This window comes from Colius striatus, chromosome 10, assembly GCF_028858725.1.
Source record: "Colius striatus isolate bColStr4 chromosome 10, bColStr4.1.hap1, whole genome shotgun sequence".
Taxonomy (NCBI): Eukaryota; Metazoa; Chordata; class Aves; order Coliiformes; family Coliidae; genus Colius; species Colius striatus.
The window spans coordinates 18,459,834-18,528,270 of record NC_084768.1 but is presented as its reverse complement, the minus strand read 5'-3'; the positions used below and the strand labels follow the sequence as shown (position 1 = coordinate 18,528,270).

The window sequence follows — 68,437 nt, the reverse complement described above, 5'->3', positions numbered from 1 at the left end:
AAAAACCAAACATGTGCATGGGATCCTACACCCAAAAAGAGGATGGATCTGAAACTGGTTTCATGCTGGTGCTGCTTAGAGATCATGGGGAGGGGGGATTTTTATATCCCCTGGGAAGGATTTGATGCTTCTAAAGGTGTGTCCTAGACCTGGAGGGATTCACTTCCTCCTCTTCCAGAGTAACAGAGAAATCCTGGCACCAGGGAAGTGGGTGGCTGTGCACAGCAGAGGTTGAGTTGGTGCAGGCGGGACCAAGGGCATCTCCAGTGATGGGAGGCAGCGGTGAGCTGGCGAGGTGCCTGCCTGCCGCAGCCCCACACACTGATGCCTGTCCCATCCCTGGGGAAGCTCACCTGTGCCCACTGCCCACACAGCCATGCCTGCACCCCGCTGCCCACCTAGGCCACCCTACCATAAGCATCTCTGCCACATCAGGGATGGGTGGGAGGGAAGGTTCTGGGCTCGACAGCAGCTTTAGGGCTTACCCCATCTGAGCCCCCTTACACTGCTGCCAGCTGGGAGCCTGCATCTCCAGGTGAGAGAGCAGCTACCAATGAAGTTTCAGCTGTGGGAAGCTGCTGGCTGCTCAGCCAGCTTCCCCCAAACCTCTCACCTTGGTAGGAAGCCAAGCACCTCACTGGCCTGTGGCCAGGCAGCTCTGCAGGGCAGGGGAGCCGCAACAAAGGCATCTCTGTTCCTCATGCCCCTTTGCTGCTTCACCCCAGCCCTTGTGTGACACCTATGAGGTGGAGTCATCTTTGCACAGAAATCCTCCAGCAGTGTTTCCTAGGTGCTATGTCACTGCAGCAGCATCGGGTTCATCTCCCTGCACCTTTTCTTAGACTCCAGGAGTGGAGCAGGGAAATTGGGAGCCAACAAGGCAGGATTTGGCTGCTATCTGCTCAACCAGGTGTTTACATTAATCCTTCCTGGGCCAGACTCCCATCCCCATCTCCCCTGTAAGAGCCAGGCTCACCTCCCACCCAGTACACCTCTTCCCCAGCACCGTGGGGTGGGAAGCTCTGAAAAGCACTGCATACATTTTATCTTCTCTCCTTCAGCCTTGTTTACAGAGGAAAGTTAAGATGGATAAACCACAGGTGTCAAATCCTTAGAGTTTGTAGGGAATGGAATTCTCATCTAGTGAGACAGCTGGGAAAAGCCCAGAGAGGTGCTGGCCCAAGTCCATCTCAGGTCTGAGATGGAGCAAGAGGTGCTGAAGGACAGACCAGGAGCAGAACTAGCTCAAATACCTAGTCTGACGCTCTTCACACCTCTGCTTACACATTTCTTGTTTTCTTTCCCTTGTGCCAGTGGGTCACTTGCTTTCCTTCCAGCAACCCACTGCATCTAACAGCAGCATTACATCTTCTGCCTTGCCCATCACCTGAAACCAGCCCAGCAGCCACAGCAATGCCACTACTGCTCAGAAAGCACAGTCCATCCTCCCATGGATGATCTTAGTGAGAAATAAATCTTCAGCTGGCACAACAGCTAGATTTAGCTACAGCAAAGTATGACTACTCTTAGAACATCACCCTGTTCTTTGTTCATGTTCAACTCCCTGCTTAGGAAAAACCCACCAAGAAAAATAAATGTCCTTGGATATTGAGCACCTGCAACTCCTGTAAAACATGAGCCAGGGGCATGGAAAAGGAAAATCATCTATTTGGGATGCTAAAAACATGCAGCCTGTGCCTCACTTTTGCTTTTGAATACAGAGCTGCTTCACAGAGCAGTGTTTTGCTACATCACCTGCAAAATGACACCAGACTCAATGAATGAAAACCAAGCCCCCAAAGGTCATGGCCTTGCCATGCCACAGTTCACTCTGTGGAGGCTGCTTTCTGGAACTGCAGCTGGAAGCCAGGGGGACGCCTGGGGCTCAGTCTGCCCGGCACACAGCAGGGTGGGAGGAGGAGAGAGTGGTTGTCCACTAGGAGATGGGTGGTCAGGGGGAGGCAAAGGCAGGGCTGAAAGTTGCATGCCAGCATGGGTTAAAGAAGAGGAGCTGGCAGGGTAGAAGACCATCCTGGCTGCACAGGGAGCTCCTGATGGGGCTCAGGAGGAAAAAGAATCTATGATCTTTAGAAGAAAGGTCAGGCAGCTCAAGAGGACTACAAGGACATTGTAAGGACATGCAGGAAGAATCAGAAGGTCCCTTCTAACAGGAAGGGCCAAGGCACAATTAGAACTTCAGCTGGCCACTGATGAGGAGCAGCTGAGGAAGCTGGAGGTGTTCAGCCAGCAGAAGAGGAGGCTGAGGAGAGACGTGAGCATTCTGCAACTACCTGACAGGAGGAGGGGGTTGGTCTCTTCTCCCAAGTAACAAGTGACAGGATTGATCTTTCGAGGTCCCTTCCAACACTTAAGATTCTGTGTGACAAGAGGAAATGGGCTCAAGTTGTGCCAGAGTAGGTTTGGATTGGAGATTTTGAAGAACTTTTTCCCTGAGAGGGTTGTCATCCCCTGCCCCAGGCTGCCCAGGGAGCTGGGGGAGTCCCCGTCCCTGGAGATACTGCAAAGCTGTGTAGCTGAGGTGCCGTGGGTTAGTGGTGGGCTTGGCAGGGTGAGGTTAGTGGTTGGACTTGATGATCTTAAAGGGCTTTTCCAATTGAAATGACTCTGTGATTCTATGACAGCGTGAAGCTGGTTGCTCACAAACTCTGGCTCAAGCAGTGGGTGAGAGGCTTCTTCCAAGAAGTTTGCTTCCCTGATCTCCCCACCAATTTAACCATTTTAACTGAGTACAGTTAAAATGCTGGTCACAGGGGATCTAAGGGAGCTCATCCTTTTCCTGGCCTCGTTACTCAGTGGTTCCCAGTCTTCCTCCTCTGGGAACTTCCCTGCAGCCTGTGTGAGCATCCCACAAACCACAGGGAGCAAGGCAGGCAGGAGGCTGAACTGCTCAAAAGGCTGGTTAGATCAGTCTGGGGCCCTGCACAGGCAAGAGCAGAAAGAGGAGCCAGGGCTTGCTGTGACCAACAGCAGGTTACTAGCTGCTCAGGGCAGAAATACAGGGAGCAAAGTGGAACACCTTGGAGCAGCAGCCTCAACACAGGCCAAGCTGTAGTTCAGGAAGCACTATCCTGCCTGAAGTTCCATGTGGTGACAGCCAAGCACAGCATCGTTTAGCCTCTGACTCCCAAAAGCCACACTACATTGGTGGTAGGCAATTAGAAAGCATGTCATTTCCCCACAGGGCAAGCAAAACAATATTCCTCCCATCTCTGCAAGAGGAAAGACATGGGAAGGGTGCAGGGTGGAGTAAAAATTAATGAAGTGTCTTCCCCTCCTTCAGTTCTCTCTTGCCACATAGGGTTTGATGGTTGGAAAACAATCTGAGATCAGCAGATGTCAACAAGCACTGGAAAAATGCACCCATGTAAATGAGTCACGAGCCCAGCACAACCAACCAAACCTAGAGCCAGAGCAGAAATGTGCAAGACAATAAACCCTCTGCAGCTCCCAATAAAGAGATAGCAAGTCAGGCAGAAAAAGCATCCACAGCTGGGATTTATTCAGTGCCTTCCTCTCACTCCCACTTTTCCAGTCACTGCTCTTTCCGCTTTCTGCTGTGTTGAGGGCACATCTTTTGCTCCAGAGGAGCCACCTCGGTCCCTGTGGGCATGAGAAGCTGGAAACAGCCAGCACAGGTACTGGGAACAGCACAGGACAGACACATTTGTTTATTCAACAAGGGGCAGAGGGAGGTGCAAAGCAGAGGAAAAATCTCTGCTTGAAGCCGGATGATGATCATGGTGCTTCTAACAGCAAAAGTCCCCTCAGTTCCTCAGGACTATGAATCAAATCTTTGAAACAAACCAACACAACCAAACCAAACTGATGTTACATCTGGAGTTTCTTACAGAGAAAGGCTGCATGTTTCCTCATGACCAGAAGATAATAAATGGCCCAAAGTAAAGAAAAACCCAAAACTAAACCAAAACCAAACCAAAAAGCAAAACAAACCCTCTCATCTGAGCATGCTCCTCCCCCTCCAACTCCTCCCAGCCTTGTCCAGTGCCCCACATCCTGCTCATCCCACTCCCATGCTAAACCACACACTAGCGTACAGATGGGACAGAAGAGTTGAGCTGAGCATCAAGCAGAGGAACTGTTTTAATGAATCCAGCACACAAAGCAGCTTTGCTGCCCAAGCCCTTTTCTGCAAAGGACGGGGATCTGGTTGAGAGCACAGGGCAGAGCAGCACGGGGGCTGCGGCAGGTCGAGGGCTCCAGTGGCACAGGGGCAGCAGTGCCAGAGGAATGACTCCTGCCCAGGACAGCCAGACAGGACAGCGATGCCCATGGGCACATCTGCTCCTGCCTTCTCAGCTTTCCACGCCACCAGCATTCCAAACAAGCTGTTCCCGAGCCCAGAGGAAGGGCTGGTGCCAGCTCTGCTGTACCTGGCAGCAGGAGGCTCAGTGTATCCCATGAGACAAGCACACGGTGCTGCCCATGCTTCCCAGAAGGGATGGATGTTTTGTCAGTGTTCTGGTATTGCAACAGGCAGAAAGTGTAGCAATATACACACACATACAGCTCCAGGTGCCCCAGACACAGAAGTGTCTCTCCTTGTTCTTTTTTACATGCTCCAGAAAGCCATCCAACAGCAAGTACTCAGAGGCCTCCTCCCCACGCAACCCAAAGCCTGTCCAGCAGCAGCCTGCCTCATCCTCCTGCCTCAACAGACACCACTTACAGCATGCACAACTATTTCACCTCTACAAAGAGCACTTTTCCTTCCCCTCAAATCCCCCAAAGCCTCGGTCAGGGAGTACAGTTCAAAGTCAGTATGAAGCAGCTCAGCACCGAGGCCAACCCGAACTGCACCAATTTCTAACAGCCGTAGATCTGGCCCAACTTTACTTAGAACACTTGATCTCCTCCCAGAGTGCTGCCAGCTGGTTGAAATACAGCTGCTGCTTCAATAGCAGGGAAAGAAAAAAAAGCAGGCCTGACATTATTCACAACAAAAAGATGAGTATTGCAGTGTTTGCTTTAGATTTCATGTGAGCAGTTCCCACTGGCTGGATAGGAGGGGGAGCTGAGCAGGGGGAGCTGCTGGCTGTCAGAGAGCTCTTGGGGCTGAGCTGCCACTAATTCCCACCCAAGATGTCCCACGGCACTGGGGTCACACACTGTTTGCTCCTTGGGAGCGATCCAGCTCAGCTATGGCTGTTAGGAATCCATTCACCCTGGTCCTGCCATTGTGCTGCAGTACCCACGTGGCATCACCACTTCCCCACCCCCACCAAGCTTTGCATTGAGATTACTGAGACCAGCTCTTCCAGCAGAAGCTCCCATCTTACCAGCTTCATGACCTTAATCACAGAATCATTGAAACATTTCAGTTGGAAAAGACCTTTAAGATCATTGAGTCCAACCCCTCTCCTCACCCTGCCAAGCCCACCACTAACCCCTGTCCCTCAGCACCTCAGCTACACAGCTTTGCAATATCTCCAGGGATGGGGACTCCCCCACCTCCCTGGGCAGCCTGGGACAGGGGCTGACAACCCTCTCAGGGAAAAAAGTTCTTCCCAATTGCCAATCTAGACTTCCCCTGGTGCAACTCGAGTCCATTTTCCCTTGTCCATTACTTAGAAGAGACCAACCCCCACCTTGCTACAACCTCCTTTCAAGGAGTTGTAGAGTGATCCTGTCTCCTCTCAGTTTCCTCTTGCCCCTCTCCAGCACAAGCTCCCCTGCAAGCCCAGGCTGCTTCTTTGCAAGATACAACATGGAGAAGGGCTCTTTTGTCTCAAGAGACACCCTGTAGACTCATGCCTATCCATGCACAGGCTCAAATTGGATGACCAAGTCCTTTCCAAGGACTTCAGAGCCACCAAGGGTGGCTCACAGGAGTGACTCAGAGCTCTTCTGCCATGCCCAAGCCTGACTCCCTGTGTACAGCGGTGTTGCAGTGCCATCATTCAGGCTGTATTCAACCCTTACTGCTCTCTCTTGCCTCTAGAAGCCAGGCAGACACCTTCTGTAGGCTCCTGGATATCACCCTTTATCCCATGATGTTTCCAAGCTACACTCTGCCCTGCACAGAGAGGTCTGAGTAGGGTTGGTAGGGTTTTCCATGCATGAGCTCTACAACTCGAGAGCTCTTCAACTCAAGGGTAAGATAGTACTGTTGCCAACTCTTTTTTCCCTCTCCATGAAAACTGAGACCCAATGACCCAGATGAAAGACCTCACTCTAAGCAGGACTTTTCTATGACACAGGCTGCTAGCATGCCACAAGTCTTTAAGATGCTCTTTGGTCCCAAGCCACCATTTGTGGAGTTCCTCTGGCTCCTGGTACATGAGGCATACCCTCACAGCCCCACAATGGTGCACACAACAGCTCTGTCACAGACCTCCTCCTTTCCCAGCCAGCTTTCTTCATTACAGGGAGGCTGCATATAGAAAGCTTCCACAGCAAACCAATCTCTTCTCCTAATTAAATGTTTCCTCATAAGCCCACAGTGACAGTGTCACCCACTGATCACCAGCGTGGTCATTTGTTAGAAGGGGAAGGCATCCATGTCACACTGAAAGCATTTTAAAGAGCAGGTGGAGATCTTGCCAGGAGAGCCAGCCACAAGAGAGGTGGAAAAAGAAAATAGAGCCAGCTAATCACCCTGCATGTGTTATCTGTCTGGGTGGAAAATAGTCTGAAAATATCTTGTATTTCAGAGCAAGTGCATAGTTTTCAGTGGTTCAGCCAGCTGAAGCCGTGGCTTCCAAGTTTCAGAGACAGGCTAAACCCATCTTTAATCCCAGCTCTCCCAGGCAGCATCCTAAATTGAAATGTCATCTGGAAAACATAGCACGGCTATTCCCACCCCAGACTCGGTGTTTTGCTCAGGATCCCCTAAACACAGAAAGGTGCTGAGCAGATTGCTTTTTGTGGTTGAAGCAAATGTTGATCCTGTCATTTTACTAAACACGTGCTGGCCAGCATGCTTTCCAGAACCCTACAGGTTCAGCTCAGTAGGGCAGGAGGATGCTATTCACTTGCTTTCCCAGTATTTTAGGGGTTTTGGCCAAACTCTGGCTCAGGACAGAAGCGGTTGGCAGTTCAGCCAGCTGCTCAGCGTCTCCATGGACTGTACGGATGGGCTTGAGCTACCCAGCTCTGTGATGGGAAGCAGCACCCCAGTCATGGATCCAATTATTAATTCTCATTTTAACAGCATGTTTGGCACCAAAACTTTGGAATCTAGTGCCTCATCCACCCACGGGGAAGTGAAAATACATAGCAAGGCATTGCTGCTGTCAGCTTCATCCAAAACCTGTGTGGAGGAAGAGGAGCTTTCCTCCTGAACCCGTGTGGCCCATGCCCAGCCAAGCAGGGTCCTGAAGAGCATCAATTCTGAGCACAGGGACTGAAGACAGGGGGCTTAGGCTACTGGGAAGCCAACAAACACCATGACAAGCACCCATTGCTGTCCTGCACCCTACACCCAGCCAAGCTGGTGCCAGAGTAGCCCTGGGTGCGGGATCTCCAGGGCTCTCACCAGTCCTTGGTGGGGCAAGGATCACGTCCTATAGATGTGCCATCCTGGAAGGGCAGTCAGTGGTGGGATAGATGGAGAAGCTGTTGGCACCACTGTGGTTTCTACAGAGCACAGGGAGTTTAGCAAACAACAGTAGGAGAGGAAGGTTCCCAAGGTGTGCTGTGCATGCCTGGGCCAACCCTTCTGGCAGCCAAGAAAAGGGCCTTTCTTAAGAGGAGTCATGGGCCACAACTTGTTGACAAAGGAAAGCAGGGTTCCACCTGGGGCAAGGGATTAGAAGCCTCGGCACAGCCCTCCAGTTCCTCCCAGCAACCCAACTGTAGCTGGAGGCAGGGATTAAACCCAGTGGCAGAGGAATGCAGCTCCTTCCCGCTGCCCAGGCCAAGTTGGCACCACAGCCTCGCTCAAGACGTCGCTTACATAATGTGGCTTATGAAAGCAAAATAGCCTGGCTGTGCCAGCCTGTGGGCAGGCCAGAATGGAGAGGAAGGAAAGGAAGAAACCCCAATTTTTTGGGCTGAAGTAAAGTCTCAGCTGCCCCAGAACACGCTGCAGCTTTGTGCCTGTCTCACCAGGGGAGGAAGGAAAGGAGCAGTGAGGGAGAAGGCTGAGGAGAGGCAACGGCCCCAGCCCTCCCACAAGGCTGTGAAAAGCTGCAGCCCTGGTGCTAAAACTGGAATCATAGAATATGGATTTCTCCCCCTCCCAGTTCCCTCCTCTGACCTTGGGTTTCTCCCCAGCCAGGCAGGTTCCTGGGTGCCTATGGGGCACCCAGACCCATATCTCATGCCTTCCAAACACAGGCTAGTCTCCTGCAGGAGCAGCTGGGAGAGGGTCTGATCCACACCGTATCCACCTTGGAGACACTTTGGTGCAGACAGCAGCAGGGTTGAATCTGCCCAGAACCCTTTTCTACATATTGTCATCAAAGAGCATTGCATCAAAGAGAGTGGGATGGTCCCAGAGCATCCATCATTGGCTCAGAGCAGAGTCAGAGGGAGAAAACCAAGTTCCCCATTTCATCACAAACCAGGGAATTAACAAGTTACACCTTTAAGCACCCAGGTAGGTCATTACTCAGTGACTGATATCCCTTATAATCTGCATAGCCTCAGGAAAACCTGTCACTCTACACTGCAAATCCTGCAGATAGGCTTGTCTCTTTATCAGCAAGCAAAGGGACTCAAGACAGTCTAAAAACTGCAAGAGCCAGGATGGTGGAACCAGGCACAGCACATCCCAGCTGAAGAGTCAGAACTACTCATGGTGAAGGACCCACCCACAAGCCATCCCAAGTGTGAGCCTGCATCCAGCTGCCTGGGGAAGCCAGGCAGACCTAAGATATTCCCTTTCAAGAGCTCCCACTTGTTTCCTAAGCAGCTGTCCTCGGTTTAATCAGTAATTGAACAAGTGAGATGAAATCCTGGCTCAGCTGAAGCTGAACTTCTGACATCCATGATGGCAGGATTCCCCAGTCACACAAGAAACTACCAACCAGCACCTTTCCAGAGCATGTCATGGCCTACTTCAAGAGTCCTGGCCTGCTTCAAGAGGCCAAAGGACCTCCAGCCCCTCTTCTACAGCTCTGCAACAGCCCACAATGCAGCAAGCATGGATCTCAGCTGGAACTTCTCTGAACACCACATCAGAGGAGCTGCTGGACCTCCAGGAGGCATTTCAAGAGAGCAAAGCAGGGCTATTCCCATGACACAAGGTTCAAGCACAACCAGAAGCTTGAATTCAGAGCTCTGAATCACACACTGTGTAGGGCTCCCTTCCTGGGACCAGCCCTTCCCATCCTCCACGAGCAAAAAGGGATGCAGGACAGTCACAGGGGCCAATATCATCATCTCAGGAAAAGTGAAAAACATGGGCTGGGAGAAATAAAACCAACTTTAACAAGTAACAAGAAGCTCCTACTTCTTTCCCAAGTAATAGCATCCAAAACACAGCTCAGCCAAGCTTTACTCACCTAAGACTGGCTGATTTCTCTTCTAGAGGTGGTGGTGGTCAGGAAGGGAGAGGTGGTTACAGCCAGCAGCTGCATAAGGATGCAAAGGCTGATCAACCAAGAAGAATCAAATAGCTAAATAGGACTAGAGAACAAGTGTAATGAGCAGCTGAGAGAACTGGGGGTATTTATTCTGGAGAGGAGGAGGCTGAGAGACATGACTACTCTTCACAACTACCTGACAGGAGGCTGTAGTGAGGTGGGTCTTTTCTCCCAGGTGATAAGTGATAGGATGAGTGGAAACAGCCTCAAGTTGCCCCAGGGGAGGTTTAGATGGGTGATTAGGAAGAACTTTTTCCTTGAGAGGGTTGTCAGACCCTGCGCCAGGCTGCCCTGGAGATATTTAAAAGCTGTGTAGCTGAGGTGCCGAGGGCCATGGGTTAGTGCTGGGCTTGATCATCTTGGAGATCTTTTCCAACCAAAATGATTCTATGAAAAAACAAAAGAAAAAAAACAAGTGGTATGTGAATAGTGGAGCAGCATCAGGGCACTCTGGAAGTGTGATAGGGTAGAAGAAACCCAACCAGATATGATTGATTCATCAGGCTTCTAAGGAAGAGAAGAGCCCTCGTGCTCACAGTATTTGGGCTGGCACAGCCCAGTGTTAAGAGATGCTGCAAGTGTAATCTTGATTAGCTCATCTGCTGCAGGCTATATGTGAAGAGAACAGTGGCTAATCTTATTTTGGTTGCCTTAAAATCCAGTTAGTGGGGAAAAGCCTGATGTGTGAATAGATATGTTAATCATTTTGGAGCAGCCTTATCTCCTTAGCTGGTGTTTGATGAAAAGGGAGCACAACCAACAGGCATTTAGAAAAGCTGGTGCTATTTTTGACTGCTTCGTTAGGAGCAGTTCCTGATGCTCCAGCAAACCCTTTGGCATCAATGCTTGTGTTCTTCTGTGAACATTTATACATCATTGTTCACATTTGAAGAACACAGAGAAAAAGGATTCACTTCCTCCTGAGGGGCTGATTAAAAGTTTTCTATCAATACAGAAACAGTAAATTCAGGTTCTGAAGGTTTCAATTTGCATGAGCTCCACAGCCTTAAGAGGACACCTCTACCCTACAGAGCTGGGAAATGGTGTTCAGGTGACTGGAAAGCAGACTGAGCAAGGAAGCTGTAGCCAAAAAGTTGGAAAACAATGTTTAGAGGAAAGGAGATACATTCTAATCTCTTTTATTTAACATACATCTTTAATAATGATCTGACCAGCCATTTTGCAGCACAATGTTGTTTTGACCTTGTTTTCAGCTGCGTAATTGTGAAGTGAGCAGATAAATGCTTTCTCAGCTGAGAACAAGAGAAAGTATTAAGCATCAAGCTCCTGTCCTAAAATTTATGTTTGAGGCAGCTGGGGAAGCAGAAGACTGATACCTGCTCCCTTTATCACCCTGATGGCCAGCCTGGAGACGGCTTCCTCTGTGGGGGACATAGATGGTGGTGCTCATGTCTGCAGCAAACAAGTTCTGGGAGGCACAGGGAGATGCTATTTAGCCCCAGGACAAACCCTGTCTGCCCATCAGCTACTGACTTGGCAGCTGGTGGTGCTTGGTGGCTAAAAGTAAGCTGTGCACCCTTTTCCCAATGTCTTCATTCCTAGGTGAAAAGGGTCTCTGGGGGGACAAGTCTCCAGCCTTAAGGGATCAGTGTTCAGAGGTATAGGAATCTCAAAAGAAAAAAGCATTACCAAGTGTTGTCCTTCCTTCTGTGCACATGCCCTCACAGAAATCTCCTTCATTTAGGTGTAATCTGTTCTTTCCTCTCTAACATTTTCTTAGAAGGCAGAAAGAACAGTAGCTGCCCCCTACCACACACTCATGTTGTCAGAAACCCCCAACACAAGCCTCCATCCAGGCTCATGACTTACTCCAGAGCAGTGTGGGTTCCTTCTGGCTGCAGTACCCCTGCTCCAGCCCAGAGACCAAATTCCTTGTGCTCATGTCACAATCAGAGGAAAGCACTTGATGTCCAGTTTGCTTCTGCTCCGGTGACGCTTCACCTCACACAGGCACAGAGAGATAAGGTAATCTGGGGGCTGTGGTGAGGAAGGTGCTGCTTTGAATATTCCCCAGAAGGGAGATGCAAAAGACTTCTTGGTCCACAAAAAAATGTGCTGGCAGGAACAGCCTCATCAACCCAGCAGGATGCTGGTGTGTGGTTAATCCAGATTTAAAGATGGGAAAGGTTAAAGCATCCACCCCTCAGGCAGGCACCTGTGGAGAAGCTGGGAAGTAACACCACAAACTAAAGGACTGAGGGAGCAAGGTGCTACCTTGCTTACTTTTCCAAATGCCTGGTTTCATACCAAAGCTGGATAAGCAGCATTTTCTCCACAGGGAGCCACGTGAAAGGGCCTTCCTCCACAAAGCTCCCTCCTCTCATGAACTTTGCTGGAATCTTGTTTTCTGTGGCATTTCTACATACCATAGAAAACTCTGAGGAGATGCACAAACATATGCAACTTCCCCATAACTCTCCCCCTGGACACTTACAAACTCACTCCCTTCCCTATACCAGAAGAACCTCACTCAAGTAAGATCTGGACTATCACTCACTGGAGACTAAATGGCCACCTAACAAAACCCCACCTTCTGGAGAGCACACACGGATTGCAAGACCTCTGCCCCTCCAAAACACACCCCACAGATGAAAGCCAAAGCCTACCCCTTAACGGGGTCCAAATCCCTCCAAACAGTGAAGGCAACATGCACACACAAGAGCAGCTGCCAGGATGAACCACAGAAAAGAGGCAGAAGTCAGAATTAAGGTTTTGTTCTTTTGTTCTTTTTTTTATTATAAAAAAAAAAACAACCCCAAACTATTTGGAAGAAGTTCAAATGCAACAGAATATAACTGGCATCATCTAAGATACCCAAGTGTAAAATCCTAGAACACTTGAACCCCTTCCCAGTGCGAGCTGAGAGGTGCCAGGGCCAGCCAGGAGGGACCCGTGGCCTCTCCTGGCTCCTAGCCCCCATCATACCTGGATGGCAGGCAGCCCCAGAGCCAGGGCACAACGCTGACACCAAGGGTCTTTGTAAAACCCTTCACTTTTAGAAACTAAGAACATTATGAAAAAAAAAAACCACAAAGAAACACTGGAACTTTGATCCTTTACCAAAAGCCCTGCTTTAGTGACATGCTAAAGGCCCCGCTGGGAAGGTAAAACACCCACAGCTCTGCCCAGAACGCAGTTGACCTGTCAACTCCGAGTTCAGGACACCTTCCTCCTGCTGATGCAGCTGCTGAAGTACAGTAAGAAACGCTTCTGCGGGTTTCCTGGGGCTAGGAATGGCCTCCTGCAAACCCCACACCCTGCTGGGACAAATCCCATCCACCTCTCCTCCGCTGGGCTCACCCTCAGCCCCACCTGCAGGCCCTGTGACAGCCTCCCCAGGAGCTCTGCTGGGTGAGTCCTTGAAACATCATCTCTTCTTAAAAAAAAAACCCCACTTTCGTATGTTTTTTATGTTGGTTTTTATATTTAAATAGAAAAATACTACTTCACTCTGTGTTATGAGCCAGACACCAGTTGGCTTCCAGTGACAGAACTGGGAGTTCTCCTCAACGCCTGAAGACTCCCAGGAAGCTCCAAGCCAGAGGGTGAAGGTCTGCCCCTCACACCATACAGGGCTCCACCACAGCTCCCCTCTTCCCTTCTCCACTGAAGGGCACCGACCTTAGAGAACCATCAAGTCTGCAGAGAGCCAGCAGTGGGGGGGTTAACACCCCAAATTTGTCTCTTGGGGAAGTCAGCTCTTAAGTTTTAAGCTTTCCTCTGGGCCTGTTGGCTTGTTTTGTGTGTGTGTGTGTGTGCTGCCTGTCCCTGGAAGCCACTGGATCCCATCAGATGTACAGACGAATTAGACAATAATAATAATAATGAAACAGTGGTTAAGAGTTCTCTAACAGCCTCTCCTCCTCTGGTCTTCTGAAAAAGTCAATGACAAACAATGACAGCGATAAAACTAAGTCTGCCCTCCTCCCCCAAACTCGAGACAGCAAGAGTTACTGAGACACGACACGTGTTATCTTGTACCCTCGGGATTACATCTAGAAGGGAAGTTTTAGTGGTGTGGGAAGCGCTCGGAGGGGGAGCAGGAGGGGAGGGAAGGAAGGCGGCGGCATCCGGAGGCCCAGTCTCGCTTTAATTCTTGTACTCAAAAGGCTCGTCGCCGGTTTCGTTGAGGAGACACGTGCGGACGAGGGCCTCGGTCACGGCGTAGGGGTCGCAGTTGGCGGAGGGCCGGCGGTCCTCGAAGTAGCCCTTCTTCTCGTGGCCCACGTTGCGGGGGATGCGGATGCTGGCGCCGCGGTTGGCCACGCCGGCCGAGAACTCGTGGATGTTGGACGTCTCGTGGAAGCCCGTCAGGCGCCTGGCGTTGTCCAGCCCTCCCTTGGGGTCATAGGCACGGATGTGGTACTGGTGGCGTTTGCTCAGCTTCTCGATGGCCTCCTCGATGTGCCTGCGAGGGAGGGAGCGAGGAAGAGGGGAAGGCACGCTGAGTGTCTGATGGATGGGACAGGATGAGCCCATCCTGGCCTGACTGATCGATTCCACTTAAAATGCGAGGGAAAAATCTTCTTTGCTGTGAGCCCCTGGCACAGGCTGCCCAGGGAGAGGGTGGAATTTCCTTCTCTGGTTTTCAAAACCCACCTGGATGCATTCCTGTGTGACCTGATCTAGGGGAACCTGCTTTGGCAGGGGCGTTGGACTGGAAGAGCTCTAAAGGTCCCTTCCAACCCCCACCATTCTGTGATTCTGTTGCATCGAAGCCACAGCAGACCCAGCGTTGCCCCCAAGCCACTTCATGATGAAGCCCATACACTACAGCCGATATTTTTTCTGAGCATCTCAACACAAGGCTTCTCTCCATTCCTACTCCTGACCCAGGCTGCTTCTTAGAAAAGGATCCCAATTGCCTGAAAAGGTCCCTCAGAAGGGGTGTGTATGGAACAACCACCAGTTTAACCCATGACCAAATCCCACAGACACGTGGCCCAGGGGAACCTGCTCTCAGAGGGGAGATTTCTCAACACACAAGTTTCTATTTGGGAAGCTCACACGGTCATGGGTTGGCTCATTATCGATGGGCATCACTAAAATTAAGGCAAAATAAGAAACCCCAGCTGCCAGGAGACATCCCTTCACAGTGTTTCACTGCAAGCCAGGGCTAGAAGGTCCCTGCCTGCACTCTGCCCAGAAGGGAACTAGTGTTTGAAATTTCCAGGATCTTGTTGGTTAAGAAAACGTGGCATTAGCTTCCACAGCCTAGCCTAGGCAGAAGCAAATAGTCCTTCTCTTTCATCATGGTTATTAACAATAAAAAGAGCCTATGCTGAGTTTGTTTGCAGAATTTGCAGATCAAGAGCTGGACAGCTTGTTATGAATAGCTGCATCTTGGCCACCCATGCTTCCCATCAACACTGATAGAGCTGTACTGCTGGCTATATTTTCCATCCAACACCAAGATGGGAATATATCGTTACAGAAAAGAACTTCAAAAAAAGCCCTCCCAAAGAAAGGCTCAAATGTAACACCAAGAACCCGAGTGCCATCTCCCACGCCAGCAAAAGGTCTGCAAAAAGCTCTCTGCTAGGAACCCAGCCCAGCTTGCTGCTGCCTGGGAAACAGACGCTCCTGGCCCATCCCAAAAAAACCCACCAAACTTACTTGAGACCTCCGTCTTCCCTCATGTTCTTGGTGCTGAAGTTGGTGTGACAGCCGGCACCGTTCCAGTTCCCAGGGATGGGTTTGGGATCGAAGGACACGATGACGCCGAAGTCCTCGCACACCCGATGGAGGATGAAGCGAGCAATCCAGAGGTGATCTCCCATCTCAACCCCTTCACATGGTCCCACCTGGAACTCCCACTACAAGGAGGAGGAGTCACAGGCTCAGGGATGCGGAAACACTCCCTGGGAGACACCTCCCACCTCTTTATGCTGATTGCTGATGCAGCCACATGGCTCACAGCCAAATGCTCCCGCTGCCTGGGCTTTTTCCTGTATCATCTCCTTCTAAGGGGCACTTAAGTTACCTGGGCTGGCATCACTTCTGCATTGGTTCCTCCAATTTTCACCCCAGCATACAGGCACGCTCGGTAATGGGCCTCCACAATGTCTCTGCCATAGGCTTTGTCTGCCCCTACACCACAGTAGTACGGACCTGCAAGGGCACAGGTGAACAACAAGGGCAGTGTGAGCTTCCAGAAAAGAAAAAGGCTCAAACTCAGTGAAGACTAAGCACACATAGAGCAGCAACCTCCAAAATCATGTAATGTGTGGAAAACTCCAAGATCCACTCTTTCATGGAAGCATCGATGGAGAGAAAATCCCCCAGAGGCTTGTGCTCTGTCACGCTGGGCATTAAGTTTAAGTCATCTGCAGACTAACAAACCAAGCAGCAAATGTGGATGTGGCCCACCACCACCTCAGCCCCTCTGTAACAACCTTCATTTCACGGGTTGTTTTTTGCCTATTGTCCACCTTCAGTTCTAGATACACCCTGGACCCTTCCGCTCGCCTGGAGCTGCATCACACGAGTTACAGTTCAAATGCTCCCGAGTTGCTCCAGGGCAGGCTCCTGAAAGATTACCTTGGGGTCCCGGGAAGCCATTGGAAGGCCAGCCAAACGGATGTCCATCTGTCCCCAAAAGAGTGTATTCTTGCTCCATCCCAAACCAGGGGTGCTGGTTGGACACCATATCCATAATCCGTCTGCAGGTGTATCGGAGATTGGTCTCTAGAATGGACAAGCAACCCGAGCCTTATGAACATCCCCACCTCCACTCTATTTACACTTTGAGTCCCAGCAGCAATGGTGAAGAATCCCAAGACCAGCCCTTTCTCCACCACCAACGCTTTGTTTCCCTCCTACTTTCAAGACAGGGTCATGCATGATGCTAAAGGCATGAATTAGCCAGGTGTCCCTTTCCCCTCCCTGGGAACACCACCTCCACCAAGAGAAGGTCCATTCACCTGCAGACTGGCGGTTGTATTTGAAGACCTCACAGAGAACTAGTTTATTGGGATCTTTGCGAAAAGGGTCCCGAAACATGGCAGCAGGTCGCAGGTACATGTCACTGTTGGAGCCTTCAGACTGGAAAGTGCTGGAGCCGTCAAAATTCCACTCAGGGAGATCTGGAGCAGAGAGAGAAACAAGCCCCAGTAAGCCAGGGTCACCCGTCACCAGGAGAATGGGCTCCCTGCCACCCTCCACTATTACAGAGGTGAAGATGCTTACAGAGAACGGGCTTACAATAGGTTTAATCCCAGCTCAGCTGATTTTGTTCCAAGGAAGGGAAGCAAAAAAAACAGGGGAGTGCAACTCCCCAGCCACCCTGGGAAACACAAGGATCTGGGCTGCTGGCCAAACCCAAGTGAACAGAGCAGCACTGAGGACATTTCCCATGTCACAACAACCACAGAGAAGAGCAGAGCACCTAGTGTCTTCACAGAGGTAGCTGGGCAAGCTGGGAGAGAGCAGAGCACGAGACACTCTCAAGGTGTTGGAATGAGGAGAGCCATGAAATATCCCTATCCACATTGCATGGCCTGGAGAAAAAGGAAGAGCAAATCCCACATAGGTAGAGGCTCGTATGGAGGAGGAGTATGGCCAGCTTGGTCCCCCTAGCCCACCCCTCCAAGCTCTGCACTGCCCTCGGGTCAAAGCACAGTGAGGGAGCAGCAGTCAACTCCACCAGGGCAACATTATCTCCTCCACGTCCTGGGGGGAAAGTCAGAGGATGACAAGTACAAAGATTTCACAGGAGCTGTGCCAACCACTCCCTTAGAGAGAAAAAGGGGAAGGAGAGGTGGGGGGAAAAAAGAAAAGAAAAAAAAGCAATAATTCTGCTCAGTCACACACTGTATTTTCATTTCATAACTGTCTCCAGCCAGCACCATGGCAACCTGGGGAAAATCCTAATGCTATTATTGTGTAAGCTGGGACTGTTTGTTCTGAGGGACACAAGCTCTTAATTACACCGGATAGCTCCATTCTTTCCTCTCTACTTTCTTCTGCCAAACTACTTCCGGCCAAAACGAGTACTTGAGAGTCAATGGGCCACCCAGCCCCTGCCAAAAGCCCCCTCAACAACAGGGGCAGTGCCAGGGACAAGCTCCCAACCCGGCCATCTCACTGAAACTCCACATCTGGAGAGCTGGGAACAACCCTCCCCCAGGGTTATCAGGGGAAGGAGATAACTGGGAGCGGGTGAGGAACGATGGTGTCTTCCCCAAATGCCATCCTTCTGCCACAAAAAGGCAGAAATAGCATCCCCTCTCCAGAGCAGCCAAGCATGGCTGCTTTCTCCACGCAGCACCAACCCTCTCACCTTCAAGGCTCTTGGGCTCATGGTCCAGGGTGCGGGTTTTGCAGCGGAGGTGCTCCCCGGTCCCATCGATCCAGATGTACATGGCTTGGACCTTCTCCCCCTGCGGCAGCTTCATGTACATGTGCTTGATGGCTTTGCTCAGGTGGGAGCTCGCCGAGGTGGCCATGGCTGCAGATCGGACAAGGGGGTTCCTGAAGGAAGGATGCAAGAAAAACAACCCCAACCGTGAGCCCTTCCCTGTGCCCCGATTGTTTTCACCCTCCCAGGCAGGGAGGAGCAGGAGATAGCTCAACAGCAGGGCTGGCTGCCGTCTCCAGCGGCCCCATGTTGTTCTGCAGGCAGAAAACACAGCAGCTCAGGCAGATGCAGGCAGTTAGGAAAGCCCTACTCTAGAAGCAATTCCTTCAAAGCATCCCATTAACTCCCCAGCTCCTGCTCACCTCTTGCCAAGTCTTATCCACCAAGTAACAGCCTTCCAAAGTACTTCTCAGCCCTATGTGAACTTTTCACCTCCACACTCACCACCGCTCCAGAACAAGGCAAATACATGGAAAAGCTTAGCTAGGGCTTTCTTAGCATACTTGCTTCAGCGAGGAGGGCTGGCCAGCCCCGGCTGCCTGTGCTCAGATCAGCTGGTCTGAAGTTACAAACAAGCCTTGTCTAGAGCAGGAAGGAGTGCAAAGCAGAGCGTCAGGCAGCCCAAGCACTCCCCCCGCCCCGAGCAATCGGGCAGCCATGGGGAGGCTGAAGGGGCTCTGGTCCCTCAAAGCGAGAGCTTCAGCATCCCCAGCACAGCCTGGAGCTGGGCTCGCAGGGACAGCCAGCCCACGAGTGACAGGGCCACGGCAGCCGGGGCCCACGCACGTTCGCAACAGCTCGGAAATACACGTTACTTGAGAATGTGTAATAACTTAGTCACTCCAACACCCTACCCCTCTGCGAGGCGGCTCGGGCTTCCCGGACCCGTGCCGTGTGTCCCTCTCCCACCCCCACCCCGCGCTGTGGCGGGGGCTCTGCTCGCCCCGGGGGGGGTCCCCACTGGCCCCGTTCCACTACATCACCCACGCGTACGTCTCCGGGCTGGCAGGCAGGCAGCCGTATTTAAGGAAGCAGCTGAACAGCCTCGCGAAAGAAAAAAAACTGCCAACAGCATCTGTTTACAAGAAAAGCCTAGAGCTGCCTCTCCAGCCCCGCCTCCCCGAAAGAAAACGAAGACTTCTCCCCCAGGTCTGTCCGCCAGCTGCCCAAGGGCCACCGGGGAGCCCCGGCGCTGCCAGAAAGCAGCGTTTCCCCCCCGCCCCCGCCTCGCGCTCCGTGGCCGGCGCGGGGCCGGTACCTGCTCCGGGGTGCGGGCGGCGCGGGGCTCCCACGCTCGGCTCCCGCAGCCGCGCCCGCCGCCGCTTTATGGCCCCGCAGCGCCGGCCCCGCAGCAGCGATTGGGCAGCGGCGGGAGGGCCGGGGGCAGGCCGGGGCCGGGGGGGCAAGGGGCCGCCTCCCCGTCTCCCTCCTCCTCCTCCCCCTTCTGCCTCCTCCCCTAGCTGCAGCGCCGGGTCCGGGCTGCCCCCCTTCTCCTCTCCGTCCCCGGGAAGTGTTGGGGGAAAGCCCCCAGTTTCTCCCCGTACCGAGACACGGGGGGGGTGCGGGTGGGTCACGCTGTCGGCCCGAAAAACTAAGCCCTCGTCTGGCGTAGTTCAGGGGGAGCGGCGGCGGGAGCGGATCCAGGGTTATCCGCGGCGTTTACATTAGCGGCTGCCTTTGCATAACTCGGAGGGATGGAAACGGGCCGCCCTGGGTAAACAGGGCAGCGGGGTAAGAGAGGGAGGAACCGGAGCCACCCACCGCCACAGCCCCGAGCCCAGGCTTTGGCTCCGTGCACGTGTTTGGGGGTGGGGGAACGGGCAGTGCCTGCTCAATGCCTCCCTGCCTTGCCCCTTTGAGCCGGTACCAGGCTACAGCACCAGGATTTGCAGCCAGGACCCTCGCTCTAAAGCACAGGATCGATCATTGTCACATGAGAGAGGAGAAATCCCCCAACCCTGCCATGGGTGCAGGAGCACGCACTTCAGAGGAACGCGGGTGGTGAGGGGTGCCCAGCAAACCTCAGGCACGACCCAGTATTTTTCCACCCCAGCAGCTTGCTCACTGTCCCATTCCTGCTCCTTTTCAGCCCTCCACGCACCTCCCATGCACCTCCCAAGGGGCAGGAGAGCAATGTCAGCACTAGCAGAAGGAGCAGCCACCTGCATGCACGTGCTTGCACACAGATGCAGGTGCCAGGCCAAGCACACGCCATCCACACGCCTGCCTCGGGGTGGTAAGAGTTCTGAGCTACCCTATGCCAGCCTCGGGGAAGGCAGAGGGATGGTACCAAATGTGCTATCCCTCTAGAAGCTGGACTCTCCTGGCCATCACAGCCATCCTGCTGAAGACACGGCATCTCTGCACAGTCAGAAGCTGGGGAGAAAGTGGCCAGGGAGAGCTGGATCCTTGGCCAGGAGGAGGTGGAAGTGCTGCCTAAGGCCTCACCCTGATTTATTGCCCATCTTAAGACCTGACTCCCCACCTTCCTCCAGAGACAACCTGGCTCATTCTTTACCACTGCCTTGTAGCAGCCAGGATTGTGTGTTAATGCCCCGAGGCTGTCCAGAACAGAGGTGAAATTCAGGTGCTTTTCACCTCATCCAATTGCTCGGGTAAGGCAGAGCCACCAAACATTACAACAGAAACTGCCTTCCCCCAGTCCCTGCACACGATGTATAGGGCAAAAGCTTCAACACAGAAACAAATGCAGTGGTTTGCCTTTAGAAATTAGCTCAAGATCTCATATTCAGACCCAAGTAAGGCTGTGGTCACCTGAATCTAGCTGCTCAACTGAGGTACAAGGAGGTAGGAGCTGGTGCTGAGACTCAGGCCAGGAGAGACACAAAACAGTTTCCATAAAGGGGAGCTGTCAAGCCCTGGTCAAGGTAAAGCTGTGCGTAGCCCTCCTCCCAGGGTCTGCAGAGAGTTTGTGTTTAATCAGGACTCTCTGACAGCTCTGATAGTTCCAAATTCTTGGAAATGTGCTTGCTACCTACACATTTCCCAGAAAGTTTGGCCACCAGAGCTGGCTGTAAACAAGCCCAGGGTGTTTAGGGCTGGAAGTCCCTTATGCCACCCGAGCTTCAGGGCCGGGTAGCTCCTCTTGTCACCGGAAAAACCCCGAAGGGCAGCAGGGAGCAAAGGCAGCTTGCAATGTAAACACATCTCCTTTCCATCCATTTATCCACCCGATAAACACACCCCGGCCAGCTAACTCCAGCTTGGGGGGAGGGACAGACCCTCTGCACGGACGGTGCTTTCATGGCTGGGGTGGGAGGATGACGTTCCCTGCCCCGGGACAAGTTTGCTGGCGGCCCCGTGCCCGTGCCCAATGCCTTGCACAACATGTTTACGAGCCAGCGGAGAAGCGCCGCAGCCGGGGCCCAGCGCCCTCTCCCGGGAAGCCGTCGGGGGTGGAGGGGAGGAGAAGCAGAGCTGCCGACAGCTTGTTTACCGCCTGCCTTCCCCTCCTCCCTTTACAGCCTGCCAAGGGTTTGTGGGGGGTGTTTTCTTGGGAAACACGGCTCAGCCCGTGCCTTCGCCCAGCTGCCTGCTCCAGTGACCCTTATTGTCGTCAGCTTTCAACGAGACAAAACCGTGCTTCGGGGAGCTGGGTTGGGCACCGTGCCATCAGGTGACACCTCCCAGGAGTAGATTGAAATCAAAGGGCCTACGGCTCTAAATGCGCAGCGAGCCCTCCAGGGACAACGTCCCAACCGCCACTGGGCTTTCTTCTCTTTTTTCCTTCCTATGAATTCGTGGGAACACCTTTATTCTCCTGCCCCGACACTTCCCTCCCGCCTGGTTTATATCCTGCGAGGGTTGGGAAGTGCCCGGTGACGTGGGAGGGTCAGGCAGGGCTGGACTTTGCAGTCTCCTGCCTCCAAGGCAGCAATGCAAACCCTGAGGGGACGGCCACAGCGAGGTCCCTGGGCTCTCTGAGGTCTCTCATCCCAGTCAAGTCTCTCACAGTTGGCACAGGATGTGCCCACCACCCTGGCATCTATTTTTCCAAGCTCAAGCAGGAGCCAAGCAGCAACAAAGCACCGTGACTTCCCTGCTCAGTGTGCTTTAGTGGGGTTGCTGTGACCTGTCCCTTTCCTCATGTCCCACTCATCCCTGTCCTCTCATCCCCAACTGTCCTGGGCAGTTGGATCTTGCCACAGGGGCCTTGCACCCCTGCCTGCCTTCAGGGCCTCATCGATTTGGGAATGCCTTAACATGCAGAAATGTCACACCCCAGGGGAGAGAGGAGGAAAAAAAATGGGGAAAGGGGGCAATTCAAGGGTTAAAAAAGGCAGGATATGAAACTTTCCTGTGGCTCAGGCCCTGGGGCAGGTGACTGCTGGCTCTGCTCCTGCAGGTGTGGGACTGTTTCCCAGCAGCCTGTGGCCATCTCAAAGAGTGGCCCCTCACTGCAGACCCTGTAGCTGGAGAGCCTCCAGGATCTCAGCCCCAACAGATTGCAGACCTGGCCTGCTAAGCCCAGGTACCCAGTTGCCTTTCACCAGCACTTAAAAAAACCCAAAAAACCTTACATAAAAATCATTGAATTATGTTTTTAAATAGAGGTATCACGCAGAGAGGAAGAATGGCCCGTTTCATTGTGACTGGTTAGATCCCAGGAGGAGCCCTGGCGCACCCAAAATGACCCAGCCTCCAGCAATGGCCCAGTTGGGAGGGAGGAGGGATCAGTATCTCTCCTCTCCTCATGCCCAAACATTCCCAAATTCAAATACACCATTTCAGATCCATCCAGGAGAGTGATTTTGGCCTGAGAGGTCCCACATCAGGAATTGAAACACACACTCAATGCAGGTTGGGTGTCCTGATGGTGCATTGCCTCTGTGTTTGCTCCTGCTGGACACTGGTACCTCTGCTTGGACCCCCCACAGCGTTCCCGCCACCACTGGGACCTGGGCTCCAGGGGCTGGAGGAACTGGAGGTGCAGCCCCTTTTACCCATAGTTAGCAAGGACTGGAAGAATGAACCTATCTCAGTGAGACCAGCAAGCGCTTCGTTAAGAAATCACCTGGATAAGACTGGAATGGCTGCTGACTGAGGCCAGGGCGCTTGCTGTGGGGTGGGGGAAATGTCTGCACTGGGGAGGACTGACCTTGTGCAAGCAGCCGTGGCCGACTGGTCTCCCCTGGAGCGCTGCAGGAGGCTGACGAAACCCCCCAAGGCAGGGAGGCAGTAGCTGCTCTCCCGATAAGTGAGCAAACATTGCAGGCTCCGCAGCATGCCCATGCTCCCTTTGAAGATGCTGCCAGGGTCAAGGGTAGCCCAGGGCTGGTGACCAGAGGGGCTTTCGGAGGCAGGTTACCTGAGCTGTACAGAAGGGCAATTTAGGAAAGCAAATGAAGAAATGAAAACGTGCAGAGGATCATGCAAAGTGGGAGGGGAGAAAAAAGCATCGCCCTCCTCATGCAACGGGGCTGCGATCTGCACCCGTGACGCAGCTAGGGGAGGAGAGGCCTTGGACTGCAGCAGCCAGGAGAGCCTTGTGCAACCCACCCTCCCCCCTCCCCCAGTTGCTCTCACCTCCCTTTCCACCCCTTTCCTCAGCCACCTTAGTGCCTGCTGCGCACCTTGCCACCCCTCTCAGGAAACCACGGTGTTGCTTTGTCCTCCTTATCCCCAGCTACCCCCGGAGGAGGGCTCTTTACAGAAGAGGCATCCCCTGTGCCAGCTGCAGGCAGGTCTGGCAGCAGCCCCAGCAGGCAGCACCTACCTGCCCCAGCCAGGCCCTGCACAGGCCGAGTGTGTCCAGTGAGCAGGGGCTGCCGCTGAGGAGCACGTGCTCGCCTTCAAAAGCAGCCCCGGGGGGGAAGCTGGAAGATGAGAACGTCAAGAGGCAGGCGGGATTTGAGACCTAGAAATTGCTTGGCTCGCTTTGCTCTGTACAAGGGTGGAGAATATCCCAGGGAGCACTCAGCACATGCCTTTCCCTGCAGTTGGAAATCGGTCGCAGCGTGTGCGTTGGCAGCGTTGGGTTTGCTGGGTTTCTCGGTTTTTTTTGGCCTTTTATTAGCATGGTTCACGCTGCTAAATGCACCCTTAGGTAGGTCAGGGCCGTGTTAGCTGTGGCTGGCAGATTAATTTCAGCCTAATACACTTCACAGCTCCAGAAGTGAGAGTGAAGAAATCCTCCAAGCGCTGGATTAAATGGTGTGATCCGGGCGTGATGTTGGACATTGTAAAAGGTGACTGCAAAGCACCGCTGTCTACCTCCCTTCCTTGGGGCTGCATTAAGCCCCTGTCCTGCCACAACACACTTAACCTGGACTGATGAAGTCGTCAGAGCCAGACACTCATATAAGGTTACACAAGTGATTTCTCTTTAGCTGGAGAAGAGGCAAGCAAAGGCAGCACATGCTGAAGGGGCTGCCAGGTGGAAAGGGGCACAGCCTGGCCTTCACAGTCAGTCTTGAGCAAGTAACCTACAGACAGATGGCAATAGGCTCAAAAATCCCCCTAATTAATGCAAGGAAATAGCAGGGATGTCCTCTCAGAGCAAACAAGCCTTACCCACCCAGGAGACCGAGCGTGAAAATCAACATATTACAAAATAACCCTCATCTGTTCAAGAAAGGAATTAATATTTAAGGCTGAACTACCATACCTGAGACCTCAGACAACTCCAGTTTGAAGGTGTTGTGGGCCCAGCAGGATCACACCCATTGCTGACAGTCTTTGAGCTATCCTAAATATGAGAAGAGGCTGGGGCTGTTGAGAGGGGTGGGAAACCCAAATCTTCTGCCCTAGAGCTTTCTCTGGGAGAGCAGGTTTGTGCAGCAAAATGCTTGCACTGCTCCTTTGTACTGGAGCTACCCAGCATGCAGGGGCCATAGACCATCACCTGAGGCTAAAAGCAACACCAAGGTGTTTGGGGGTATCATGGGTTGGTGGGTACTGACTGCAGCTTGAGAGGGGAAACAATCCCCCACCCTCCTCAGGACGCCAGAAAGGGCAGGTTGGGCTGCACGGGGAGGCTGCCAGCAGCCAGTGACCGCCAGCGCCGAGGCTGACCCTGCGCTTGGGCAGCCTTGGACTTTGCCACCACAGCAAGCTGTGCCAGTTTGTGTTGGGCAAGGATAAGAAAGCCAGCCTCATACCCTCTGCCAGCCCGGGAGAGGGAGGCTCAGCTGCTGGCTGAGGTGGCCTCAGGTCTGACGAGGGTGGGCTGCTCCTGGGCCAGGGCATAGAGGGTGCAGGTAATTCAGGCTGGGGCAGAGGGGGAGTGAAGCCCTTCTGACGTGTTTGGTGTTGCAACTCTGCCCTTATCTTTGTACAAAGAGCCCAGCCACTCTGTGCTCCCCTCCGAGCCCCTCTCTAAATCTGTGCTGTACTCATGCATTCACCTATTTTTTCAAGCCTCTTTTTTTAAAGCTTTTTTTGGTCCTTACTAGCCACACAGCTCACATGAGCTCCTTTTGCAAAGAGCCAGTGTGGCAAGAGGAACGGGGCAGATGTGCCCATGCAGGCACCAAGCAAACCCTGTGAAGCTGTGGCCAGGCTGAGCCGAGCTCCATCCTGCTAGATCTCTCGAGGTGTGACTCCATGGATATAGCCCTGTGGCTCCCACAGTAACAGTGTTGGCCTGTTCCTGCCCACAGCTTTGGTCCTTTTCCATCAGAAACCAGCACTGTCCCACTGAAGTCAGTCCTAAGTTGGATGGGCACCAGCAGAGCTACACCAGACTCTGAGGAGCTCACCGGGCATCTGCTCAGTTGCAACTGGAAAAGAAATATGTATTTCTTGACAGCTGCAACATTTACCTGAGGAGTTTTGAGTCTTTCGTGTGAGACAGCTGCCACACCAGCTCGTGCCTACCCCCTCCTCCCAGCTCTTGGGCTTAGCAGCAGAAATCCTTATAAGCTTGTGACTGGAGCTACTCCTGCTCAGGATCTCCCCAAACTCCTTCTTGCAGCTCTGCCTGGCACCAGGACAAATGTGTTTTGCAGCTCATGGCTGCCCCTCGTCCATGTCAGTCTGGGTTTTGGCATAATGACCAAAGGAAGTGACCAGCTGATGTGCCTGGGCTGTGACCAAAGGAAGGCTGAGTGTGCATCACCAGCTGACGTGGGGCAGGCAGTGCCAAGCTGCAGCAGGTCACAAGCCAGTCCTCACCCCCAACTTTTCTTATCACCACGAGGACGTGCACACCACCCGCTACTGTTCAACCTGACAGAGTCAACCATTTGAATCAGTGCAGCATGGCAGGATATGACCTCCCGAAGGCACATGTGTGTGCAGGGATGGTTCAGGCAGCATCTCTCACACGATCTCTGCCATGTCCCTCTCGGCTTGGTGTAGCACCAGTGATCCTCCTTGCCCAGAGCAGCACAGCCATGAGCGCTCAGGGTGATGGAGTGAACTGGCAGCCCAGCACTGTCACTTTGCGGTCCTTAGCACCAGCCTCACAATTAATTAGGAGTCGTCCGTGGACTAACCGAGGCACAAGCCCGTTGCTGAGAGGAAGAATCCTGTTGCAGCTGGGGACAGCTTCGCATTCCTGATTTGACAGCGCCATCTCGTGAGACAGGGACAGGGACACGGCTCCGAGCCCGGGGACACGCTGCGGGACGGGAACTAGCAGCCCTGGCAGGTCTGACACCACGGCACTACGGACAGGGGGATCAAATACCCACCTGGGGAGCAGATTCCTCCTCCTGCCAGGAAAACAGGTCACCGCTGCTGCAAGACAGATGTGGCTCCTTCCTTCTTTCTCCTCTTGTTACTGGAGGGTCCCCAGGGTTGGGTCTCAGACCCAGATCTGAAGCAGAACAGCTAATAAGAAACCTGGAGTTGCTCAGTCGGGGGCAGATGTAGCAGGGCCTCCTGTAAAAATTCTCTTGCCACTTGAGCAGACGCTGACAGCATCCACACACGGTGCTGAGGTGCTATCAACAACCTGCTCTGAAGGCAAGAAGTTTGCCCAAGTTGGGAAAGAGCAAGGGCTTCACTTCAGGACTGCCCAAGTGCTTTTGCAGGACTGATGACCAGAAAAAGTGGTTATTTCCCTGCAGGACAGCAGAGAGGGAAGTGCTGAGTGCCCTGCAGTCCCCCAGAGCCCTGCAGCTCCCCCTGCAGGGTGTGTCACGGACAGAACACGTTCCTGGGATACGGCAGCCAGCGTGGGAACAACCAGCAGCATGAGGAGCATCGGTGAGCCACCTTTGCTGGAGGTTTCAGCCCCTCTGAGCACACCCCAAAGGGGACCAGGGGGGAAAAAACAGCACTAGGCTTCTGAAATGCAGGTGCTCCTGTGACACAGCTGTGCCTTTACACAAGTGGGCACCCACCCCTCAGAAGGCCGATGCCAGCCCACTCCCTTGCATCCAGACCTTTCAGACATGAGCAAAGCTTCGCAAGGTAGTGGGAATTGTTGGGCTTTACCAGCACACTGCTTTGATGTCCTGGGTGGATGGGGTTGGGGTTGTGCCTTGTAATTTGCTATCAGAACCTGAGCAAGAGGTCTCAGAGGGCACCAAGGCAGTGAGGCTGGAGGAGCAGCACCAGAGCACAGCACAGGGTTTGTCTCCAGGACAGCAGGGTGATGCCTGCTGTCTGGGGCAGGTGGAGGAGCACAGCTTGCCCCCTCCAGCCATAGCACCACTCTCCTCCTGGCCTACATTTGTGCCCAGCCTCCACAAACAACATACCTTTGCTATGTAGGAAGTTGCCTTTCAAACTTTCCAGCCCTGAAAGTTTGAACCTGGTGCTTTCTAGGTTCATGTAGCTGAACCTGATGCTTTCCAAACACCCTAAGCCATCCTTCCAGGGCACATGGCTGCACTGGGACCCACATTTCATGGACTGTCCCAGGTCCAAGTCCTCCTGCATGCACACAGGACAAGCTCACTCCACACATCCCCTAGAGCCATGTCTCTCAGAACTCATCCTTTGGCTGATGTTTACATCATGCATAGTAACACAAACCCCAGGTAAACTTTCTCTTCTCCCCCTTGTAGCAACTGTACCCTCCATGGACTTGGAGCTTCTGCTGCGAGATGGTGTTTTTGTCGACTTTTTCAACACCTTTCTGAATCTCCCTGTAAGTCTGCTCTGTACCATAAAACCTGGAACCTTGCTGAGCTCAGGTGAACATGCAGCTTCTGTGGTGTTAGAAGCCCCAGGAAAATTGGGAATACAGCACACTAAGGCTGGAAAATGAGGGAATCCTGAAGACCTCAGCTTGGAGATAGAGGTCTGGAAGGGAGGATGATGCCTTCTCTGTAGTGAGAACTAACTTAAACAGCTGGGCTATAGGCTTCCCTCAGTCTTTTTCAGCTCTCTCCTTTCCATTTAATACAGGTTTTTGGCCAGACACCCATTTACATCGGCAGCCTGGGCAGGTGGGACCTCTGGCCAGAGCTGCCGTGTCATCTGGTGAGAAAATACCTCTTGTGGGGAGGGTGAAGAGAAGGGGAGGGCAGGAGCTGGTTTCTTATTGCCAAGGCCACTGTCTGTCTCTTCTGTTCATGCAGCCAGGGGATTATTTCAAGCCCAGGTGACATTTTGCTTTTAAGCCCTGGAAGGAGCACAAGCCATTTAAAGCCCTGATGCAGCTTATAAGGCAGCCCTCAGTAAACATCCATAGTGGGAGTTAAGGTGATGGCAGAGAAAGAGGACACAAACATCAGCCCCTTGTGTCCTGAATTCAACAGGCATGAAGTCCTGTCAATCCCCAAACCACAGACATCCCCCTTCCCCACGGCCACAAGTGCCATTTGCAATAGGGATCCCGTAGCAAAAGGGAACCTGCTCCTCTCAGTGCTGCCAGAAAACTGGCCGTGCCTCCCTGCCTGGGCTCTGGGAAAGCAGGCAGCCTGTGAGGAGAGGGAGCCTTGCAGGCAGCCACACAGCAACAGGTCTCCCAGCTTTGCAGGGATGCAGGCACGGGCTATAGCTCGAGTATCTCCCCTTCTTTCTCAGCTTGCATCGCTGTCTAGAAACAGGGTGCCTTCCCTTGCCTCCTTCCCCCATTACTCACCTTAATCCTCAGGCAAGAGACTGCTCCTTGCTCACAGCCTAATCCTCTCCTTGGGCTTGGGGCAGGGGGTTGGAATACAGGATCCCAGCCCCCTGGCTTTACTGGCTTGGCTGAAAAAGCACCGCCTGCCTCACTTCTGCAAATCCAGCCTGTGCCTCCAGCTCGGCCTCTGCCAGAAGCTCCTGGGTTTCATTCGCTCGGGGGAAGCAGGTGAGTCATCAGAGGAAATCGGAGCAGCTTCGCCCGCCCTGCAGCAGGGCTTCCTCTTGCTAGGGCTGGCACTGCCTGGTGCCTGCCCAGGGTTAAAAAGGCATTGCACAGCCCATCTTTAGGGGTGTGGTGGATCCCAGGGTGTCCATGGGATGAGCAGGGTTTCATCCCACAGCACTGGTAGTACAGGCTCGCTGCTGCCATGGAATTGAGCTGCAATAGCTACTTAGCAGGCTTTCCCATGTGATTCATGGGGGAGCAGGGCTGGACAGATCCCTGGGTGTGAGAAAATGGGGTCCTGGCATTTCAGGTTTGCTGCTCTTCAGGGTGCCCAGAGCATTCACACTGTGTAGTGATATGCTCCTCATCTGATGCATCCTGCACTGGAAAAGCCATGCCGCGGTCTGTCCTGCCAGCAGCAAGTCTGACTCATGCTCAGTTTACCCCTAAAATGAGCCATCTCGGCCCAGACAACTGTCTTGTCAGCCTGTGTGTCAACACAAGGGAAGGCCACTGGAAGGAAAGCTGTGGCAGCAGGGATGCAGATCTGAACTTCAGAAGAATAAGCAACTCAGCAGGGTTTGCTGCATTGCTGTTTCTGAATGCATTGCTGCTGCTTCTCCCATTGGGTTGAATCTCAAGCTCAAGGATTGGAGTCCATCCTTGCAAACACCCCACATGCATCCCTCAATCCTGTCCAAAACTCCCATTTCAGCACGATTTGCTGGTCTCCTGCCTCACAGCAGCCTGTGTCAGAGACGTTGGGGGATACTGGGAGGGGTCTGGAGGGCCTTCTTGGGGACCACTCCCCCATGCATCCCCCAATGCCATGCATTTGCACTCTCCCTGACAGCAAAACTCTTCAACTGGCAAAGCGCTGACCGGTGGCTGCTGGAGAAGTGCATCAGCGGGAGCCAGGGCATGTGGCACTTTCAGGCCTTCATCCAAGGAACGGCAGGTGGGCACGGGGGGCTCTGCAGCCCCTTCTCAGCCACTCGGGGGTGAGATGCCCAGTGGGATGCTGGCACAGAGCTGGGGGCATGGGTAAGCACTAGTGGGATGGGAGACACTGCGATCCCAGGTAGAGCTGTGGATGATGAACCAGCAGCAGAGCCTCAGCATGGGTGCTGCACAGTGGGGAAGTGCGTAGCTCTGGCTCTTCTCTACACTGTTCCCCTGCAATCATGTCTGCTGCTTCTCTCATCAGTGGGGCTTTCAGGGACTCCCTCCAACTCCCATCCTTTATCTGATCCATAGGGGAAGAACTGACCAACTTCTGGCTCACCACTGAAAGGCTCCTGGGGCTTGACGAGTCAGATGTGAGGCAGAGGGACCTCTATCTGTCCTTGCTCCAGAGGCTGAAAGCCACTCACCTGCGTGAAGGCTCCAGTGTCACCACTCTCTGCAGGACCATCATTGGTAAGAAACATGGCAGGCAGGGATGAGCAGTGCCCTTGCAGCAAGGAGGGCTTTTCTGCATGCTCCCAGGGAGATGAGATATCATCACCAGCTTTACTGGGCAAAGAACTCCCCTGGCACAAACAGGTCTGGATAGAGTGAGCCCCCTGGAACCCCCCCTGGCCCCAGCATCCCCATCATAATCCCCTGCATCTGTTCCAGAGTCACAGACAAAAGCCAGGCACGATCGGGCCTTCAGCACCAGGAGGGAGATCCTAAGCAAGATGCAGGAACAGGCCCTCTTTATCATTCAGAGTTACTGGCTACCTAAATTCTTCACCCACTGCAAGAAGGGCATGGAGGAAGAGAAATCCTGCTGGCCTCTGCTGCAGGAATATCAGGAGCGTTTATTACAGGCCAACCCACAGGAGCCCTCGGGCCTTTCAGAGAGTCTCCTCCCAATGCATATTAAAAGGAGCCAGGGTTTGTCAGGGCCCTACTGCAGCAAGAAGGCCAAAGCAGAGCTCTGGACTCTGATCCAGAAGGGAAAAGACATCCAAGAAATGAAGATGCCAAGTGTTCAGATGCAAGCAGAAAGGCAGCCAGGGCCAGCTAGGAGCACAAAGGAATCCTGTCTGGATAAGGACGCTTTGGGGTCGGTTCATCTGCAGTCAGAGCATCCTGCTAACACTGCCTTTGGAGGCAAAGAAGGAACAACCTCTCCCAAAAGACCTCTTCATCTGGAAAACACCTGTGAAGAGAAAGACCTCTCTAACCTGCATTCTTCTGCACCTCTTGTCCAACTGCCACCCTCCAAAGAGCCAACCAACACCTTGAGTTTCCTTCCCTGGGCCCTCAGCGCCGACACCTGCGCGGGACGGCCCTTCAGGGACTTCTTGAAGCACCAGGACAGGTCCACAGAGACACGTCTCCTAGACTTGTGGCATGACCTGGAGGAATTTCTGCCCATAGTGCTGGACTTCAGCAGAGAAAACTGTTTCTTCCTGCGGCAGTTGATTGGGGAGAAGATATGCAAGACTTACCTGGAGGAGGACACCATCCATCAGCTTCCCTTGGAGACCAGGACACTCAGGGGCCTGCGGAACCATCTGATGGTTGGAGAATTCTCCTCCTGGATATTCAGAGCCCAGGAGGAGATTTGCAAGGTACAGAGGGGTGCTGGCGGTGCTGAGGCTGGGAGGTACAGCTGGCATTGGTACCCGTGGGGTTCTGAGAGGGCTGTGGGCATGGTGAAGAGGAGAGGTATTTGGAGAACGGAGATTAGGAGAGGGGAAAATTTACAGTTACAAGCCACTTTGCACTGGAACCAGTAACTAAGATATGCCAGGCCACTGGAGAGGAGCATCCTCACTGGTTTGCTGGGCAGTGGAGCAGAGGTGAGCAGTCATTTAGCAGCTGGCATCCTCAATTGTTGGATACAGATGCCAAGAGATGGCAAGACAGTGGCCATCCTTTCACATCTGAGTCACTGGCTCCAGCACAACACGAGTGAAAAATATGACCCAAAGCTTTCTGGGCAGCCCCTGAGCAGCCCAATGGACGAACCTGGGTGCACAGCTCCTGGTAGAGCTGTCCTGGGCATCTCAGTGAGGTGTAACCAGCCAACAGCATCACTGCTGCAACCTCAGAATGCAGTGAGGCTGGAGGGTGCTGGCTGCTACTGAAGTACTGGCTGAGGACACCCCACCTTTGCTCCTTCTCAGGTGCTCTGCTGCTCTTACAAGGAATTTCTGGCTGATGATGACAAGACGTTTCTCCAGTTTATGGTAAAGGGGATACTCTGGGGACGTGGGCATCCTCACAGGGACACAGGCAACAGTGGGGATGTGAAAAGTTGGAGAGAGGTAGGGAGGTGGAGCCCAGAATTAGCTGCAGTGGTTCAGCATCCTACTGTAGCGGCTGGCCAATGCTGCCACAGGGTTATATGGCAGAATCTGCCCTGCTCTCAGCTCCAAGGTCCTCAGCTCTTCCACCACAGCATCCCCTAGGTCAGGAGGGCTGCAGGCATGCCCTGTGAGAGCTTCCCTGAGAGGCCACCACCTGGCCCAAAACCAAGAAGAGGTTTAAAAAAGCAGTTTTCCAGACTAGGTGAGGATGAGACTAGCAGCAGCCAGTGCACTTGGTAAGTGCCTCATGGGCAAAATGCTTCTGAGAATTACCTCCCCCTTTATTCCTTGCGCACAATGAATACTGTAACTCCTGTACTCATGTGGAGACACACACAAGTTACAACTCTGTCCCAGGACAAGTGCCTGGCCAGCACTCTGGGGAAAGAGGCATGCAGCCTTTTAGCCTATGACTCAACCACATTCAAGTTTTCCACATATTTTTTCCACTGTGTAAAGGGATGATTGAAGAAAACAAAGGCACACAAGCACTCCTCTTCCCAGACTACCATCCCTCAGAAATCCCACCAATACATTATGCTTATTAACACCCTAAATGCCAGCCTTATCCCAGGAAACCTCCTCACAAATTGAAAGCCCTGAGCATCCCACCTGCATCCCTGAATGATCCATGGGGGCAATTCTGCTCTCTGCAGACAGTGCTCTTCAAACCAACCATCAGGCCTTTCCTCAGGCTGCAATGTAAAAGCAGCAGCTGATCCTGGAAATGGTAAGGAGAGGCTGTCAGGGCTTGTGCCCCCAAAGACCTGGCTGACAGAATTGCTACTGTCTCAGTCAGTGAGAGCTGAGTGTTTTGGCTAAGTCATCTGGCAGTCCCTGACCCCGATTCATTAAATGCTGTTAGCTGTAAGTTAATTAGCTGCTCAGGTTTTTAAGCATCTCTTGTCAAGGAAATTACCCCTCTGGAGCACAGTCCTGGTCTGGGAGTGCAATTAGCACTTCAGCAAGCTGTGAGGCCACGCTCTCCACAGGCACCGTCCCCTCAGCCAAACTCCTCCTGGGTCTGCCTGCATCAATGTCAGGGGAACTGCTTGAGGGCTTAGCAGGGTTATTTTTGGTGCCTGCTCTCACCAGCACGTATCTTAGTCAGAAATCAGCCCCTCTGACCCTGCTGCTTGGAGAGTTCAACAAGGTGAGAAAGGCTAAAACCTGCAGGAAAGTCTCAGGGGAGGACGAGCAGTTCCAGGAGTAACAGCCAGACAAAAAGGTGCATGAGGTTACCTGCCTGCTGGGGCACCTTCAGGGTTGTTTTCAGCCCTCCTGGGTGATTGTTGACATACTCAGAGAAGCTACTGCCTTTGCTGACCAGTTGCACTCTGGACTAGCTGGGGGAGCTGCTGCATGCCCTAATCCATCCCAGCTGCAGGCAGATGTGCACCAGCTGCAAAGGTAGGTTTAATGTCTCTGCTGAGCTTCCTGCTCTGTAGATTTCTTCCGGGTGGTTTAAAGCTAAAGCAGAGATGTAACTTGGGCAGGTTTGTACTGTAAAGCACAGTAAAACCTGCAGTTAGCCCATGGGGCACAGTGCAGGAGCAGCTCCTGAGATGGGGTATGTGCTCTGTGCAAACACCTTCTGCTCTTCTCGCCGTAGTCTCCACTGAGTGACATCCCAGTGCCCAAGGTGCAAGGCCACGCTCTTGGCAAAGATGAAGGTTTCCTCTTGTATCAGCGCATAAACCAGTCCTTGAAGCTGAGCCAGGCCTTGCATGGCACGAGGAATTTGGGAGGTCTCTCCTCCAAGCACTGGAAACTGATTGCCACTCGGGACCTCTGGAAAGGGGGTTCCATCCAGGCAGAGGTGGAACCCCCCCTGTGCAGCACCGGTAAGAAGAGACTGGATTTCTGCCAGGGCTTATGTTGGCTCAGGCTGGTAAAGCACATTTTGTGCATCCATGGTGACCACTGCCTCTAATACACGGGCTTTGGGGCGTTGTTGTATTGCTGACAGCACGTAGACATCATGGAGTGGATTGGGACGGGGTATTTGGGAGCCATAAGCTGCAATCCAGGCTTTGGCAGTGACCTATGGGCCAAATCCCCCACATACACACCAATACCAGAGATACCAAATGCCACATCCTTGCGCTGGCCTGGGTCACCAGACAAAGGGACCGTCTATGCTAGGGTAAAACATCAAGCTTTGTCTTCTCAAATCATCTTTTGAGAATGGCATCAAGTTTGTGGACAGCTGCCAGTGCCCTGAGAGTGACAGGAGTCACCTGGAGCAACCTTTAGATAGCCTGTGGGGCCTCAGTCATACCTGAGCAATGCAGCGTCATGGGTGGGTCATGGGAACTGGGCAGAGCACAGGAAAGGAAAGGTGAGTGGCAATCACAATACAGTACTCAGGTTAAGGGCTGCAGGGCTGTCACAGCCAGGAGGAATGAACATTGGATCCATCCTGGCTTCTCTATCTGATGTAGATGCCCAGAAGACGACGTCAAATGACCTGACTGCTCAGAAATCCTCACTGGCTGTGGATAGCCCAAGCAAGGAAAATGATCTTCAGTGTCTCAAAAGCCCATCACTTGGTGAGTCCAACAGACTAGAATCAGGGTAGGTCCCCAGCTTTCACACCCTTGAAGGTGCTCCAGCATACTTTTATGGCTCTGGACAAGCAAGGGTCTTCCCTGCTGGTATCCCATCACCCAGAGAACATCTCCAGGAGGAGAGGCCCAGCCTCTGTTAATGCATCCAGAGAGGGTGGGAATGCAAAATCTTGCTGAAGCAGGTACTAAGGAGGTCAAACCATGCAGAGGTAAGGAGTTCCCACAGCACCCAGTGTCTCCTGAGCCAAGGTCACCAGGCAGACATCAGCATGGAGGCTCAGGAGTCCTTTAACCCTGTGGACAGCAGGCTCTGGCTGTCACATGAGGAAGGAGTCAACCCTGTTCTGTCCCCACAGCTGCTGAGAACAGAAAGAAGAGGACTGCTCCAGTGAGAAAAACCAAATCAAGCAAGACAGAGTCCAGCACTGTTGCAGTAGAGAAGCCATCTGGAAGACCCAGGTCTGGCAGCTTGCAGCACTGAGTGGTTTTTGCTACTTCCACTCTTTCAGGAAGCACATTTTCCCCAGTGCTTCCCAGTAGTGCCACTGCTCACACCATCACTGGCCCCTCTTAGCTGTAGGCAGGAGTGGCCTGTGGGCCTGAACTGTAGAGTTACCAGGGAAAGGAGCAAAATGTTTTAACACAGCCCCAACCCCATAGTTCAGATTTACTCTTCACATCTTGTGCACATACCATGCAGTTCATTCTCAGTCACTCCCTGGCATGTCACCTGTCCTACAGATGGGCAGCTCTCACATCCCTCCCTCCCCCAAATCACTTTAAATCACCCCATGATCAGACTTAAATCCTGCTGACCATGTGAATGTCCATGTGGCTCATGTCTCACCTCCTGGGAACACCCCAGGCATGAGTTATTGCAGCTCTACTTCAGGATATCAGTGGTAACCATGGCACAAGTCCTGAGTAGGAGCAGCTCTTATTGTTTATTGTGAAAGTCAGTCTTGGAAGTCACACATAAGTAAAGAAAATATTTGACCCAGTCCCCTGACCTTCAACTGAGGGCTTGCTAACCTCATAAATGACCCAGAACCTCAGTCCACTCCCTCCTCTGTTTTCCCAAAGCTCTGCTGAATCTTTTCAATGCAGCTGTCCTCTGGCTTTACAGCTGTGGATAATCTCCTGCTCTAACCAGGTGCAAGTGGCAAAGGTCTTTCACTCCAGAACACTCTTCCCATGGCCAAATGCATGAAGCCCTCTGCCATCCAATGGCAAGATTGTGTTTGTTCACAGCAAGTGCCAGGGGGGAGCACAACTTGCTCCTTCCAGGTGCCCAGTCCTTACCTGCCTCTCTCCCCGGCTGTCTGCAGGGCTGCCTCACTCTGTTTGCAGGCTTTGAGGTCTTCATTACAGACCCAAATTCCTGCCTTCTCCTTGATTCCTCTTCAGGCTGAGAACAGTTCCTCTGGATACATGAATGACAGCAAAGGTGCTGGGCAGGCCCACCTATGGCAGAAAAGAAACAGATTATCGGGAGAACCTCCTCCTGGATTCCCAACAGCTCAGTGGTTGATGTTCTAAAGGGTTTTTTTCCAACCTAAATGATTCTATGGGCAAGACAGACAAGGGGCGGGCCTTTACTGGCACATCTGCTTCACAGATCTCACACACTACTCATCCACACATTTTTAGCTCTTTTTCAGGTGTCTGTCTCTTGTTGGAGAGGCAAGCACAGAAGTCCTGGCTATTTTCTAAGGTCACTGGTGGCACAAACATCAGACCTCCTTGTTCCTCCTCCTCTACAGGCACTTTGTGAACGTACTGCACAACCCTGCCCACCTGCAGTTCTTCAGGCAGTTCCTCAAGGAGCGCAATGCAGATCAGCCACTGTGTTTCTGGATGGCTGTGGAGAAGCTAGTTGCAGAGATCTGTCCCAGGGCAAAGAGCTCCCTCATTGACAGCATTGTAAGAAAATATTTCCATGCTGAAATCCCAGCTGGTAGGTGTCCTCCCACCCTGCACTTTATTCATGGGGAAAGCCTCTTTTCCTTGACCTGGACACTGGTTTTATATCCTCTTGCAGAGACCTCTTTTCCCTTCCAGTAGAACATCTATTTGCTGAGGTCTTCCACTACCACTGACATTTCTAGGCAGGCAACCTACTCTTTGGCAGCATCTACTGACCAAAACCCACATCATGCAATTTCTACAGTGGCAGAAATCGCTCTTTCCTATCTTGCTTCCTTTAGATGCCCTTGGAATCACAGGTTCACTCCCAAAGTGCACAAGTTGTACAGAAAGAAAAGTATAGAAAGCATATATTCCAGAGTATAGAAAGGAACAGGAATGAGACAATCAAATTGAGCAGACAGGGCAGGCAGGGATGGGACAGGGTGCTACTTGCAGATGTAAGGGTGGGAAGAGGTGTCATTGTGGCTTGGGGTGGCTGGCAGGAACAAACAGTGACCACATTTCTCTTTCAGAGGAGCTACTGGACTGTGACACTTCAATCACCAAAGAAATAAAGGAGGCCAAAGTGGTCAGCCCCTTCATGTTGGTGACAGCACAGGTCTTTGTCCAGAAGACAATGGAAAAACGATGGTGAGGACTGGGGTTGAGCTGATTCCTAAACCCAATGGTCACACAAACTCATCCTTCCCATGGGAACCCCAAGGTGACAGACAGCACCTGCTACAAATGTCTTTCCTTACGAGCCATCAGCCAATGCTCTGAAATCCCAGCCAGACTATCACCCCAGTTAAACTGTTGGTGCATTTACCTGTGGAAGGCTGGCAAGACTTGTTCCACAGCTACCCACTCACTGTTGGGTTTGAGTTGTGCTGGGTTGGAGGAAGATGTACACTAGAAAGAGCAGAACAGATGCCTCCAAGCCTGCTACATGCAAGAACAGAGCCCAGAGGAGAGGATCCAGCCCCGTGTCCCTTTTCTCCAATCTCCTCCAGGAACAGAAGCCCAGTTGGACCCCCAACCCCAGGGCTATCTCTGTCAGCTGCTTCCCCCCTGCCAAACCACTGCCTTCCTCCTGTGTCTGGCTGCCCTTGATGCTCTCTCTAATCTCTCACCTGGCAGGTTTAAAGAGTACCAGGACCTGTTTCCCCCCAGCAATTCACAGCAGTCTGACCATTTGAGGCATGGGACAGGGAACTTCACCAGAGGCAAGTCGGTAAGGAAAGATCCTCTCTGCTGGCAGTCTGAGCATGTTGTCCAGGCAAGAAATAGAGATGCTGCAGGTCAAGCAGTGCTCACATAAATGGGGTGAGAGGGGTCAGACTTGCAGAGCAACAAAAAGGCAGCTGACAGGTAAAAGCTCACTCCTGCAGGCTCTGGGGTCTTGCCTCATTGCAAATTTGGTCAGGATTGGCTGAATGATTCACACTGTGACCTGTAACCACCAGTGAAAGGGAGGGAAAATAGGAAAGCAAAGATGGTATCTGGGTCACAAACCCCTCACTGCCAAGCCTGGGCTCTGGTGCTCCAGTTCACAGCGGCAGGTCCAAATGAGAAGGCTGTATCTGGGAGCAGACCTATTGTTGCAGCCAGGGGCTGGCTACTGGGGGGCTGTGCCTCTGGCTGACACAAGCTGGGCTGTGTTTCTGCAGAGCCAGGGCTGGTGTGCCATCCATGACATCGTCAGGAGCATCTGCAAGTTCCGGAGGGAGATGAACAACGCCGAATGCTGCGCAGAGTTTGAGAACTTTCTCCGTCAGGAACGAGGAAACAAGGAGGAAAGTATGGCTAAAACTCCTACCACTACCCTCCCTCCCCAAGACACTCCTGCATTTAGGTAGGGAGGTGAATGGAGGGAACCTATGGCTCATCTCCCAGCCCCATGCACTGACTTAGTTTTCTCTACTGGAAGCATATAAAGAGCTAGAGAGTGGGTGTCTCAGGATGCCACCTGCTGCTCTGCAGATACCTGAACACTTAGGTGTTGGAGTTGGGAGATGAGGGCCAGAATTGTGCAAAAATACACATTCATGCAAGATCTTGTTCTGTGATGTAGGTGCCCCCAATGATATTGTTGCATCTCTCTCAAGCAATAATGTAGATGCGAGTTTGCATCCCTTTGACAAAAGAAAACCAGGAGGCACTAAGGTGACACAGGGCAAAAAAATAAACTAAAGGAATGGGTTTCGATGCAACAGCGAGCTGACAGCGAGTGCTTTGCCAAAGGATGCAGGTCCTGAAAGTTGACACTTGAGTTTGAGGGAAGGCTGGGAAAGGCGGTGAGAAGAGAAATCCACCAAAACTGCTAGATACACAGAAACCCCATGTAGATCAAGAGATCTCTGGAAATGAAAATTCTGAAAGCTGGAGAATATTGTCTGTGTGGGAAGTAACACAGATTTGTACCTTCTCCCTAGTTATCTGCTTCTGACCTGACAGACTGGCAGGCTCTTGATCTAATGTACTGTGGCCAGTCCCTAAGAAACCAATGAACATAAGCACTCCATGGGTGCAAAGAGGTGGGAGAGTGGAGGATGGTGCAAAGCTAGAGGGAAGGCTGCACACCAGATGGGTCTGAATTCCCTGGTAGGACAACAGTAGTCCATGTAGATAGATAGGCCCTCAGGAAATCCCTTGCAGGTAAAGCAAACACAGAGGAGGTAAAGGAGCAGGGAGTACTCAGCACCAGGTGCCCAGCTGGCCTCAAACTCAGTACTGGGAGAAGCAGGACACAACAGCTCTTCCCTTCTCTCAGACTTGCCTGTCAGGTTGAAGCAGAGCAGTGACACTTCCAGCTCTACCAGCACACCCGAGGGCAAAGAGATGGTGCTGGTGGAAAGGCTCCTGTTTAACGGCCACAAAGTTACCATCGACTTCCTGGTCAATGACCTCAACTTCTACCTGGAGATTGACAAGTAAGTTCCCTTTCCACTCAGTGCTCAAATACCACCCTTGGCTCTGGCCCAAACCCATCCTTGCAGGTAGTGCCCATCTCAGCAGTGGATCAAGCCTGATGCATGGGTTCATTAGCACACATCAAAGTCTGTGTTACCAGCCCTGAACTCCTGTCAATGTAAGGCTGCTATCCAGACATCATTTGACACAACCAAAGTCTCACCCTGTACCTGCCAGTTCTGAGCTGCTCATGGTTACACAGAATCACAGAATGGTAGGGATTTGAAGGGATCTCTAAAGATCATCCTGTCCAACCCCCTGCTAAAGGAGGTCTATCTAGAGGTCACTCAGGAATGCATCCAGGTGGGTTTGGAAACCTCCAGAGAAGGAAACTCCACACCCTCCCTGGGCAGCCCATTCCAGTCCCCTCTCCTCTGGCCTGGTGAGGCCTCATCTGGAGTCCTGTGTCCAGTTCTGGGCTCCCCAGCTCAAGAGGTGGCCCAGGGCCACCAAGATGATCAGAGGACTGGAACAACTTTCTTGTGAGGAAAGGCTGCAGGACCTGGGACTGTTCAAACCTGGAGACGGCGAGACTGAGTGGGGACCTCATTAATACTTTTGTTGTGCCCCTGGATTCCACAGAAGCCTCTGCTTCAACCAGAAGTCATCCTCTGACTCAGGGTTCCTGCTTGGATGTCCCCGAAGTACCTTTAGTTTGATAGTCCCAAGCAATCTAACATTTTGCCCACACCTTTCTTGACATGCCAGTCATGCCATTTCTCCATTAACTGATAAACCTGTAAGAGCAAAGCCACAGCTGATACACAACAGCCCTGTACTCAGCACACCTCTATAAGACCAGGCTTCAGTTCCCCTCTTTTCCTGAAGAGGGAAGTGGCTTTTCATTCCTCCTGTTTCACCGTTCCACACCTTGTGGATTGCTTTTTCTGGCCCAGTAAATACCAAAGCTAAGCAAGAACATGACTGTCAAGCCTCACAGCCAAGAGCACTTGGTCTCTGAGCACGACACCTGATGCCTTTGCAGGTTTTCCAGGCTGGCTGATTCAGCTGAAGCTCTGGCAGCCCGTAACATGCAGTCAGAAAAGAGAGTTGCTTTTCTCAAGAAGAAAGTTGCCATCATCAGCAAACTTTTCCTGAACTCTGATATTCCCCCCAAGCTGAGGGTAAGATTGCAGGACCCACCCAGCAAGGGTGAATGCTGCTCATTGCTCAAGAGCATCGCAGCTGCAAGCAGATGTGGGGAAAGAGGAAGCAGGCAGAGGGCTGGATCTGCTCCAGCAAAGCCTGCTGTGAAGCTTCAGAGCATGCTGCAGGGCTCAGGACCTCCCCTTGGGACCTACCACCAGACCCACAGTAGCAGCTGACCCAGACAGGTTGAAAACAAACAAGGAGATAGTTAAATCTCCTACTTTCTGAGGAAAACACCAGGGCTGAAGCACCAGGATGGGTGCTGCATGCCATTGATTCAGTCCTTTCACTCTCCAGAGCTCAATGTCACCATCATTCCCTCCCCACTGCTTCTTCTTGCAGTAGCCATGGCTCTACCTACCCTCTGAAAAGCACAGCACAGTGCTTTCCTCAGAAATCCAATGGGAAACTTGCTCTTGTGTGTGGGACAGTCAGCCAGAACGTAACTGGTGTCTCTTCTTAGAGATTGCTAAAATGCCAGGTGGGATCAGGGCAAGAAATGTGCCTCTAGAGCCCATCAGGAGTGCCACAAACTGCTGTGGTTAAGCAAGGTCTCTTCTATGGCCAGGTAAACATCTCTGAAGAAGAGAGAGATTTAATCTGGAGTTTATCTTCCAAGGGGCTACTGAACCGTGTCCTCTACCACAGAGCCAAGGTCATGATCTTCCCCATCCTGATGCACTTCTGGAGAAGGTACCTGTCTCCCCTCTCTCTGTGGATGCCAGCCTTTTTCTCTAGATATCTGCTCCTCCAACACCATGAAAATACAGGTGAGACACTCCCCAGGAGCTCACCTGTAGCTATCTGCTTGGAGGTTTGCTGTCTTCACTATTTCTCATACAGGTTCTGCACCTGGAAGGTGATGAGGAGCTTCCAGATCCCTGTGAAGGACCAGGTGCCAATCTCTTCACCCAGTACAGAACCCTTCCCTGAATCATCTGAGATCTACAGTCCAAGTAAGCTGAGTGCCTGTCCTGCTCCACATTTATCCTCAGGGTCATTTTTCCAATGCAAAACCCCCCAACCTGGGTTTTTCATATCCCACAAGGTTCCCCTTCATAGGGCCAAACTCCTCCCTCCACACAGCTTTGAGCACATATGTGGTGCAGGCCTGTTGGAAAATGAAGCATCTTCAAAATCATTAACTTCCATCAGATTCCATCAAATTGTTTGGTGCGTTTTTAGCAATGTCTTTGGGGAACACACAAGTGAGTGCAGAGACTTTGTGAGCAAAAGGCTATTGCATCACTCCTTCAATCACCAAGTTAAAAATACTCTCACACATACCCTAAAACAGAACAAAAGCAAGTCACCTTTTGGGGTGGAAGTCAGATGGGAGCAGGAAAAGGAGAACCACCATGCAGCCAACCACAGGCTCAGTGGCATAACATGGAGCTTGCTTTGAACATCTGGAACGGAGAATAAGCTTCATCAGGATTTGAGGTGACACTCACCAGGACCACCTCTGAGGGAAAAGGAAGGTGGTTTTCCTTCCTCATCCACTAGTTTAGTTTCAATACACTGAATAAGTCTAAACTGAAAACCACTAAGAAAGTGGTGTTCAGTGCTGTCAATCTGCCTGACAACCCGGCTCCTTGGCTGAATGTTCATTTGGAAATTGCCTAATTGATATTTGATTAAAGGGGAAACCAAAATAGGCACATCCAAATCTTGCTTTGACGGCAGAGTGGGTGTCAGCAAGCCAGTGTTCTGCTCCCTCTCATTTGTCACTGTCAAGTTCTGGTTAAAAAAAACATCAGCAGAGTTCTGGGGTTCTGATACCTAGAGGCAGCTGCTGGAGCTACTGCTCCTTGGCCGAGCTGGGCTATCAGAGCCCTGTGTTGGTGTGCTCCAAGGCCACCAAGCTATGCCTGTTAGCTCAAGCCATCCCACACCTGAGGTATTGCCCTGAATAACATGCAAAGTTCATTTTGAGTCTCCACTTCATTCCAAAGCTTCACTGCACTTCTGGGGCCTTCTCAGACTTAGTTGGTTTAATGCAAAAGCCTATTGCCACCAGAAAAACGAATAAAAAGGACAAACCCTAAACCATCACTTGTATTCCCAGCTAGAGGTGAGCCAGAAGCATCCTGTTAGCCAGGAGCTACCTGCTTTGTTATCTGGGACAAAGACACTTTTGCCAAGGTCTTCAGGAAAACCCATGGGAAGACAGAGACATTTAATCAGTGCAGCCTCTTGCAAGGGTTAGGACAGTCCCACTGCTGCCCAAGTGGCACAGCCCAAATTTAACTCCACAGAGCCTCAGAGAGTAAATGCACTGAAATGCTGCTCTGGAGAGATGACTCCAGATGAGTAGGAAAGACTGTGATCTTTCTCACGTGGATATTAATCCCACAGTGATTGTCCCAGAGGCAACTCTCCCCACACCACAGCACCTTGCAGGGACAAATAACCAGAGCTGGGCAGATAGAATCCCTCAGCTCAGGTGGTGTGCCTTGGGAAGAGATGTGTGATCTCTCAGACCTGTCCCATTTCTCCTGCCCTGGCCTGTGTGGCTGGTACCATCAGCCTGGTTGAGCAGTGAGGGCAGATGCCAGCATGCTTCGGTAGGGCACAACTGTACCTGTGGGGTGCAGCAAGGGCTGGCTCCTGCCAACCCACAGGCTGTCCTGGCTGTCAGAGAGGACCAACACAAAAATTGCTGCTGCTTCTATCTGTACTAATGTTCATGACACCTTCTGCTCAGGAAACTTTTCTGCACATTTTCACCAACAACCTTTATCTAAGGCTCTTGCTTTTCTGACCTTTAGATTAAAAGCTTGCTGTTCAGCTGGGGCAAAGTGGTTCTGCTGTCTTTAAAAGGCAGCAAGGTCGATAAGGAAAACACCTGTAATTCCAGAGAAAGCCTCCCATTGCCCAAGCCTCGCCTCTCTCTCGTTTTGAGGGATGCTGCTTGGTGCAGATGCAACGCATGCAGGGCTGAGAAGGTGCCAGACACGAGTCAGTCTCCCATCACCAGGCGTCACTGTGGCACTGTCTGTGCCTCTATGGAGAGGGCCCGTCCTGCTGAGACTGGGCATACCACTTCATGAACATCGAGCTTCTTTTGGGGGAAAGCCGCCCACCCATGCACAAAGCCAGGAGCACATCTGTGCGTGGGGGCAGCTGTGCACACGCCTGGTCCCATCTCTCCAAAAGCCATTTCCTCACAAGCCTCCTGTCTGCCGCTCAGGACCCTCTGACCCTGCAGCAGAGCCAGGGTGGACATGTCACCCCTGCCCTGCAGCCCCCAAACAGCTTTGGGGTCAAGGAGATCTAGATAACTCATGTCCTTGCTCAACTAGCCTTCCTTAACATCCATACAGCCCCCAAACTGCTTTGGGGTCAAACATATCTGGGTAATTCCTGTCCTTGCTCAGCCACCCTTCCTTGCCCTCCCCACAAGCCCCATGGGAGCCAAAGGGGACAACATATCCTGCTGTCCTCCCTCATCTGCCATCCATTTCAGTACCACTTCATCTCTTCTGACCCATCAGGTGATCACACTGTCATTGTCTTCACACTCACAAAAGGGATCCAGATCCTCCTGCCTCAGCCCCAGGAGAAAACAAAGCCACTGGAGGAAGATAAAGGTGAGCCAGCGCTGAAAGGGGCATTCCTGCTCTCAAGGGGAGCTCTGGCTGCTGGGATGGGAGCTGGGCTTCAGGCATTCCTGCATCAGTCCGTGATGGAAGTTTGTTCATGTTATTTTTCTCATATTCAGACAAAAGCCTGAGGAAGGGCTCTCGCTCAGCAAGCCTGCCTCCTCTCCTGCAGAGCAGGTAGGTGGTCACAGAGGCAATCTTCCTCCCCCAGACCACACCAGCAAAAGCACCTGAAGCAGCAGAACTATGACTCTTCTTACATCCCAAATGCCATTTGAGTGGCAGGGAGAGTGGTCTGTGCAGGATGCTGATCACCCCCACCACCTCCAGTAACAGCCACAGAAAAGCCCCAGTTGCTGCACCCCTCCATGCCCTCAGCATCCTCTCCAGGAGGACATAATCATTTTGCTCCTCACTGATCACCTGCATCCTGCTTCCATCAGCAGCAGCCACTAATGCAACATCTCTCCCTTCCCTGCAGGAACCAAGGGCAGGACAGACTTCCAAGTAAAAGCAGACCTCCTAACACACCAAGTATGACAGGGGTGGGCTCCAAGGAAGCTGAGCAACCCAGACACACTGCATAGTTTGCACTGAATCAGCAGTAAGATCTAAAAATAAAGCAACTCTCAGCATGCTCCAGCTTGCCTGGTAACAACACAGCAGCTTGCAGCTATAGCAGGAACATGTGTGTCCATCCAAGGAGATGCCCTTCTCCACATGACAGTCTCCTTCCTCACACATATCTCTGAAAGACTGCATTGTCCATAGCTAGGACCCAGTACAGCACCAAATCACCTTTGAAGTCTTCCCAAGAAATTTGGAAGGTGCTTAAAGCCAGAAAGCAGTCACAGCAAATGCTTTGCCCAAGGAGGGCACTCCTCAAAGACCATCCAACCATAGGAGCTGCTCCAGCCCTGCTGCCCAGGGAACTGAGCTTCTCACCAAGGCCTGGAATCGCTTTCTCCTGCTCAGCATGACTTATACCTTCCCCTCAACTCCTCCCACCCTCACTCTTTCCATACAAATTAAATCCCTCTTGTGGGTGACAAGGCTGAGAGAACTCATCTGGTTTACTGCTCAGCTGTCCCTGGCTGGTGAGATGGTGCCTGTCTTGCCAGAGTTTCACCTTTTAGCCCCAGCCAATTTTGCAACCAAAACCAGCTGACACCCGACCCAGGGCCTAGGCATGGTGTTTGTAAAAACAGTGTGTTTACAAAGCACTAACCAAGTTATATCAAAGACCTTCCTTTTCCCTGGGTGAAACTGAGTCAGAGTGGCTTTGCCTAGCCACCAGGCAGCTGCACAAATCCCAAATGCTCTTTGGACTTCGTGAAGAATAGACCATGACCTTTATCACACCTCACCTCTGACAGCACCCTCACAAGCTCTCAGCTTTGTACTGTTGAGCTATTTTGAGCTACTTTTAAACCCTCAGATCCTAGGAGGCTGCATCCTGGGAATAACACAGGTGCACTTAAGGCAATGACATGTTTCAGGTTGGTCAGTTTTGATAAGCAACACTTTGCTTCTGGAGGACTGAAAAAACAAATGAATCCAAAGTCCAAGAACACTCCCGTGAATGAAGGACTTAGGATGCTGCTGCCACTCCTTACAACCTGAACTGTGACCAGCTCCTCAAAAATTGCATCTTGTGCTGTGTTGTTGTGTGCTTTGCATTAAGACTTCAGGCTCTGCAGCCTGAGTCCAGCTGAGCCCAGTCCCTAGGCAGCTTCAGACACGTGCCTGAAGCTCAACACAGCAAAACCACAGCTCAGAGCAATCTTTACTCCACTGCTTTCTATGGAATCTGGGGTTTTCTTTTTCCTCCCTCAGTGCAGCAAATGAGACACATTGACCTGGGGCCATCTCTGTGTACGCAAGCATGTCCCCAGCATGCAAGTGACAGGATGGGGAGCACCTGATCCCATCACATTGGGTTGAGCCAGCTACCCCTGGGGTCACCCAGCAGAAGCAGAGGAAGAAGGCAGAGGCACAAGGTACAGGCATGATTGGAGGGGAATGGAGCATGTAGGGCCAAATTAGCGTGCCCTTGGGCTCTGTGCAAGGTCTGCAAGCCCTGTACAAGGCAAACTTAGGCAGCACCTCCCAGATGAGCACTGATGCTAGAAGCCATCAGCACATCAAGCAGCACTAACTCTGGCAGCTGGCAGCTCCCCAGGCCATCTTCACAAGGAAAAGCTCCAGGACTTGGGGTTGTTCAGCCTGGAGAAGGCTGAGGAGGGATTTCATCACCTCTAAGTACCTACAGGGTGGGTGTCAGGAGGATGAGGTGACTCTTTTTTTCTGCAGTGCCCAATGACAGGACAAGGGGTAAGGGACATAAGCTGGAACACAAAAAGTTCCACTTAAACACAAGGAAATACTACTTTGCTGTGTGGGTGAGGGAGCCTTACACAGGCTGCCCAGGAAGAGTGTGGAGGATCCTTCTCTGGAGGTTTCCAAACCTATCTGGACACGTTCCCGTGTGATCTGATGGAGGGGAACCTGCTTTGGCGGGGGGTTGGGCTGGATCATCTCTAGAGGTCCCTTCCAGCCCCCACCATACTGTGATTCTGTGATTTATCAGACTGTGACATCAGGCACTGCCACACCACCCAGCTACAACACTGTCCAGATGTCCTTGCCAATGGCTTTCCATCCTGCTTTGCCTCTTACTGAGCACTCACCCATCTTTCCCTAACCCCGTGAGCAACAGAACCTGATGTTTACCTCGGTGTTGCTCCCAGCTCTGTATCCATCCACTCTTCTTGTGACCTAAAAGCTCTGTGAGCAAAAAGCTTTGTGAGCGTGGATCAAGCTTCTCTGACATCAGCCTGCCGGCCCCTCCAGCTCCTCAGAAGGCAGGACACAGCCCTGCAGATCACAGGAGCCTTCCCTGGAAATTCTTCCCAGCAGCCTGTTTTCCCCAGAGGGAGAAATCATGGGTTCCACAGGTTTAATCATTCCTCTCGTTTGGACACCTTTGAGTGTGCTCTGCTTTCAGGAAAGCCTTTCCACAGCATTTTAAGTCTGCTAAGTCACGGCCCTTTACAAAACAGTAGAGAGATGCAAAGAGACACAAAGGTCAAAGCAAGCTGGAAACATGGAGTTTTAGAAGCAGCTGAAGGAGCCCAGCATATGGCCTCACCTCCCCTCGTGCAAGAGCAGAAACATGCTGCAGTGGCATGGAGCCAGCAAGCGCCCCATAGCACCCCTGCTGCCCACACTGCTGAGACCCAGACACGCTGCTCTGGGTGTCCTCCTGCTTTCTGGGCATGACAGAGACACAATGAGCAAGAAAAACAAGGGTGGGGAAAGGAGAAAATTAAAAATATGGACACAAGAGGAGTCCACATTCTCCTGGTTGCATTTCTGTAATGGAACCTCACCACCAATTGCATGGTCATGCTTTCTTATTGAAAGGTTCCAAGAGCATCAGAAGGACCTTTGCTCTGAGCCAGGGTCACTGATGCAGGCTGTCCCTCAGGACCCCAGAGTACATGACGCATGGCAGTCTACAAGCCAACTTGAGCACATCAAAGCCTGTTGGCTTGCAGGTACCTATAAGCACACACAGCTGAACAGATGTGCAGGGCTCAATGATGCATTATGGCAGCCACTCAGTTGTAGAGGAGACAAGTCAAACATCTACTCCCAGAGTTTTACATGTACACAAACCCACACGTGCAACCATTGACACTCATCTTTGCACCTCAACTCATCCATGACATCCTCACCCTCACTCCACAAAAATAATGCCAACCACTCCATCCCCAGCACATAATTACACAAAAAACAACTTGCTTCCAAGGACAATACTTCCTAACATTTTGTTTTCCCATTAGATACCCATATGGGCCAGAAGCAATTCATCTGAGCAGTGACAAGCAGTGCTTACCTAAACAACCAAGAGATATTTCCATGGGAAGGCCAAAAATCTCAGTCTTTTGGGTGTTTTATAGTGCTGCAGACTATCTCTTTCTGTGCAGAGAGGATGAAGGAACCTCATTCACAAATGAGTACAGAGTCAGCTTTCCAGGTAAGTTTATTCCACTTTGCTTCTCCATAGGATAATTGAAAGGCTGAAAAAAACCTCTCTGTAAGCAACATACAACCATTGTGCAAATCAGAGTGTTAGCTGAGAAACACGTAAGCCCTTGCACAACAAGACACATGTTACACGCTGCAGGATTTCAGAAGTGGGTTTGTGCCACCCAGCCTCCAATATCAAAGCCCTGAGCTGGCTGCATGCTACAGCTGGATGGGCACTAGCTCTGTGGGAAGGAGCTGGGTCTGGCAGGAGGACGGTGATACCATTTCAGAGAGCGGGAATGCTTCTCTGTAGCCCTGCCTTGCAGATGCAGCCTGCCACAGCACAGCTTGTCCTTTTCAGAAGGAAGCAGTCCCTTTGACGTCAGTGACCTTTTTCAGGTGAGTCAGGGCCACTCACAGCAGCAGTTTTGTGGGATCGTTGCTGTTTACGTCCATTCCTTGTGCAACATCTCCCAAGTCCCCCAGAAGCAGTTGTCTGGGTCCCAGCAGGCTGGCCTGAGTGTGCCTCTGCCACATCAGGGGGATAACAGGCCAAGGGCAACTCTGCAGCCAGACCATTGCCTAGGCATCTCATTTTCTGGCTGCTGTGTTTCAAAAAAGACCAAAAAGAGAGAATTCATGTCTTTCCAGGGGTAGATGAGCAGCTCCTCAGTGCAAGCTGTAGGGAATACTGCCCTTAGAAGGCAGCTTGAACTCTTTTTCCTTCATCAGAGAGCCCCATGTTGTCTGGCAGTGCCTGAGCTCTTCTCCTGCCTTGCAGATGCATGGGGGCTGATCCACATGTCCTGCTCTCCATAAGGATCAGCCCTCAATCCCCACCTCAGAGAGGCAGATACACTGAGAGGTACAGTGATAGGCAAGGGTAGCCTGGGCTGGCACTCCCTTTCTCTCCAAAGTCCACGGTTGTTACACCAAACACTCGTGAAACATCTTTTATTTCTTAGTCCTTCATGCTCTGTCCGTGCACATTCTCAGCTCCTTACTCCCTTCAACTCTTTTGCAGCTGAAGAAGCAGGGAATAAAAGTAGGCAGTGACAGTGGGATCAGACACAGGACAGGAAGCAATGACATGCTACAGAGAAGGGTCCTGCATGTCTGCAAAGTGACTGTACTCAGGATTCTGGCGCAAAGCATTGTAGGCATAAATGGTAAGTGCTGGGAAAAGCTCCAAGAAATACTCTGCATGGTCCCCTATTCTGCTGCTGATACTGAAAGAGAGCAAATCCAAAATGAATTTTTAAAGTTTGCCCGAGGAACCAAGTGTCCAGGATGCCCTGGTTCCCCCCTTGCAGAGAACAAGCCACTCCATTTCTGATAATACAGCAGCTGTGGTAAAATCTGCAACTTTTCTACACCTTCCCTAAGCTTCTCCATCCATTTCTTCCCTATTCCTCCAGCGTCTTCATAATGCCTAATCCCGCCTGCATCTTCACCTAAGAGCAGTGCTGGCTACCAGCCTCAGTGAAACCATCACTGGGAGCCAATGCCACCTCTAACCTCAAGTGTAAGTGCTCAGTGACTATAGAGGGTTGGAGACTCTGGCAGCCCTTTAGGAATGAAGACGTCCTAACAGGGTCCTCTAACAGGACCAGGGCTTCCTGATCTGTGTCTCAAAGCACTTCAGCACAGTAAACATCAGCACTTTGGAAATACTATCAAGGTAGATAAGGAGGCTTTTCAAAGGTATAAAGGATGATACAAATATTTAAGAGTGATCTGAAAACCTTCCTGGAGTTATAGCAACAAATATCAGCCCACAGCCAAAATAACAGCCCAGAAGGACACGTTCATGGTGTAGGTGTTCCTCTGCTGTAGGGCTATGACCTGCCTTAGCTGTCACAGACACCTCTCCAACCCACAGGCTGCTCTGCAAAGGCAAGGATGCAGATGGAGCTCCCCCCAGGTCTCTGAAGCTGCTGCTTTCCCTCTGGAGCAGAAAGCTGTGCTTGACCGTGTTCACCTGTGGGACATGATCTGGGAATCGAACTGCTTCAAAATCCGAGGTCTAATCCTCTGAGCTTAACTTCCCTTTCTGACCTTCAGGAAGGTGGTTTTTGAGGGCTGACTCAACTGCTTGCTGCTGTGACACTACTGTGCTCCCAGAGGAGATAGGCCCTGTGACATGGGGCTTGTGTTCACCCCTCCAGAAAACCATCTGAAGAAGGTTTTGCTCTCAAACTCATTGAAACTTGCAGATACTCCCAGATGCTCCCTGCAATGCAACTATGGCAGCGGCAGATGCACGTACCAGGCATCTGGGTGTTCATCCAGGTTTCTGATAAACCTCAGTAGGTTAGTGATGTCGTTGCTGTATCTGTATGGTGGCCTTCTCTTGGGATGTTCCATGATATACAGAACCTCTCTGTCAATCTGAAAAAAAAAAAGCACATAGATTATTGTCTGCCTTTCACAGCCCACAAGAGCAGCATATCTACCTCCAGTCAGCGTAGCCACTGCCTCTCTGCAGGGACATCACCTTGCACAAGTAAACTTTGTGACCCTTGAAAGCATATTTGCTAACATGAGCAGGGGAGTTCACTCTGCAGGGCATACGTCATACAGACCCCTTGATTTCTCCAAGTGTTTCCTCTCCTGTCTTGCCAAGGGGTGACATTGATTCTAAGACACATGGCACAGGAGATTTTGATGTGTGTGTCTGGATGGCAGGAGGGACTCGGGAGTCTTGATCTAATTGTGCCACTGTTGAGAGGACCACATGGGCTGCCAACGTGAACAGAGGCTGTCAGATCTCAAATGATGCAGTATGTTTTTCTTTGCTACCTGCAAAAGCAGGCCTGGACTCACTGCTTTGGAGCTAGGTATTTGCTGGTGTCAAGGGCCAGAGGTCCCTGTCTTAAGGGGTCACCAACAAACATCCTTGAAGGTTTGCCAGCTAACTGTATAATGACCATCCTCTACTACCACCCAGGTTAACAGAGCTCCCTTTAGCAGCAATGACTTTGGTCTGGTGCATTGCAATTACATGGTTTAGATGATTTAATAGTTTTTGCCTCAGTTATCTGTATTTGCATGGAGCTACTTTTCCAGGTATGGTTTTAAACAAGGCCTGTGAAACACTCAGGAAAAGCTTCTACCTAAGTGCCTAGCTCAACCTTATCTCAATCCAAAGGGGAGAATATTACCTCCTTGGTCCACTCTGGGTAAGGACAACTTTCTGCAGCTTGAAAGACAGCTTTTCGATTGGGGAGGTCTTTGATTTTATTCCATATACTCTTCAGGAACTTGAACCTGCTGTGGAATGAGGAGCTTTGTTAGTGGCAACAGGCCATCGCTGTTCCCAGTGCCACAGGCCAATCCTGTTCTGAAAGCTTTTCCTTTCTACTCCCAGGACTTACGTCTGTTTGCTCCAGAAATAGGGATGTTTGCTCAAACCTTCCAAGCCTCGTCCATCATGAGAGACCAGGCTCCTTGTAAGGTCCAGAGCCTCCTCATAATCCGGGGAATCAGCTGGCAAATCGTCAGGACTCACTTGCTGAAGGGGTTTCTTACCCCCCGTTAAAACATACAGCACGAGCCTCCTGAGACTCTGCAAGGAAACACATCACTGCTCACGTGCCAGATGCATGACACTTCTTACCAAGTGGAAGAGGACTAGGAATCCCAAAGGAGCAGACTGCAAATGTGCACCTATAGGTGTGCAAACACACACAAACTTTGAAGCTGTGTGCACAAAGAGAGAAGAGACAGACACCATAATCATGCTCACAGGATATCTGGTGTTATCCCACCACCAGCCCCAGCCTTGCATCCTAATCACTCTCATTCTTATACACTGTCTATCATTACATGGCCTTTCCCAACACTCAAGGTGTTTTCTAGTTGAGGAGGCAGGAAGGCTTTCCCTAGGATTCACAGCAACAGAAAATAGCAGTGAGAGCCTGACATTTTGAACCATACATTGATTTGCAGCAAAGTTACCTCTAAATCTGAGTCTACACGTTCTTTTCCACCTTCAATCGACTTTCTTTTATTATCAAAGTCCGTCAAGTAAATTTTGCCACCTAAATCTGAGGAAATAAGAGAAATCATTTACAAATCATAGAATGGTAGGGGTTGGAAGGGACCTTTAGAGATCATCTAGTCCAACCCTCCTGCAGAAGCAGGTCCACCTAGATCAGGTCACATAGGAACATGTCCAGGGAGGTCTTGAAGACCTCCAAGGAAGAAGACTCCTTGATATGGGCTGTCACTGACTTCTGGATGGCCCCTTCTGTAGAAAACAAACCTCTAAAGAGATCTACTGTGGGTTGATTTGCTTCTGGAATCCTGGAAGCCCTGGAAAGGAGTGCAAAGCTAATGAGACACAAAGTTATATTCACTCCTTTGTGGCTGGCTGTGAACACATCTATATTTATTCAAAGAGGAAAGCTGATACCACAGACACTCCATTCTGCACAAAGACATCTGTGCAGACTTTCTCTAAACTACAATTGGAAAACAAAATGAAAACTCTGAAAAAGCAAAAGATAACCTATGAGAAAGTTGCTGGGATGCAGATCCTGGTGAACGAATCCAAGGGAGTGCAGCTCTCTCACTGCCTGGAAGATCATCCTCAGAGCATCTTTGGGATCCATTTGGCCATCTGGGTCATGCAAGTGTTCTTCAAGGTTTTTCTCCCAGAGGGGGAAGCACAAGTACATGTAGCCTCTTGCCTTCTCAAACTGGAAGAGCTTCAGCAGATGTTCACAGTTACCACACAGGTCAAAGAACTTCTTCTCTCTTTCACCCTCTGCACTGCAGCTTATTCTGACCGCTACCTCTGTCCCGCCGTGCAGCCCCAGGTAGATGTCACCCTGAATCCTCTGCCGGACGTACTGAAATACCTTCAGTTTGCCAATCATTGGCCGGTATATTTTGTAAAGATCTTTCAGCTGGTCCCTCCAGCGTTTGCTGTTTGGCTCCCAGTCTTGGAGGGTTTCTGGAACAAGCTTGGCATGATGCTGGCGGAGTAGACGTACCATTTCAGGGGCACGGTTCATATTTGCCACAGCGATAAGGTTCCCAACATCAGTCCTTGCTTTGTTTTCACACAACAACTCTGCTATGTCGTAACTATTTTGCTTCACAGCCACCATCAGTGCTGTGTTGCCCTCTTCATCCGCATCATCAATCTCAATTTTACCCTTCTCCAACAAAGCTTTCACTAAATCAAGGCTCCGCATTTCAACAGCTAGGATGAGGGCAGTTTTCCCACATTCATCTTTGCTGGTCACATCAACACCACAGTCCAGCAGGAAACGGCTTATGGAGTCCTGACTCTCTTTGAGGGCATGAATCAAGGCATTCCTATCTTTGTTATCACAAGCGTTCACGTCAGCCCCCATCTCTTGGACAAGAGTTTTTACAACGGAGAGGTGGCCCTTCTCACAAGCATCCATCAGTGCTGTCCCACCTCCTTTATTCAGCTTCGCTTTCTCCTCACTAACTGCCCTCCTCAGATTCACCTCTGCTCCTTTGCAGTGGAGGAATCTCAAGGCTTCCTCCTTCCCGTAATGAGCAGCCTCCATGAAAGCCGTGAAGCCATTGTCATCACGCTCGTTAACGTCTGCCCCATGATCGAGGAGGAGCTGCAGGATACTCACATTGCCCACTATCCCTGCCTCAGTCAATGCAGTGCCACCATTGTCCTTCCTGGAGTGCACACAAGCACCCATGGCCAGCAGAAGCCGGACCAGTTCCTCGTCATTAGCTTGCACAGCACTCTGCAGCGGTGTCCAGCCACTGCCCGCTTTGGAGTTCACATCTGCCCCTTTCTCCAGCAGCTCCAGAACATCTTTTTTATCGCTGCACCTCACAGCAAGATTTAACTTGCAGGCAAGGTCTTCTGCTGTCTCTGTAGTGGAAGAGGGAGATGCCTCCTGCTTGCTGTGAGCAGCAGGCTCCATGATGGTTGGAGAGAGGGCTCCGTGTCTCTGATGGTCCTCAGCCACTGAAGGATGGGAGGGGTGCAATGCTCATCGTCTTCATTGTAAGGGATACTCTGGCTCTGGCTGACAAACCATGCTTAGTAGGATAGGCTGCTATTGCAAGGGCACTGTGGTCTTCACCTAATTAATAAACAGGAAAATCTGCTTTTATTAGCCTGTGAAACCTTGCCATTTGCATTTGACGCCCTGCAGGTCTCTGTGAGGGGCAACTAGGGACAGTAATATCAATGCCAGCTGAGAGAGCTAAGGCCCAGCGGGAAGAAAGGCTTTAGCACGTACCCAGACATCTGTAGTCACCACTCCTGCCTCGTCTCAGTACCAATCACAGCACAGGCAGATGTGTCCAGGGCAGGAGACAGGGGAGAACCCAGGATGTTCTTGCAATAAATGTTATCTCAGGTTTATTGGAGGTTACTTAATAAGCCAGCCCTCAGCAATGTGTTTGGGTGGAGATTGCAACAGGAAGAAAAGGGTATTCTGCATCGGGTTAGGACGATAGTCACGTGCACAGTCCTGGAAAGTCCCCCGGAACAAACACAGACATAACCTTAATCCTTCCTGCCTCCATCAGCACTTAGGAGGCTCTACCTGAACAGAAGCCTTTCCTAAGCTTTTCACAACATGAAGAAGTCAATCAGCCAGGACCTGATCCATCTATATCAATTAAACATCTAGGAAAGCTGGAACTCAAATACCCATTTTCCCGACTGCAAAGACTGGTTCAAGGGACCAGCACTTTCAGGAGCCATTGTATGAAGAGCTGAACTGCAAATAAATTAGCTAAGCAACTCAGAAAAGTGACAGCAAAGCCTTAAGGTATTAAGCCAAAGCATAAATTTACCTGGATTTACCCTCAGGAAAGCCAAGGACCATTTCATGGATGGTTTCTGCCCTCACCCAGCAGGAAATGAATATGCTGTTTCATCAATTTAGATGCATTTGGTTTCTTTGCAGGAACTTCTATGTCTTTTGCCACATATTAAAAAAAAAACCACCCCAACATTAAAATGTTACCTTCCTGGCTGGAAAAGCAGCCCAGCATCCCCTGTTCACGCTGGGGCCTGAGTTCCTCACCCCCGCCGGGCAAAGAGAAGCCTGGAGAAGCAGACAGCGGGGGCTGTGCAACTTCCTGCTCTGCTGCTGAGCCGCAGAACCACGAGTGCCCTGCCTTAAGGAAATATTGAAGACTTTCTGTCCCCTCCCACTGACTTTTGGCCAGGAATCACTTTGCATCTGCGCATGACGGGAACATACCAACGTGCAACATCACGCAGAGCTGCCCAGTATCACCTGCCACCACCTGCCCTGGGAAGGTGAGGAATGGGCCCCTCTGCCCAGCTAGAAACACAGACACTGCTTAAAATGCCTCTAAAGCCAAGGAACCGCTTTTCACAGTAGTTGCTCTACACAGCTGCTTCCCAGCAAGCATCCCCCAGAGAATAATTGCTCCCCAGAAAAGTCTGCAAGTATATGCTGTGCCCTCCCAGGAAGGAGCAGCCCTGGGAGCATCTTGCAAGAGGATGTTGGGGGATTTGGGGAGGGTTGTTTCGTTACTTTTTTCAGCACACAGCTAAGTGCTCTCCCCATACAATCCCATACACTTAGACCCTGTTTACAAACATACTCAGCAGCGATTCAGCAGCTGAAGGCACACTGACCTTAAATGCACTAGTGCTGAGTTTTCTGGGAGGGCAGGGGTTTGGGTATTTTTTTGTCAGAGTGAAAGTTGGGCTTGTGTTTGGGTGGTTTTTTTTTTCTTATAGGCTTTTCCTTATCAGCTTCCTTGTAGGCAGGTCAGGGTGAACACAATGCAGCCCCAGGGAGCCCAGTCCTTCAGCCCCTCTCACCCATCTGCAAAGGGTGTGCAGGAAGGATAGGAAGGAGCCCCATTTGTGACGTGCCACCCAGTTTCCCCCACTGCCCTGTAACGTCAGCTGAACATGCAGAGCCCTGGCAGCTCCCCCAGCCAGCTCCATCCAGCAGTGCTGAGTGCAGGATTCAACTTGCACCTGAAACGGGGCTGGAATCTCATCAAGGAATCCACGCCTGGCTTTCCATGGCACATTGGTACATGCACAAACTGGGCTGGATATAAGCCCAAGGGCATAAATGCAGAAAAACACATCCTAAAGGGGTGTATGGATACAGTCCTGTACACATTTTACATGCATATCCAAGCTCTTCTGTGCACTTGCATTACTCACTCACATCTGCTTCACAGTTTTCACACAAGCTCTGCCTACACAGGAATTGCATCTTTGAACTCCTCCATCATGCTGAGCATCCTGCTCTCCACAGCATGTAGCCCATCCACGAGGTCTGGGAGCTTCCTGCCATCTCTGGATGGAGTTTTACAGACTTTGTGTTGTCACAGGAGACCTTGATGCAGCCTCAACAGGGAAAAAAATCTGTAAAACTCAGGGAATGATCTCAAATCCCTCTCAAGACTGTCAAGATCCCATTTTAATTCACAGTAATCTGCTGAACTCAACAGAACAACTCCTGGTTTGACCAGAGCTGGGGCTCCAGCTGCAGGGTTAGACTACTCATTTGCAGGCTGGAAAAGAGACAAACAAGCAGAGCAGGGGCATATCACAGTCTGAGCCAAGAAAAGAGACATCCAAAACCAATAAATCAATATTACAGTACATAACAATACCACATCACCAGCCACCCAAGTGCAAAAGCCTTCTTCAGCTTGCTGATTTAATTAGTGAATTATCTTATGGTAGAAAGATTAAAACCCCTAGGATGGTAAGAACCTCAACCCCAGGATGTTAGGAACCAGGTATTTGCAAAGGACTGTGACAGAAGCATCCTCTGCCTGCAACCTCTCAAAGAAGGATTTGCTAGTAACACTATCCCTGTCTTTCAAATTGCTTTCCACAGACCTGTAAGTTTAAACTCTTGGTCCCTGGAACAAGCAGTTCATGGGGAATAGAAGGATCTCAAAGGTTTTCTAAAGCACGGGACTCACAAAGCTCCTCTCCACAACCTTTGTGGCCTCTGGGCTATGTAGTTCCTGCTGTACTTGCACTTCTGCAGAGTCCTTATCTGCCCCCAGGCACACAGAGACTCAAGAGATGAGCTGCTGAGACACAGTCAGCAGGGAAATCAAGGGCACAATTAAGTAAATCTCCCTTTTCCTCCATCCTAAGGGACCTATACCCACTTTTACCACCCTTCCCATGAAATTACATCTCTGAGCATCCATGCCTTGTCCACCAGCCACAAATAAACATGAGCTAAAATGTGGCAACAAAAGCTGCCTGCCAAAGTAATAATATTTTTAAAAGAAGCTATGAATAGCAGGATGTCTTTTTTTTTCCTCTTCATGTTCCCTGCACTTGCTTCCTTATTATACTTCCAAATGGTAATGTCCTAGGGTTTATATGTTTGGTCATGGTGATGTGACTTTCAGTGCTGGAAGACAGCCCTGGAAAATGGTCCACAGAAGGATGAGATTTAGCTGCTGACAGGTGATGCTACCCATGCAGGAGCATCAGCCACATTTCACTTTGCCATGAGGTGTTTTTACATTTTAAATCTACATTTGCAAGCCTTTCAGGCTGAAAAGAAAAATAACAAACCAACAGACTAAGACCTCACCAAGCAAGGCACCACATCCCAATCCCTGGGCAAGGAGAGCAGGTCCATCAGAAGCATCCCACATCAGCCAAAACAGGTCAATCAAGGAGCTGGGCTGAGGACTTGAGCTTAAATGCATTCCCCAAGCAGCAGAGGTAGTCCCCAGCAGCATTTCTCCCAGTTGTTTCTCCTCCCCACAGGCTGCAGCTGTACTGGGTCAGCATGGGGAGGCAGGAGTGCTGCAGAGCCCAGTGCTGCCCTTGTAGCCTCAGCAGTGTCAGAATATTATCATTAATTTGTTATCAGTTCCCAAGACAAGAAGGTAAGAATCCCTGCACACAGCTGCACCGGGTTGGAAACCTTGGCATTTAGCTGCAGATGTAGCAAGAGGGATATGAGTCACGTCACATGTGATTTTGGGCCCTTTATTTGGGCCAAGGCTGTGAAGGCACAATCCACAGAGCAGGAAGCAGTGTGATGCAGCTGCTCCCTCCCTGCCGGCTGGCACAGGAGCTGGCAGAGCTTCCTTCAAAAGTGCTTTATAGCATTTATTTGCACATAAAAAGAAAAGAAATCCTAGATTTGCCTGCATACATGTGGTATTATGTGTGTTTCTCCAATGTGGTATGTGGAAAGCTCAGCATCCATACACCTGTACATGTACATCCAACAGCACAAATATATGTCTTTGTGGCCCACTTCCACACCTATGATCTGGATGAGGGGATCAAGTGCACCCTCAGTAAGTTTGCAGATGACACCAAGCTGGGCAGGTGTGTAGATCTGCTTGAGGGCAGGGAGGCTCTTCAGAGGGACCTGGACAGGCTGAAGCAATACGCTGAGGCCAATTGTAGGAGGTTTAATAAGGCCAAGTGTCAGGTCCTGCACTTGAGCCACAACAGCCCCAGGCAATGCTACAGGCTTGGGGCAGAGGGGCTGGAAAGCTGTCTGGTGGAAAAGAACCTGGGGGTGTTAATCAACAGCAGCTGAACATGAGCCAGCAGTGTGCCCAGGTGGCCAAAAAGGCCAATGGCATCCTGGCTTGTATCAGCAGTAGTGTGCAGCAGGAACAGGATTGTTCCCCTGTACTGGGCACTGGTGAGGCTGCACCTCGAGTGCTGTGTCCAGTTCTGGGTCCCTCACTACAAGAAGGACACTGAAGGGCTGGAGCATGTCCAGAGATGGGTAACGAAGCTGGGGAAGGGTCTGGAGCACGTCTGATGAGGAGCAGCTGAGGGATCTGGGGGGTTCAGCCTGGAGAAGAGGAGGCTGAGGGGAGACGCGAGCACTCTTTGCAACTACCTGAAAGGAGGTTGTAGTGAGCTGGGGAGTTGGTCTCCTCCCCAAGTAACAAGTGACAGGACAAGAGGAAACAGCCTCAAGTTGTACCAGGGGAGGTTTATCTTGGAGATGAGGAAAATCTTCACTGAGAGTTGATAGACACTGGCACAGGCTGCCCACTGGAGCCCCCATCCCTGGAGATATTCAAAGGACACACAGCTGAGGTACTGAAGGCCATGGGTTAGTGATGGGCTTGGCAGTGTGAGGGGAGGAGTTTGACTCGATCTTAAAGGTCTTTTCCAACCAAAACAATTCTGTGATTCCATGTCCTCAGGCCACCCCAAAGGCTGCTTGGCCGTGCCGGAGCAGGGACCCCCGGGTGCAGGAGGAGAGGAGGGCCCAGCAGTGATGCCATCGCACCGAGACGCTGCTGGCAACAGGCCGGGTCCCACGGCACAGCAAAACCGGCGGGGATTTTTCCACCAAATAAATCCACCCCTCATCCCAGCTCATGGAAACCTGGCCCTGAAGCAAGTATGTATCACAGCCGGGGGGGAACCAGCACCAGCCCCCACGTTTGCTTCCCGGAGCTCAAATCTTCTCTGCTGCATCCAAATTCACAGCCTCTGCCCTGGGAAATTCTGGCTATGGTTTATTGGAAGCAACCGCAGCCGGCCATGCCCAGAGGCACTCATGGGAAACTTTGCCTCTTCTTTCTCTCCGTGGTTTTGTGGGTTGGGGTTTTGTTTTATCCCCTCAAGGCTTTAAATGTTTTGTTCTGTTACCCCTGGGTTTAGCCAGCACTCGCAGGGGACACTCTGGATGCAAGCATGGTTTTATTGACCGAGTTTTCTCTTTGGGAAGCATCTCAGACTTGTAGAGACAAAACTATGCTGCAAATGGGATTCTTCAGTATCAGCTGTGAAGTCTGAACTCTACCACTGAGGCTGAGACTCAGCCTGGCCCATCCATTTCTATGCATGGTGCATCAAGAATGCATGGAAACAAATAACCCCAAATAACTCCAAACTTCTTTCTAAAGAAAGGTCAAAAATATTACCATTTCTTGCTTTTTCTGTTGCTCAATTGAATACATTTTTTTACTGGAAAATCATTTTTAAATTAACTTCAAAGTGTGCAAGATAAAATGCTCCATTTTTTCCAGTTAGAAGCTGCAATTTCAATAAAAAATAATGATTTTGTTTCTAGCTGCTTCTATACTGTTTTGCTGCTCTAAGTCTCTGTTGCTGGATAATTTAAATGCTTCCTGGACACCTTTTAGCTAACTTCTTCCTTCCTGGACACCTTGTAGCTAATTTTTTCCCTCTCCCATGCACTAAGATCAGATACAGAAGAAGATTCTGAACTGCCTGCCTTTAAGAAATGGCCATGCTTCAGGAATCAGCGACTAAAGATACAAGGGATTTTAATCTGCCTTCCCCCAGGTTGGAGGGTGACAACTGTGGGGAATAAAGATGGAGAAATCAATGTATTTTGCAATGAATGATGATCCTTGGACTCTGCATGGTTGCATTAGAAGACATAGAGCTTTGTTATAGTCCCAGTTGTTTGTAGAGAGCTTTTTAATGGCAAAGGCTGGCTTGTGCCAGCAGCAGTAGCGTGGCAGCTCAGCACTCTTAATTTACAGTCACCTGTGATGCCAGTTCCTCTTCAGCAGTCCACTCAACACTCTCCTCTGCTGATGCAGGCCAGTTAATTTTTGGTTTCCAAAACAGGCAGTAAATTTACTGACAGCATTTGCATCTCTGAGCTACACTTAGATGCTTCCCTCCCTGCCCCAGGCAGCCCTCCAGTGTGGTCCCTAGAGGTGCACACCCCACATCCCCTCACCTTCTGCCCTCCCAAAGCATCCCACAGGGACACAGGGGACTGCTCAGACCTCAGAGGCAGCACATGCTGCAGCAGAGGTAGGATATTTCCTAATAACCCTTCTAATGCCAGGTACTTTCTCCCTTGTAGATTAATTCAGTCATCAGCTGAGTTATTGATAAAAATCCAGTATTATTTACAATAATAACATTTGTGTTCCAAAAAGAGCAGCCCTCACTAAAATCCTCCTGTGCTTTTAAGGGAATGGTGTCTGTTAAATGGGATTTAGGAACTGCAGCCCTGTAAAGCACTCAGGCAATGGGGAGCAATACAAACAATACTGAACACCCTGGCAATGAAGATACTCAAAACCTAACTTCTGCTCTCATTCTGGCTGGGAACTGTTCAATTCTCTTCGATATGCCAAATACCACCAAGCTCTAACTTTTTGCAAGTGTCCACCTTCCTTTTCTGTTCTTGACATTGAGACTTTGAAAGCAACTGCAAATGCCCCTTGAGCCATCCAACACCAGCAGCCTGTTTTAGTATGTCTTGCAAGCCACTCAAAATTAGAATGTAGAAGTCAACTGAAAGCCAACAAAAAGCCAATGCTGACATGTTGTCAGGGCACTTTCCTCTGTACGATTTATTTCGTAAGGATAACAATGAATTCAGTACTGAAAACAGACCATTGTGCGTCAGTCACTTCAGTAACACAACAAAAGGTGGTTCCAGTTGTAAAAATAAATAATAAATAAGAAAGCAGCTCAAATCACTCTGTAAACACAACAGGGACTCAACGTTGCTCAGAGGTAGAACCGAGTTGGGGAAGATGGAAGAGGACTCAGAGTGACATCCCCAAACTGGTCCTCGGTCCCTTGTTCTGCTCAGCCACAAAGAGCCCAAGTGATCCTGTGCTCCAGCTAATGCTCAGGAGGGAAAGGATGGTTCCCTCGGCAAGGAGTGAGTAGCAGTAGGAGTGGGAAGGACCTCTAGGTTTAGTCTTTAGGGATGAACAGAGGCAGGAGTGGCAGCCCCAGGCTTTCTCAGAAGGAAACAATGCTGGTGGCACATTCCCTGTGACCCAACACAGGACACCCAGGGGCTCCCCATCACCCACCCCGGCAGCTGCTGGCAAACAGGGCCCCAAAGCCACCCCCAAAGCTAAGGGGAGGAAGGAAACAGCACAGACTACAATGCATCTTTTTGCTGCTATCAACGGCCCTCTGAGCCTCCGCTGTCCTGGACCCCTCACAGCTGCTCACATACCTTGCTCCATGGTCACGTTACAGATCTGGCTGGTCATCAATGTGAAGTTACTACACAGGAAAGGTGGGAGGCATGCTAAGTGCTACAATATCTAAACCTCATTTACAAGCTCCTCAGACAAGTGTGTGTGCCTTCAGCAGTGCTCTTCTAATAAATACAGATATCACCAGAACGATAAAATAAATAACAATAAGAGTAATGTCAACAGTCAGATGTGTGACCAAAGGTTGTGTGCAATCCAAAGGCCACGTAGCGTAAGTGAGGGATAAACCCATCACTGCTGGGGACACGCTGTGCTGGGAGAAGGGACAAAGCCGTGGTGCAGAGCATGCGCGGGGAACGGCAGAGGAAGGGTCTCAGGAGAAGGCAGGTGCAGGGTCCCCCGGGCTGAAAATGCCACAGTGTCTCTGGACTTCTATTCTGGCCATTCCCTCATCAGAACAGCCCCGTGGGCAGGCCTGGGGCTCCGCAGGGATTGCAGGCTGCTGTGCTGGCTCTGCAGCCGGGGCTGCTGCTGCAGGCGGGAGCTCTCCAGGTAGGGGTGCAATGGGGACTCCGCTGTTTATTTCCTGGCCTTGCAACTCCAGCCTGATTTCTTGCTGTCCCTGCGGTGCTGCAGGTCTCTGGCCATGCTGCAAGGGGAGGCACCGGCTTCCCACCTGCTCTGCTTCTCCAGGGAGGGAGGATCTCTCTTCCCAGTGACTCGGTGAGAAGTGGGAAGTGCTTGGGGTCCTGGAGATGCTGCTAAAATGCCAGGGCTTTGGCCAAAAGCCCACATTTGCCAGCTCAGCCCCCACCAGCCGTCCCTCAGCCTCTGCCTGGTGCCCTGGCTCATCCCCCCGTGAGTCTGGGCCTGGGTCAGGTATGCGACCGCTTGCTGATGCCGCGGCTGGTGGCCTGCTTGGTCATGTCCTGGTAAGAGGCAGACTTCAGGAACCGGGGGTACGAGTCCTTCTCCATCAAGGTGCGAGTCTTGGCTTGGGCTTCATTGAAGCAAGCTGAGGTGGCACCCGAGAGGTTCTTGCGGGTGATCTCCCTGGTTTCATGGTCGATATTCACCTGCAAGGAAGCGACACCCACAAACATTAACTTGGTATTACCTTCCCTCCCACGGCAGGGGGTCAAAAGCATTTTCTTCATCTACAGGTCATTATCCTGGTTGATAACAAACTAAACGTGAGCCAGTAATGTGGTCTCATGGCCAAGAAGGCCAATGGCACCCTGGGAGGCATTAAGAAGAGTGTGGCAGCAAGTTGAGGGAGGTTCTCCACCTCCTCTGCCCTGGTGAGGCTTCATCTGGAGTCCTGTGTCCAGTTCTGGGCTCCCCAGCTCAAGAGGGACAGGGAACTGCTGGAGAGAGGCCAGTGCAGGGCCACCAAGATGATCAGGGGACTGGAGCATCTTCCTTATGAGGACAGGCTGCGGGAACTGGGGCTGTTTAGTCTGGAGGAGATTGCAGGGGGATTTCATTAACATTTATCAGTACCTAAAGGGTGAATGTCAGGAGGATGGGGCTGTTGTCTCCAGTGACAGGACAAAGGGTAATGGACATAAGCTGAAACACAAGAAGTTCCACTTAAACACAAGGAAATACTACTTTGCTTTGTGGGTGAGGGAGCCCTGGCACAGGCTGCCCAGGGAAGGTGTGGAGGCTCCTTCTTGGGGGGTTTCCAGACCCACCTGGACACATTCCTGTGTGACCTGATGGAGGGGAACCTGCTTTAGCAGGGAGTTGGGCTGGATGAGCACTAGAGGTGACTTCCAACCCCCACCATTCTATGATGAAGATGTTCACAAGCCTTTATATCCCTTCATGTTGGTGAATCATGCAATGTTAGAAATGAAACCTCTTACGAAGAAGAGCATCTGAATAAAACCCACAGGCATATTCTACTCATTTCCCACTCTATTTGATGCCACAGGACAGAGGAAGAAAATGCTCTCACCTCTCTGGGTGCCTCACTTTGAACAAACTCCTCAAAGATCCTGTTGGCCTTGGAGGCCAGCTTGGTCTTCGACCGGGTCTTTTTGAAGTCCTCACATGCCAGCCAGAAGTCAAGGTTCTCTTCGCTGAACTCTGTCTTCAGGAAGGTGTGGAAGGCTGTCACACCACCTGGGCAGGGGAGGATAGAGCAGTTAATGGGGCAGAAGTGGGGAAGGAAGAGAAGGACCACTGCCAGACATGGATTGCCTTGGGAGCTCAGACAATGACAGCTGCAGATTTCCTTTCCCTCTGGGCAAATTCCACCCTCTGAGACGCTGCTAATTAGCCTCTAGACTCCAATAAAATCCTTTCCCACAGACAAGCAATCCTCTGGTTTTATTTATCTGACCTTTCTGCAATAGGGCTCCAGAGGATTTTCTTTACAGCTTTGGAAAAGAGCTAATTCTACCTAAGGAGAAATGCACTGACGCATCATTTCTCCTGTAGGAATCGAGCAGTGATGGCTTCATTTTCATTTCTCAGCTGAAATCCAGGGGGAACGAGATGCTGAGGAGGATGGGAGAGCAGCTGCAGCAAGGGTTTCAGAGCCAGGCTTGGGGGGCATGTATTAATCTACAAAATTGGAGGTACTTGTTAGCCATCACAGCACTGCAGGAAGGCTGAGGAAAAAAAAAATATGCTTAGCCTAAAACTAGCACTGCAGAAAGACCTTCACTTGCTGTGGAAAAGCTTTTAAGGTAGACAACTGCCTCTGCATTAAAATTTGGCTCTTCTAGCACTGTGTACCTGCTGTAAAGTCCAGTGTAAGAAAAGGATTACACATAGGACTAAAAAGAAGCCCCCCTCTCTGGGTCTGGAGGTGCTGTCTGCATGGGAAGAGGGAGGCAGCACCTTGCGTGTGGCAAATATTGGAGGGGAAAATGGCTCCATGTAACTCAGTAAAAGCAGCTGAATTCCTTCTCCTTGTGGAAGAGTCATCCCTGGAGGCACAGGACAAAAGCCTACAGGAAGGTGGCTGCATTACTGTGCAAAGGACACAGAGAAGACACGTTCCCTTCTGCTGAGTGCAAAGAAAGGGTCGGTCAGAGCATGGTGTGACATTACCCCTGACCGTGCTGCACATGGGAAGCCCACACCGATGCTCCTGTCCCGAGGCAGCAGCAAGGCACTACCAGACAGCGCTTGTGCCCCCTCAAAAGCATGCAGCCAGAAGGAAAGGGTACAGCTTCACAAGGCAGGCAATGAGCCCCATGCATCAGCTCTGCCAGGGCAAGAGAGGGGCCTCTTTCTAAATCCTAAAGCATCTCATTTGAGGGAGTGACAAGATTTCCTCGTGCACTGGCTGCGGGCGTACAGCCACCCCCTTGCTCTTTGGAAGCATGCTCATCCTACACACTCTCACCAAGAGAAGAAAACAAGATCCTACTCACTTTTACTCTTCAGGAGCTGGTCAAAGGACTCCCTCCATTCAAGTACTTCTCGTGAGGAGTCTCTGGAAAAGACAAAAGGACGTAAGGCTCGCTGTCACCCGTGGCAAAGGAAGGGAGGGCTTCAGCCTCCTGTTAATGGGAGACAGTGCAAGAAGGGAGGCAGCTGCACTCAGTGGGAAACCAAAGTGAGACCCCAGCATCCATTACCTGTGAGCTCTCTTTCCTTTCTCCCTTTCTTTTACCTTCCCTGACGGCTCACCAGACCTCAGCTCCATGGTGCAGCTTTGGCCAGGTAGCTTCTCTAGAGAATACTCCAGAGAGCCCTTTTCTGCTGGAATAAGCTCTGCAGAGCTTCCTCTGCAAGAAGACACCCTGCCTTCAGCAGCAATATTTAGTATTTTGTTTTCAGTGCTGCCTGCATTCCCTGGTCTGAGACACCAGGAACTAACTGCAGGAGCTCTCTGGGTTCCTTGCCGATTGCTAAGGCCCTGCTCTCTTGTGCCGAATGCCAGAGCATCAGTTCCCCCATCTGCTTTTATAACTGGTGGAGCTGGGAAGCGATCCGCCTCCCCTGCCTGCCGGGGTGGGGCCGAGGGGAGGGCGCAGATGGGCAGGAGCATCCCCCAGCACAGCCTGGTCCCTGGGGACCCTTCCCGGGCTGAACCTGGGACACGGCACCGCTTGGCTTACCTCCGCCTGGAGCCCAGCTGCAGCTTGCCGGAGGTCCCGATCCTGTGCCCCTCCTCTGGTTTATGGAGCAGGATCCCTAATCGGGTCTTCAGATCCTTGGCTCTGGAAGGGAAGAAGGGGAGAGGTGGGATTGCTGGGCCACCGGGCTGCTGTTGTCATCCCCCCCAGCACCACCACCTCGCAGGGGCTGCACCCCACGGACCCGACACAGCTCGGAGGAACAGCCCTCGCTCCTCAGCTTCAGCTCCTTCTTCGCCTTCTGATGTATGAAATAAATGCTTCCCCAATTGCTTTTTTCTGCTCCCTGGCAACGGCGCTCAGCACTGCGTTAAGCCCAGGGGACTGTTTCCTCCCGCTCGCTTCTCAGGTAGCACCGCCAGTTTTTTCCTCCGGGGCAGGTAGCACAGCAGCTGCTGAGTGCTCAGCTGGAGCCCCCGCAGCTCCTCCCAGCTCCCCGGAGTTAACTTGGCTCCTTTTGCCTTGCCCTCAAAGCACCGGAAAAACACAGCGATCGCTTTCTGCTCGGCAGAGCGGCAACGTTTTGCCGTGAGGCTGCTGCAGCAGAGCTGACGCTCCCCTAATTTTGGGGTGATTTTTGAGTGTCCTTGAGTCACCAGGACCCTGCCACCACACCGCTGCACCCCCCCCCCCCCCCCCCCCCGGGGACTCTAGCCACCTACCCCATGCTTTCCAGACCCAACGAGGCCGGGGATGGCACGATGCTCTGCGAGCGCCCGGGACGCGGCCGCCCATCACCGCGGCTTCGCGGCAGCGGCACCTCCCTGACGGGAGGGATGAACGGTAATACCAACGAGAGCCGCTGCCGAATCGGCTCCTATCCCCAGGGCCCCCCGAGGCAGCGCACGGTCCCGCTGCTATTTGCGTGCCGCAGCTCATTCAAGCATCCCAAGGCGCCCGTACAAAAAGACGTGGTTAAATGTCAAGCCGGCAGCGTGGGGCTTTGTGGCCGTGTTTGGCAGGAGGAGCAACATGTCACTTAACATTTCGACCGTGTTGACAAAAATAGTCCTGCTGCTGTCAACCTGAAGCAAGTTCTGCAGGGAGGGAGATGGAAAAACAGCCCTCGTGCGTTTGTCCGCTTGGACACACGCAGGGCTGCCCTATCCAGCCTCTGCGTGTTTTACCTCTGCGTTCCCCTCCTGGAGAGTGGAACGGATGAAGCCAAAACAATTCAGTCGGGCCATCCTTGACTGCGTGTTTCGCGGCGCTGGGCACCCCAGTTTCCACCGAACCATCACGGCGGCAGCGGGAGCACCAGAGGCTGGCGCAGCCGCTCCAAAGTTAGGTGCGTCTTTTCCAGCTATCCCTCTGCATCCCAGATCTGCGGCGTGGCGAAAGCCCCTTACCTTTCCAGGCAAGTGATGGGGAACGCGGCTAAGCCCCGGCACATGCTGAGAGCTGGGCAGCCGGGCAGCCAGCAACTCATCGGGTCCTTGGGGCAGGGATGTGCAACAGGCGGCTGCGGCACCACCTGCGCCCCCGGCGGCTGCTGTCGGCTGGAAAAGCGGCCAGGAGCCGCGATTTATATCGGATGGGAGGCGGGAGAGCTGGGAGGGGGACCCAGCATCGCTCCAGCCGCCAGCCAACCAACAGCTGCTCTGGCAGCGCCCGGCGAAGATAACGGCGTAGGTAGGTTTCCTTCGCGCTGGTAGCGGGGGAGGGGAGTGGGAGGACCAGGCTTGTCCTTGAGCATCACGGTCATCACCGC

At 51.7% G+C, this 68,437-nt stretch overlaps 4 protein-coding genes across 12 annotated transcripts; 1 reads left to right on the top strand and 3 right to left on the bottom strand.

Moving 5' to 3' along the window:
- Positions 1-12,294: 12,294 nt before the first annotated feature.
- On the bottom strand, positions 12,295-20,826 carry GLUL (glutamate-ammonia ligase). 6 transcript variants are annotated; one of them, XM_062004379.1, is made up of 7 exons: positions 20,725-20,826; positions 17,872-18,062; positions 16,514-16,675; positions 16,131-16,277; positions 15,574-15,701; positions 15,207-15,406; positions 12,295-13,998 (listed from the first exon to the last, which is right to left on the bottom strand). In XM_062004379.1, exons 2-7 carry the CDS (start codon positions 18,035-18,037, stop codon positions 13,680-13,682), a joined length of 1,122 nt encoding a protein of 373 aa, XP_061860363.1. In that variant the 5' UTR covers positions 18,038-18,062; positions 20,725-20,826; the 3' UTR covers positions 12,295-13,679. The 6 variants fall into 6 exon arrangements, with proteins under 6 accessions (XP_061860363.1, XP_061860366.1, XP_061860365.1 ...); XM_062004382.1 differs by lacking the exon at positions 20,725-20,826 and adding an exon at positions 19,208-19,316; XM_062004381.1 differs by lacking the exon at positions 20,725-20,826 and adding an exon at positions 19,208-19,280 and having other exon boundaries at positions 17,872-18,039.
- A 6,485-nt stretch (positions 20,827-27,311) lies between these two features.
- On the top strand, positions 27,312-45,211 carry RGSL1 (regulator of G protein signaling like 1). The gene is made up of 21 exons (XM_062004350.1): positions 27,312-27,330; positions 27,930-28,012; positions 28,273-28,347; positions 29,032-29,161; positions 30,015-30,119; positions 30,419-30,580; positions 30,782-31,725; positions 32,284-32,346; positions 34,079-34,293; positions 34,888-35,018; positions 35,393-35,495; positions 36,800-36,993; positions 37,478-37,595; positions 38,085-38,178; positions 38,615-38,744; positions 39,718-39,877; positions 40,903-41,041; positions 41,635-41,759; positions 41,910-42,022; positions 44,564-44,659; positions 45,153-45,211. The coding sequence occupies exons 1-21, from the start codon at positions 27,312-27,314 to the stop codon at positions 45,209-45,211; spliced, it is 3,258 nt and encodes a 1,085-aa protein (XP_061860334.1).
- Positions 45,212-48,694: 3,483 nt separating this feature from the next.
- RNASEL (ribonuclease L) lies at positions 48,695-55,834 on the bottom strand. 4 transcript variants are annotated; one of them, XM_062004374.1, is made up of 7 exons: positions 55,517-55,834; positions 53,220-54,795; positions 52,667-52,755; positions 52,084-52,274; positions 51,871-51,979; positions 50,976-51,097; positions 48,695-49,935 (listed from the first exon to the last, which is right to left on the bottom strand). In XM_062004374.1, the coding sequence occupies exons 2-7, from the start codon at positions 54,631-54,633 to the stop codon at positions 49,800-49,802; spliced, it is 2,061 nt and encodes a 686-aa protein (XP_061860358.1). In that variant the 5' UTR covers positions 54,634-54,795; positions 55,517-55,834; the 3' UTR covers positions 48,695-49,799. The 4 variants fall into 4 exon arrangements, with proteins under 4 accessions (XP_061860358.1, XP_061860359.1, XP_010198667.2 ...); XM_062004375.1 differs by having other exon boundaries at positions 53,220-54,816; positions 55,690-55,834; XM_010200365.2 differs by having other exon boundaries at positions 55,690-55,834.
- A 7,667-nt stretch (positions 55,835-63,501) lies between these two features.
- On the bottom strand, positions 63,502-68,155 carry RGS16 (regulator of G protein signaling 16). Its single transcript, XM_062003849.1, has 5 exons — positions 68,076-68,155; positions 66,709-66,810; positions 66,019-66,080; positions 64,590-64,756; positions 63,502-63,702 (listed from the first exon to the last, which is right to left on the bottom strand). The coding sequence occupies exons 1-5, from the start codon at positions 68,153-68,155 to the stop codon at positions 63,502-63,504; spliced, it is 612 nt and encodes a 203-aa protein (XP_061859833.1).
- Positions 68,156-68,437: the final 282 nt, after the last annotated feature.

Bases quoted from the DNA above. Each gene is read 5' to 3' on its own strand.
- RNASEL (XM_062004374.1), bottom strand. From the start codon at position 54,633: ATGGAGCCTGCTGCTCACAGCAAGCAGGAGGCATCTCCCTCTTCCACT. The intron at 51,098-51,870 runs GTAATATTCTCC...TTTTTTTTTCAG, and splicing joins ACCCAGAGTGGACCAAGGAG to ATTGACAGAGAGGTTCTGTA. The intron at 49,936-50,975 runs GTACGTGCATCT...GCTCTCTTTCAG, and splicing joins GATGAACACCCAGATGCCTG to TATCAGCAGCAGAATAGGGG.
- RGS16 (XM_062003849.1), bottom strand. From the start codon at position 68,155: ATGAGTTGCTGGCTGCCCGGCTGCCCAGCTCTCAGCATGTGCCGGGGC. The intron at 66,081-66,708 runs GTAAGCCAAGCG...TGTCTTTTCCAG, and splicing joins CAGCTGGGCTCCAGGCGGAG to AGACTCCTCACGAGAAGTAC. The intron at 64,757-66,018 runs GTGAGTAGGATC...TCCCCTGCCCAG, and splicing joins CCAGCTCCTGAAGAGTAAAA to GTGGTGTGACAGCCTTCCAC.
- RGSL1 (XM_062004350.1), top strand. The intron at 30,581-30,781 runs GTAAGAAACATG...CATCTGTTCCAG, and splicing joins TCTCTGCAGGACCATCATTG to AGTCACAGACAAAAGCCAGG. The intron at 38,179-38,614 runs GTAAGGAAAGAT...GTGTTTCTGCAG, and splicing joins ACTTCACCAGAGGCAAGTCG to AGCCAGGGCTGGTGTGCCAT.
- GLUL (XM_062004379.1), bottom strand. From the start codon at position 18,037: ATGGCCACCTCGGCGAGCTCCCACCTGAGCAAAGCCATCAAGCACATG. The intron at 16,676-17,871 runs GTGAGAGGGTTG...TCTCTGCTCCAG, and splicing joins TGAGCCCAAGAGCCTTGAAG to ATCTCCCTGAGTGGAATTTT. The intron at 15,407-15,573 runs GTAACTTAAGTG...TCCTCCTTGTAG, and splicing joins CAGAAGTGATGCCAGCCCAG to TGGGAGTTCCAGGTGGGACC.